The sequence below is a fragment of the Dermacentor silvarum genome, chromosome 3 (assembly GCF_013339745.2).
Source record: "Dermacentor silvarum isolate Dsil-2018 chromosome 3, BIME_Dsil_1.4, whole genome shotgun sequence".
Classification (NCBI taxonomy): Eukaryota; Metazoa; Arthropoda; class Arachnida; order Ixodida; family Ixodidae; genus Dermacentor; species Dermacentor silvarum.
The window spans coordinates 115958246-116019623 of NC_051156.1; the positions used below are offsets into that span (position 1 = coordinate 115958246).

At 46.6% G+C, this 61378-nt stretch overlaps 1 protein-coding gene across 1 annotated transcript; it reads left to right on the plus strand.

Annotated features, from left to right (window-relative positions):
• The first annotated feature begins 45603 nt into the window (after positions 1-45603).
• Positions 45604-59718, plus strand: LOC119444697 (high mobility group protein 20A-like). Its single transcript, XM_037709058.2, has 6 exons — positions 45604-45930; positions 46066-46115; positions 46965-47171; positions 50708-50825; positions 52870-52916; positions 59527-59718. The coding sequence occupies exons 1-6, from the start codon at positions 45861-45863 to the stop codon at positions 59701-59703; spliced, it is 669 nt and encodes a 222-aa protein (XP_037564986.2). The 5' UTR covers positions 45604-45860; the 3' UTR covers positions 59704-59718.
• The last annotated feature ends 1660 nt before the right edge of the window (positions 59719-61378 follow it).

Genomic DNA, 61378 nt, shown 5'->3' on the forward strand with positions numbered 1-61378 from the left:
GGAAAAGGAGGGGAGGGGGGGGAGGGGATTGGGCAAGTTAGGGCGCTCCTCATGTACTCCGATTGCGGCAGCTCAGCGCGGGAGCGCGCACGTAAGCCTTCCTTTGATGTAATCTGCGTTGGGTTCCAAGGCTAGGTGACCCGAGCTGGGTGATGGCTTCAAGAGCACTGTGTTTTCGGGCGTCTATTTCGCATTCGCTACGAGAGGCAGCACCAAGGGCAATTCACTGGGCGCTGCTCCCGCAATCCATCATTCCAGCGATGTGACAGCGAGTGTCCTCGGTCATCGAAAGATATGTGTTCATACTTGCAAGTGCGCGCGTCACAGCGTGCTTATAAATTTAGTTAGTAACCAAATGTTTACAGCAGTTTATGCAGCTGATAAAACTACTAAGTTTACTTCGTATAGCTGCCTAATAATTCGCTATCGCAATCAATGCTTCTCGTTTCGCGTGAAACTGCAACTTTTTTTCTCTTTTCACTCCCATCCTTCTTTTATAATTTCCCGTCTTCCTTAATAATATCTCCAGTTTTTGAGAGGAAGCCTTACCTCGAGGGCTACTCTGATTTCGCTATTTAAGTATATGTAAAACGCAGAAATGCTTTTGAGACAATGGCTGGATGGATTTGAATGAAATTTGCGTTTGAGAAGTAAACTTGTATGTCAGTAACTCGAGAAGCAGAATTTAGGTTTAGCGGATTCCATTTTTTACAAAAATTCCCGAAAGTTGTTAACGTCAAAAAAAATTGCCGTAGCTTGCACTTGAGGCGCTATGCTAAAGAGACAGCTGAGCTGATGGGCACCTAGCTAGTTCTCGCTTTTGGGCTAACCTAAGCACTACCAAGTCATCCACAGCATTTTCGAGAATATATTGATTATTGATCGATTAACGATTAGCTATTGATTGGCTATCGCAAGGTATTGACCGCGCATTGGGGCTAGGCTAAACACTACCAACTCATCCCCAGCATTTTCCGGAATTCATTGATTATTGATCAATTATCTATGACCTATGGATTGGCTATCGATTGGATATCGATTACTGACTAAGCTTACGTAGTCCAAACCATGCTTAGCTAGACTAAGGCAGGCTCAGCTTCGCTACTTCACAGGGGTATGTTCCATTGCGCTTGGACCCTTTCTGCACCACCGCCAGGATCGGCCCACATTTTTTATCCGCTAGGGACAGACTAATGGCCGGCTGAAACAGCTCCGCTGTTAAAATTAATCACGAAGTTCGCAAATGCGTAACTCTTTACAAAAAATAGATATCGCAGTTCTATCGAGTGTATTCCTTGGACCACCTAAATCGTACAAATGAGATACATCAATTTACAGCTTACGCGAACTTGCTACAATGTTGACTAGGGTTTTCCAATGTGCTATTCACGAATTATTCATATATTTCAGAGCTTCTGTGTAATGAATCAATTTTGTTTCCTTTACGTATATTATGAGGTGCAGTTTCAGGAATTGTGACATCGGTTTTCATATATATTTATGAGTTACTGAGTTGAAAACATTGTGCTGTAGCTTCTTCATCTTTCTTTATTTTGCAATTTACAACAATTTGTGAAAACAAATGATGATCTAAATAACAAAACTGCTTCTCATATTCACTGTATTTCAATTTCTTTTTAAATGCGACGTGGTAAAAATGGACGCAGTGCTTGCCAAAGCAAAACGACTTCACTATTGCCATGTATTGAGAGATGAGCTGCCAATTTAAAACATTCTCTAATAATTTATATATCCTCTACTTTTCGCGCACTATTATTTTTCTACGGGCCCTCCTGGTGGCCCTTGAAGCCTGCTTTTTCCTACTCTCGGCAATTGTTTGATTCCTACAAATCTAGCAATTGCCACATCGTCGGTACTACTGCGCGAACGATTTCTCGTTTCAGATGTACAACTTCCGCTGTATGAGGCATGATTCCCTACTTCCTAAATCTTGCCTTACTGAAGCTTCCGAGACCACTAAGTGCGCAATGTGTTTAAAGTATCTATGCCATGGCACCCACTAGAAAACGAACGATAGCAAGAACCTAGGTTAGTCTCGCCAATTTTAGGCTCCACCGCTCATTTATCGTAGAAACTTGACTACTATCGTGACTTTAAATATGATGCCCATGACGCCTAAAAGGCGTACATTGTACAGCAAATTATGATAAAATCCTCTAATTTTAAGGTGCCCACTGAGTTGTTGCCGAGAAACACTGTTTACATTGTCAACAATGACGTGCCTAAAGATGCAGAACAGGGGCGTTGACCGCGCTCTATAAGTCGCCGAAGAGCAAGATACTTTTTAGTATCACAGGCGAATCCACAACAACTCGGTATACATATTGTCACGAGCGGCGATCCTGTGGTCAGTGCTTGGACGATGACGACGACGACGGGTGGTTTTTCTGGTGTGCGCGCGCTCCCCTGAACGATTGCTGCAGCGTTGTGCGCCTTACCCTGTAAATATATCCATTCTATATATATTCTCCCCGTAACATCTTTGGTGGACGTGCGGGGTACGCTCGCTACAACACCGGGAACTGGATCTTCGCAGCGGACGGCGCGTTGCTGCCACCACAATGACCGACCAAGCGACCCAGTGTGACCAAGACCCGTCACCGGTCATTCTCTTGCACCCTCGTGATCCCGGGACATTCAACGGCACCAGCGGCGTGGACGTCGATGCATGGCTGGCAATGTATGAGCGCGTCAGCCGCACTAACAAGTGGGACCCGACCATAATGCTGGCGAATCTCATCTTCTATTTGCGGGGCACTGCGCTACTCTGGTTCGAGACGCATGAGGCAGATCTGACGAGTTGGGACGTCTGTAAGCAGAAATTACGCAATCTATTTGGGAGACCTATCGCACGACAACTAGCGGCCAAGCAGGAGCTCGCAGTTCGTGCTCAGACGTCTACGGAGCCGTACATCTCATATATTCAGGACGTGTTGTCTCTGTGCAACAAGGTCGACAAGGACATGCCTGAAGTGGACAAAGTGGGCCACGTACTGAAAGGCATAGCCGACGACGCATTCAATTTGCTACTGTGTAAGAACTGCTCAACGGTGGAGTCGGTCATCGCTGAATGTCGTCGTTTTGAGCTGGCCAAAAGTCAACGTATCACTCACCGCTTCGACCGACTTCCTAATACGGCTGCCACGTCCTCCTGCGAAGGTTTAGCCACGCTTCGGCAAGCGCAAGCTCCAGAAAACGTCACCAGGATCGTCCGTCGAGAACTCGAGGCCATGGCACCCGTTACACCTCATGACGGTATGCAAAGCAACAACCTGGCTCCGATTTCGCTAATTCAGGCCGTGGTTCGCCAAGAGGTCGCGAATATGGGCATTTTACCCACCTTTGATAACGGTCATACTGCTACCAACCCGGTCGCCCCTGTCATCGCTGCTGCAAGACCGAACACGACCTTCAGGCCACGTCATCGAAATCCAGCCGATTGGCGCACACCTGATGACCGGCCCATCTGCTTCACGTGCTCTCGGATTGGACACATCGCCCGCCATTGCCGCAGCCGCTGGCCCACGTCCTATCGCCCAAACACTAACAATCGCCCGGACCATGCACCAAATGCCCCGTCGTTCCGTCCTGAGGCCTCAAGTGCTGAACGTCCTCCTAGGGAAAACCGGATCAGCCGCTCACCATCGCCCCAGCGCCGTCAGTCCCGCTCGCCCCAACCTCGCCGCTCTCGGTCTCCCTTTGGCCGCCTCTCGGAAAACTAGCCAGTGCAGCCCCCGGAGGTGACGCTGCATTTACGACCCGGCCTGAAAATCCTCTGATTGTCCCTTATACCCGATGCAACCTTCTTGAAGTTCTGGTTGATGGTGTGGCAGTTATCGCTCTTGTTGATACCGGCGCACAAATTTCTGTAATGAGCTCGAGCCTCCGGCGCCGCCTCCAGAAAGTCCTGACGCCCGCGACTTCACCTACCGTCCGAGTAGCCGACGGGAGTACACCTGCCGTACTTGGAATGTGCACTGCACGCATCACTATTTCTGGTCGCCACACATCTGTTCTTTTTGCTGTTCTAGAACAGTGCCCCCATGACCTCATCTTGGGAATCGACTTTCTGTCCACTCACGCTGCCCTTATCGACTGCTCCGCGGGCCTTCTCCGGCTAGAACTTCCTTCGTGCCCCGACAACGTTGATGCCGGCCCACCCCGGCTACGCTCCGTCGAGTTTCTTCGACTGCCTCCGCAAGCCGCAATATACGTCCACTGTCAGCCTTTCCGCCCCTACCCGACGGCGACTACGTTGCCTGCCCTATTCCTGAGGTCGCCATGACACGCAACGTCGCGCCACCCTATACGGTGGTGACAGTTAGAAACAACGGCACCGCCTTTCCCATCCTCAATTTTGACTACTCGACGCAAGTTCTTCCTCGCGGCATATCACTCGCTCATCTGACCCCATTGGCCGGCCACACGGTTTCTGCCTTGACCACAGAACCTCCACCGGATTTTTCACCGCCGTCATCGCAGTCAGGTTCGTCCTGCGACCACTTCGCCCGCATGATATCAGGAGACCTCGCTCCGGCACAGTCCGCTGCCCTTCGCCGCGTGCTGGTTTCCTACCAGGATATCTTTGACTTTGGCGACCGTCCTTTGGGCCAGACTTCCGTCGTCACCCACCGCATTCATACCGGCGATGCGAGTCCTATTCACCGACGGCCTTACCGTGTGTCAGCTCCGGAGCGTGCTGTCATCCAACAGGAAGTGGAGAAAATGCTGGGCAAAGGCATAATTGAACCCTCATGCAGTCCTTGGGCCTCTCCCGTCGTACTCGTGAAAAAGAAGGACAATAGCTGGAGATTCTGTGTAGACTACCGCCACCTTAACCAGATTACCAAGAAGGATGTGTATCCTCTCCCGCGTATTGATGACGCGCTGGACTGCTTGCACGGCGCCAGATATTTCTCTTCCATCGACCTGCGCTCAGGATACTGGCAAATCGCTGTGGACGACCAAGACCGCGAGAAGACCGCCTTCGTGACTCCTGATGGCCTCTATCAATTTAAAGTGATGCCTTTTGGCCTATGTAACGCCCCTGCTACTTTCGAGCGCATGATGGACTCTCTTCTTCGAGGCATCACGTGGTCCATATGCCTTTGCTACCTGGACGATGTTATCGTTTTTTATACTACGTTTGAGAGCCATCTCACTCGCCTGTCCACCGTCCTTGATGTTTTTCGCCGCGCTCGTCTTCAGCTTAACTCGTCGAAATGTCGCTTTGGGCACCGTCAAATCTGCGTTCTCGGCCACCTTGTTGACGCTGCAGGCGTGCAGCCAGACCCTGACAAAGTCCGCGCGGTTAGTCAGTTCTCTACTCCACGGTCGGCCAAGGATGTCCGCAGTTTTCTTGGCCTGTGTTCATACTTCCGTCGTTTTGTCCAGAACTTCGCGGAAGTGGCCCGCCCTCTAACTGGCCTACTCAAGAAGGACGTCGTTTTCACTTGGGGTCGTGACCAAGCGGACGCCTTTTCATCGCTCGTTGCCATCCTAACGAACTCACCTGTTCTAGCACATTTCGACCCGTAAGCCAGCACGGCCGTTCGTACCGACGCCAGTGGCCACGGTATAGGCGCCGTCCTTGCACAACAGCAGCACGGCCTCCACCGCGTGGTCGCCTATGCAAGCCGCCTTCTGTCGCCATCGGAGCAAAATTACTCTATCACAGAACGCGAGTGCTTAGCACTCGTCTGGGCCATCGCAAAATTCCGTCCGTACCTGTATGGCAGGCACTTTTCAGTTATTACAGACCACCATGCGCTTTGCTGGCTCTCCTCGCTCAAGGATCCCACTGGTCGCCTTGGCCGTTGGGCACTCCGCTTGCAAGAGTACTCATTTTCTGTTTTCTACAAATCTGGACGGCTTCACCAAGACGCTGACTGCTTGTCACGATACCCGGTCGATCCCCCTGATACACTGGAAGATGAATCTGACACCTTTGTTCTGGCCATTACAGACTTCGCCCACATAGCTGACGAACAGCGCCGCGACTCATCTTTTCGGCCTATTATAGACGGTCTCAACTCGCCACACCCTGACCCTTCCCTACGGATGTTTGCGCTCCACAATGACACCTTACACCGCTACAACGCCCGGCCTGACGGCGCTGAGCTCTTGCTTGTTGTCCCCGCGCATCTTCGCTCTCCTGTTTTGCGCCAGCTTCACGATGCACCGACGGCCGGACACCTAGGCGTGTCACGCACGTATGATCGCATCCGTAGGCGCTTCTTTTGGCCTGGTCTCTACCGTTCTGTGCGACAGTACGTTGCGGCTTGTGACCACTGCCAGCGACGCAAGACTCCTGCCCTACTGCCTGCTGGCAGCCTTCAGCCCCTCGACATCCCTGATGAACCATTTTTCCGGGTGGGACTCGATCTTCTAGGGCCTTTTCCCGTGTCAACCACTGGCAATCGATGGGTTGCAGTCGCTACTGACTACGCAACGCGGTACGCTGTTACACGAGCACTTCCCACCAGCTGTGCTACTGATGTAGCCGATTTCCTTCTTCACGACGTCATCCTGCGCCACGGTGCTCCTCGTCAGTTAATCACGGACCGCGGCCGCTGCTTCCTGTCTAAAGTGGTCGACGACATTCTTCGTTCTTGCAAGACCAATCACAAGTTCACCACTGCGTACCATCCACAGACAACCGGCCTTACTGAACGCCTCAACCGTACTCTCACAGATATGCTTGCTATGTACGTGTCTGAGGACCACCGAGACTGGGACATTAACTTGCCTTTTGTGACCTTCGCCTACAACTCTTCTCGTCACGACACAGCTGGCTATTCACCTTTTTATCTACTGTTTGGCTACGACCCACCATTACCTATGGACACCATACTTCATGCTCACGCAGACACATCCTCTGCCTATGCTCGTGATGCTCTTGCCCGTGCTGACATCGCCCGTCAGGTTGCCCGCGATCGCTTGTCGGCTTCACAGGTCAAACAAAAATGTCTCTATGACCGCCGACACCGGGAGGTGAACTTCCCTCCAGGATCGCTCGTCTTGCTGTGGTTCCCGTCACGTCGCGTTGGCCTATGCGAAAAACTTCTCTCCCGTTATGCTGGCCCTTACCGCGTCGTACGCAAAGTCACTAATGTGACCTATGAAATCGCTCCGCTAAATCCTACGTCGGCCTCTGCAACAATCGCGAGTGACATAGTCCATGTCTCGCGTCTAAAACCGTACCACTCTCAGCCCGGGCCCTAATTGCACCGGGACGGTGCTTCTGCCGCCGGCGGGTAATGTCACGAGCGGCGATCCTGTGGTCGGTGCTTGGACGATGACGACGACGACGGGTGGTTTTTCTGGTGTGCGCGCGCTCCCCTGAACGATTGCTGCAGCGTTGTGCGCCTTACCCTGTAAATATATCCATTCTATATATATTCTCCCCGTAACAATATCACGCAATATTCTGGCGTATCTACCTATGAAATGAAATTTTCATGTACTTAAAGAAGCAACAAGCTGCAAAAGAAACCAATCAATGTCATATTCTGTGAAAGGTGACTTTATTCCGACCCACCCATCTGTTATCCTGGCTGGCTAGGTTTCGTCGAGCGGCTGCCCCGGAAGGGCGATGGTACGGGGCTCGATGATGTATACCGTGCCTGAATGTTTACCCCTTGAATGTTCCTATTCTGAAACCCAGATGTATTTCACTTTTATATTTGTGCTAGATGGATGATGACAATGTTACCTTTCGGGACACTTCCTCCATCTTCTACTTCCGCTATTCCCGAAGAACCAATTTGCCTGCCGTGGGAGATAACACATGTACGCACTGTTTCTTGCAGATACCAGCACCGGCGCCTTCTGCAGGCCATTGCTGAAGGCGGCCTCTCTGTTCCGCATAGAAGACGAATCGCCCCCGTGGAGTGGAGATTCGATGAAGAGGACGAGACAGTTCGCCTTTTGTTCACGGTGTACGGAATCGGCTGCGCAATATCCGTGGCTGCACTGGCTTTTGAACTCAGAGTGCACAGACGTATTTATGTATTATTTCTTCGGCTAATCCGTGCACTCAAATACAACGTTAGTAACAAGTTTGTGACGCAGGAACGCCCAGTTGCATAAGCGTCTCACTTCTGCATACAAAGGCGTAATAATGCGTCAGTGGCGTATAGTTGTTGCACTAATATCGACTTGTGACTGTACCACATATAGCACATAGGATGCACCAGTGTTTGAGTCTGCAAGAAATTGTGCGCACGTATGTCATCTTCAACGGTAGGCAAATTAGTTCTCCAGAAATCGGCAACACGGAGGAAGTGTCATGAAAGAAAATGTTATCCTAGTACAAAGCTACAACGGAAAGCCGCATGGGTTTCACATCAGAAAGTTTCGAGGAGGGGAAAAAATTTATGTGCGGTAAATAATCGAACCCGGTTCGAGAATCATCACACTTTTGGAGCCGCCGCAGCAGATGGTTGGGTCAGTACGATGTGATTATTTGAAGCATAAAAACGCTCGTTTCCTTTGTAGCTTCATTCTATGTCGATTAAGATGGTGAGTTAGTAACGATGTGAAGTTGTCAGTTTGGTGTTGTCAAAACTGAAACCCAGAAACTTTCGCAACTGATCTCTGCATGTCTTGTATATGACGAAGCTGCGGCTCTGAAAAAGTGCTTGTAAAATATTTCACTTTATTTAAAGCGTGATTCACATCTGTAAATGAACACTATAAGGTGGAATTGAAGTGATGTTGTCTTTTCTGATTGGATTTGATGTAAAGATTAATCAGCTAGTTTCAGTTAAGAGCAGCAACCAGGATTTAAATAAAACACTATGTCCACTGTCAACTATATTTCTTGCGAGTGTTTATGAAGTTCCTGTGGAGCGAGAAAATCAAAAGCTTACAGAAAAATAATGCTACTAAATATGTGGGCACAAAGCACCGAGCAATTATTATAAAGCGGAGGTCAAACTTAACACGAGGAATACGACGCTGTCTGACGACGAAAAAGTTCCTCGTTGTGTTTCCTCAATAGCGACAATGGTCGTCGTCAGCGTAGCAGAATTGACGGAAGGGACATGTCGCCAAGGACAAAACTAATTTCGAGCACGTAACAAATGTCGCAGTAAAATACGGCAGAACCCATCTCACGATGAATGTCCACGGGAATGCAATTTTCGCGTGTGTGAATATACATTCAGAGAAGATTGGATATATATGGCCGCGTTTACGGGGGTATGATCCATTGCTTAAGGGGGTATGAACCATTCATTGTCTTACATGACGGACAGATTTAATTTTGAAGAATCGGAAGCGGCAATGCGCCAACGGCGGACTGCGGGCATATACCGTCAGTGACGTCGTTTTCTCTGTTTCAGTCGAACGTGTGTGTGTAACCTCATTAAGAAACACAATCACGCAATCAGTAACTGAGAAATACTTTAATGAACCGTTGGACTCAACCCAGTGTTAAACACTGGGGCCGCCCGTTTCAGCTTCGCTGGTTAACTATCTGTACGGAGTGCTTGGGCGGTTATTTTGAACGCGATGGTGTTAAGGCCCCGTCTTACAGAAAATGAGGTGTCGGCGTCGGTGTCGGCGTCGGCGGCGTTGTCCGGCCAAGAAAATCATCCCGAACCACGCCGACCACGCAGGACCACTGCGTGGCGGAGAGGTTCTGGTAAACTAATAAAATTTCTCAATGTAAAATGCGTCAAAAAATCGTTAAGACTTGACCACAAATGAAGGTGTGATAGCGTCGGAATGTAGTTTGAATATTTGAATTTGAAAATTTGAAGATTAGAGATCAAATGTCTCGGCAGTTATCTCTCACGTAAACCGGCGCATGTACCCGACTGACAGGCGGTGCTACCATTCCAGAGCATGCGCAGATGAGTTTTGTGTCTTCTTTCTTTTTTCGTCTCAGTGCTTGCTTCAGTTGATAGTCGGCGTTTGTGTTGTCAACTTCTCTTGTGTCCGTGTTTGCACGCCTCGCCTTTTTTGCATTATGCATCGGACTAACTTGGGTCACTGAGTGTGTGGCAATGTGCGCATAGGTGCTGCACTTCAACGAGCATCTTTCAAGCCGGAATTGGTCACTGTAGATGCCTGGCTGGGTAGGTACCGCCGTTCGAAGAAACTGTTTGACGCCGACTTGGAGCAGTGGGTATGTGCCACTCCGTATTTGCTGGTCTTCAGTGAGCCTCCTTGATGCCAACTTGGGTCGCTGGGTATGGGCCATTAGGTGTGCGCCGCTCTTCAGTGAACGTCTTTGACGTTTGGGTAACGAGGTATGAACCACTAGTAATGTGCCGCGCCTCTACAATGACGAAAAGAACCCCCTTAATTTCTCCGATGCTGAGCGGAATCAAAGCCACGTCACAAGGGTTCCCACCAGCCCGCCACGCTTATCGTCTAGGAGGCCTCGCGTGCACTAGATGGCGCCGCGTGTCCAGATAGAAGTGAGGAGCCCCGTTGCCGCATGACGCGTTTCGCAGCGTTCGCACGTACCGCCGCGCGCCGTGCATTTCGAAGGCCACGCGCGGGTTTCCCGGCGGCGGCACTAGATGGCGCCAAGTGTTCTTAGGGAAGCACGCAAGCGGAATCCTGCTGCAGTGCATACATCATGCATAACTCCTTTCGGCTGTGGCATTGATTCAGGCCTAAATGCATAAGCGTCGACAGTCACCGTGAGAGGGCTTCCGTCGCTTTTGATGAGTTCTCGTTCTTAGGGTACGTACTTTCCGGGGGCTATTTATCAATTTTTGCAATGATTACGATGGTAAAAGATGTCTGCGATGGTAAAAGATGTTTTACGATGATAAAACAACAGCTTGACGACGATGGCGTGACCACGACTGCATGACGATAGTGGGATGACGAATAGCGACGATGGGACGACCACGACCACATCACGACAACTGTATGACAACGAATGCATGACGACTACTGTGTGGCGACGAGGCAAGGACATCGACTGCACGAAAACGGTATGAAGACAGTAGGATGACGGCGCGCGTATTACGACGATCGCGTGTTGACGACTCCATCACGACTGTATAACGGCGATGATGTGACGACGATGGAGTGGCGACGACGACATGACGAAAGTCGAATGACAAAACTTGAATGACGACGATTGAACGACCACGACGGCATCGGGACCACGAGTACACAGCTAGATGCAAAGCCGTGCAGTAGCAGAGCGTTGTTTACGCTCCGCCCAGCTTACAAATCGCGGGCACTGGCTGCACGAACTGCGTCAATTTCTCTTGTTTAACGAGCGTGTCTCTCAGAGACTCGCCAGCGATGAGCTAGGCTGTAAAACGACTAAGAAAACAAGTAGAAGCATTCTCACGCTCCGCCCAATCGGTTTCGTAGTGTAACGTGAGCAGCGTTCTACGGAACGTTCCGCTGCCGGTATGGAAATTGTGCGCACGCGCAATAGTGTTCCCGCTAGCGTTCCTCTGAGTGGCTGTGAGCAGTACACCGGTCTGAGCAGAGCGCACCCTTAAAGGGGCCCTGAAACACTTTTTATCGAAGTGGAGAAGGACCGAAGTAAAAATACGCCCTATTTCAGAAATACTTTGCCGTAAAAAGTACTTTAATGCGTTCAGCAGAAGCGGAGTTATTGGCAATCAAACACTGTCTCCGCTGTGTTCCCGTGCTTTCTCCAATGCCTTGCACTGCGAAGGCTACGGTGGAGTGGGGCATGACCACAACGCTCTGCCTTCTAAATGCCACCGTGGCTCGCACGTTAAATTTCATTTTGCAAGTTAACGTAGACGCCACGACTTCCGATTCTGTGCCTACGACGCGCTAAACGTAATCCAGACGCGGTTGTCCTCAGCCAGCCGCAGTGCGCTTAGCCAGTGGACTCGTGGCGGCACCCTGCGGCGGCCGCGGCATCTACGCTGCGCAGCCGACCGCAGCTAAGAGTAGTATGCGAGTCCGCTTTATTACGGAATAAAGCGCCCAGAATAGAGTGGGGAGCAGGCTTCTGTTTGAAAAGAGAGCGTTTGAGGGAAAGGTGACTTCGCGCTCCGCTTGCGAGCTACGCACCACGTACGACAGCAACACTTGACTGAGATGTTCACAGCAACCCGCGGACTATGTTATTTCACCAAGCCCGAGAGGTGGTTCAGGGCCCATTTAACGCCCTGCTAAAAGTCTATAAGTTTCAATCGGTTCGTTCTTGTTATGTGCCTTTAAGCGATTTTGCACGTGCCTCGGAAGCAGGGAGCCTGCGGCTTGCCCCCAAGTAACATCCGGTCCAGCGTCCTAAAAGCAGCGAACACCTATATAAATACATTAGTCCATTGTGCAATGAAAAAGTGTGTTTTTAAGTTAGATGTAGATACGCCCATATAAACCTTTTCTAAAGAAAGAAAAAAGTAACGCTTATATCATGCTTCAAGTACAGATAATTTTATTTTCTATCTAACTATATATTCGTGATTACCTGCAAAAGAATATTGTTGAAAGTTTGAGGTGCTCGGTTCTACCGCACAACTAGCTGCGGTTCACCAATTTGTATTGTTGCCCACTCATTTTCTGTGATGGAAACCGGAAGCCCGCCAGGGTGCCTGTTTGTAAACAGCAAAATAATTACTTTATGCCCGGGAAGAAGTTTGTTTGGACCAGTGGAAGCTTGCATCAAGCCGGAAGCAGAGTCAAGCCATCAAAGCTGGAAGCAGGGTGGTCCGCCTTGCTTCGACCCCCAACCCCCGAACCAGTCCAATTTCCAGCTTTGGTATCCCCGTTGCTGCTTCGCTGTCCTAGAGGCGCCAAATGAAATAAACACACGTTGTTTACACTTCGCACCCTCGCAAATTCACACTTCCCTCGTGAAATGACTAGGAGAATATGCGACTTACAATGACAGGTCGACTCACGTAGGAACAAATGTTGCCGAATTATGGGTACTCCACAAGAATGTCTACCAGTCAATACTCTCGAATACCACATCATGCGCACTAGATTAATATTCCGTCTCGTTGGACATGTAGCCTCGTTGGACACTGCACTTCGGTTGGACACTCCACCTCACTGGACATTTCGTCTGTCCGGATATGTGACCCGTTGTACATTCCATCTCTTTATAGTCGGATACAACTTAAGTTTGCAGTGATGCTCCGCCCACGCCCTCATAACTGCCAGTCACTCTTCCCCGGCGAAGCTGCAAATAGTTCGTACTTCAGACTTTACATGTTGCCTAAATAAGGCAGTAACCACAAAAATAATATTATAAGCGCGTAATTTTATACGTTTTCAGCGGTCTATTACAGTGGAACGTACAAGCACGGCAAGTACAGTCGTATCAACTACGACGTCATTTTGAAAAAGTCGCCCGACGACGATTTTGTTTGCTTCTGTGATTGGGTGGCGGAGTACCCCGTACAGTCCATGTGCCCTTGTTGCCAACTGCTGTTCTTTTTCTTTTTAATTTGTATCCTACTAGTAATAGACATTCAGTTTCGTTGTACATTCAGGCTCGGAAACCCCCTCCCCGCCCCCGAACGAATATCGTGGCTACGTGCCTGGGGCAGTTCCTTTTGATTAAGCACTGACTTAGCTTGTTTAGAATTACGTAATATTCGGACAGTTTCTTTTTACTTCAAAGGTCCATGCACGGATGGAATAAATTGCGGTAGTTGAACGTTCATGCTTCGTGTCTAGCTCCACCTTGTTTGGACTGCTTGCCTGTGGCGCCTGTAACTATAGGCCCGATGACTCGTCCTGTCACATCACTCATTGGGTTCTTTGTTTGACGAATGTGTGAAGCGCTGCAGTAATATTGTCCCTGTTGCATATGCACGATCGACCAAAGTGATTCACACAAAGGGAGTAATAATGCACCGGGAACCCGTCGGCTCTCCTCTTAAGGTTTCACTTCATCTACTGCACTCGTAACGGAGCAATGTGTTCCCGGTAATTGTGTGGTGCCTGTGTGATACGTTGGTCCAGCATAAGTATGTTGGCCATTTTTGTTGGTTCTAGGTATTCATTCAATCCTTCATTTCATTTCATTTCATTTCATTTCCCTTCGTCAAAAAGGAGGGAACGGGACTAAAAGTCGCAGCAGCGACTTGACACAGGTCCCGACTCCTTATTACATGGCAGTTACATGGCAGAGAAGCATTCTTGGCAGAATCCTTCTCTCTATCTTCTTTGTTTGTTTGTTTTTTGTGAAATTTTCCGAAATTCGTGGGAATTTAACTGCCTGCCCAGCGGCCACGGACGCGAAGCTTTCCGGCCGAGCGCTATCGCGGCCGACCTCACTGAGAAAAAGACGAAGCTTGCTTGGTGACACGGAGCTCACTGAGCTGTGCTCCATGACGCGTAATGACTCGTCGGACGATAGTTTCGTCTCTGTCCGCGAAAGTAGGATCAAACGGGAGATTGTGAGGACCCGTTTCCCCAAACCACCGATCCGTTTCCATAATATCCCTGAAGTATTGTAAAAACGGGTAATGTTTCGTCGATTATGACACTGCCTGCAGTGGACCGCACTTCGGACACTGTGCTCCCACTCTGAAAACTACTCAATTTTCGTTCTTGCTATTGTTGCTGCTGCTGATATTGCTTTGTTATAACATTACGATGAGAAACAGAGAAGTACATGAACGTAGATTGTGTCCAGAGAAAGTATAACCGCTAGCAGACTTATAGGTTAACAGGGATTGTAAACAGCAACATAATTGTTTTATGCCCGGGAAGAAGTTTGTTTGGTCAAGTGGAAGCTTGCATCAAGCCGGAAGCAGAGTCAAGCCATCAAAGCTGGAAGCAGGGTGGTCCGTGTATTGGGACCGCCCTTCTTCGATCCCCAACCCTCGAACCACTCCGAGTTCCAGCATTGGTATCCCCGTTGCTGCTTCGCTGTTTAGTTGAACTAAACAAGCGATATCCACTCGGACCACGCTCCACATAGAGCAAGTGCTGGCATTACTTCTTGGTTTTCCCTTTTTTTTTTTTCATTTGTATCAACTGGGAAATTTTGCGGAAACCGAGCCGGCCACGCCATACGTGGCAGCAGGAGCCAGAGCAAGGTGTCATGCCAGTATGCGGCTCTACCTGGATCGGCCCAGGTCCGTCCGAGTAGATACCGTCGCCCTCTCAATCGACGTCGTGCGCGGTCGGCGAGGCGCTGCCGGACCCGGTGTGCCGTTGACCTCGGCGCGCGGATATAGGGCAAAAGGCGCGACAAGGTGCCCGCGCGCCCGAGGGGCAAACGTGCCCCCAAGCCGGCGTGCACCCCGGTGACGGGCGCGCCCGTCAGCTGAACGCTGACCCCCGTGGGAATGAGGCTGCCCCGGATAATCTTGATGGAGGGCATCGGCCGCCCCTGGCCTCCGGCCGGCGTCGTATAATGTGTGCTTGTGGCATTAGGGCTCTTCGCGCATTCATTGGGGCACACCGTTTGGGGGCAGAGCGTGGCTGTCGCCGGCGACTGCCCCGCGAATGCCGCCGTCGAACAAGTCGCAGCGCCGGGTTCAGTACCCGCTGGGCGTAACAGCGAGCAACATAATTAGAGTCCAAAGAAAAGTGAAGAACCGCGTTCTATCACGTCGCGAACGTTATCGCTGTGCCGATGGTAGCGCAAGACGAAGAAAGACGAGGAAGGGAACAGGGTGGCTGCTCGTCCTGTTTCCTCAATTGCTTGCCCTCGTCTTGTCTTGCGCTACCGTACGCATAATGATTCATTACCAACTCGCGCAATTCTCCAGCACTCTAGTGTCTCTAACACTGCACTGTAAAAAAAAATATGTGAGAGCTTTCAATTTTTTACTAAGTAAAACTTTTTCGAGGGGGTGGAAGAAACAAATTATTTTGTTTTATTAAATCACTTTTTTTTCTGTTTATGGTCAAAGACCGAATCGTTCTTGATTTTAATGGAATTGGTCCCCGTATACGGTAAAGTGAAAAACTGGTGATCAAGAGTGCGAGCGAAATGACATTTGTTCGTGTCTTTACTATCGTCAATTAACAGTGGTGTGCAGCTTCAACCAGCCACGCAAGTATAGAGCTCGTATGCGCGAATCAATTGGTCTTCCTTTCTGACTAAGATACAGCTACAATCAGGGCAAGTCATTCCGCGTGGCTATATAAACTCGTAGAATGGATACGTCGATGTGCCGCGTAGTGCCGGGTGTGTTGGCGGCCAAATGTCTCGTCAGTGCTCCCGTCTCAGTTGCTCTGCGTAGCGTGCTTATCTGTTCGTGTATGATTTGTTACAACCTCATCCCAGGCACTTGGCTATTTCGTATTACATGAAAGCTGCAGTCATGTGGAGGAGCAAAAGCTACTCCCGAAATGGAATGAACTATCTAAGAGTTTTTTTTTTTCTGTAAGATTATGGAAAAGCAACAGCTATTCTTGTTAAATCACTGAAAAACAAGCTAAACGAAAACAAAAGCGATGAGAAAAGATATGTTACAAAAAATGCCACACCTTTTCTGATTTTTTTAATTAAAAAAAAGTTTAACAGTGTATGAACGATTTCACCACCACCATCACCACAGGGACTGCCTCCAAAGGGCAGAACTTCTAAACGCTGATCTGTCATTTTGTTATAGGTTTTTTTTTTTCATATTTATGTGGCAAAACTGGGGCCGAATCGAGAAAGCGTTTCTTTTGTAAGTGTCCTTTGCCATTGGCTGGCCGCGTTCACGAATAATACGTCCAGTGTCATGATTGGCCGAGATTTTCGCTTACGAACTATTTTAGCGTAAAAACGTTTTATGAATGTCGCCTCTGGAACGTAGAACACACTGCGCATAAGCACTTTCACACGTTGCGTCTTTGAAGGCTTCGCGGCAGACGTACGAGTGCGGGTCGCGAGTTATTTTTCATCAGCCACTTTGGGTCATTTGATCACTTTCGCGCGATGCAAAGTACAACTTCACTGGAACGAGGGGCACCCAGTCAATGCACCCGAGACATATAGGTAAACAACTTACAAATAACGCTGGTCGGGGGTATGTCCCACCATTTTCGGCCTTATCCAAGTCCTCTGGGCATAGCCAGTCGGCACACTCTAAAAGCGACCTCTCCGAAACAGATAGCTCGAGAATGTGACTCGAGATGAGCACATAAAGGTAGCGCTTAAAAACGGCACAAAATGGAAGGAGCGTACAGACTCAGCGCAGTGTCGTTGTGCTCCTTCCTTCTTGCCCCGTCTTTCAGCGCTGATTTTACGTGATCATTAACCAGTTAGCCCGCCAGTAAATTCCTCAACTCTAGGAGAGGCTTAGTTCGCGAGCGCCGCTAAGCCGTTTTACGAAAAACGCCCTAAGAGTCGAATGTGTACCTGCTTTTGAGACGGTTGAGCCTTAATTCCAACTATCGCAGATGTAAATTAAAATCACCTTTAGCATCATAATCCGCATCATCTGTCAACGTCCATCCAATGCATCTCCCATAGATCTGCAGTTACATCTGCCATTCGTTCAGCTGTACAGACGTTGCCGCACAAAACCTATAATGTGTTTATTTGCCAATGTCCACACGCTGGAGCATCACTGTCTCTCAGCACTCTATATGAATGTTTCATTCTGTCATTTTAATTTTCTTCACGAATGTGAAACAAGCTCAAGCTCGGTCTTCTCGAATTCGTACAGTATAGCGCTACCCTCTTCTCCAAATCAGACTCGACATTTTTTGTGCATGCGACTTGCGAGGCACAGGCAGAACACACGTTAAGCATTTTTTTTTTTTTCGTTTGCAACCGCTACCACGGAGCACACCTCGCTGGTTTCGACACCACTCAGTCAATCGACACCAGAGGTACTGCTACAAAGTGAGCCGAAATCACTATGGAAGTATATAGTCTACAGACCATGTCTCGCGCACAGCTAAGCATCCGTGAAATCGTCTCGGCTCCTAAAATACCGTTTGCAACTCATCATCATCAGCCTATATTTATGTCCACTGCAGGACGAAGGCCTCTCCCTGCGATCTCTAATTACCCCTGTCTTGTGCTAGCTGATTCCAACTTGCGCCTGCGAATTTCCTAACTTCATCACTCCACCTAGTTTTCTGGCGTCCTCGACTGCGCATCCCTTCTCTTGGTATCCATTCAGTAACCCTAATGGTCCACCGGTTATCCATCCTACGCATTACATATGGCCTGCCCAGCTTCACTTTTTCCGCTTAATGTCAACTAGAATATCGGCTATCCCCGTTTGCTCTCTGATCCACACCACTCTCTTCCTGTCTCTTCACGTTAGGCCTAACATTTTTCGTTCCATCGCTCTTTGTGCGGTCCTTAACTTGTTCTCGAGCTTCTCTGTTAACCTCCAAGTTTTTGCCCCATATGTTAGCACCGGTAGAATGCAATGATTGTACACTTTTCTTTTCAACGACAGTGGTAAGCTCCCAGTCAGGATTTGGTAAAGCCTGCCATATGCACTCCAACTCATTTTTTATTCTTCTGTAAAATTCCTTCTCATGATCAGGGTCCCCTGTGAGTAATTGACCTATATAGACGTACTCCTTTACAGTCTCTAGAAGCTGACTGGCGATCCTGAATTCTTGTTCCCTTGCCAGGTTACTGAACATTATCTTTGTCTTCTTCAACCCCACTCTTACACTTTCTCGGTTAATGTCCTCAATCATTTGTTGTAATTCGTCCCCATTGTTGCTGAGTAGGACAATGTCATCTGCAAACCGAAGGTTGCTGAGATATTCGCCGTTGATTCTCACTCCTAAGCCTTCCCAGTCTAAGAGCTTGAATACTTCTTCTAAGCATGCAGTGAATATCATTGGAGAGATTGTGTCTCCTTGCTTGACCCCTTTCTTGATAGGTAACTTTCTACTTTTTTGTGGAGAACCAAGGTTGCTGTGCAATCCTTGTAGATATTTGCCATTATAGTCAAGTAATGCATCCTGTACTCCTTGGTTACGTAATGCCTCTATGACTGCTGGTATCTCTACTGAATCAAATGCTTTTTCATAATCTATGAAAGTCATATAGAGAGGTTGATTGTACTCCGCAGATTTCTCTATTACCTGGTTGATGACATGGATATGATCCATCGTAGAATATCCCTTCCTGAAGCCAGCCTGTTCTCTTGGTTGGCTGAAGTCAAATGTTGCCCCGATTCTATTTGAAATTACCTTGGTGAATATTTTATACAACACAGAGAGCAAGCTAATGGGTCTATAATTCTTCAATTCTTTAACGTCTCCCTTCTTATAGATGAGTATAATGTTGGCGTTCTTCCAGCTTTCTGGTACACTTGAAGTCGTGAGGCATTGCGTATAAAGAACCGCAAGCTTTTCATGTATGATATCTCCTCCATCCTTGATTATATTGACTGTTATTCCATTTTATCCAGCAGCTTTTCCCCTGGTTATGTCTTTCAAGGCCCTTCTAACTTCATCGCTAGTTATAGAAGAGGCTTCTGTATACCCTGTTCATCTCTACTTCGAATGAAAGTAGCTTGGCTGCTCTGGGCACTGTATAGGTCAGTATATGCAGTATTTGCAACTGCGGTATTTGCAACTGCGCGTGGCTAAATTTCAAATTCCACGTGTTGTGATCGTTAGCTGAAACTATTAGATCTTAACGCATGCATCTGCCGTAAGGTGTTATTTACAAATGTTACCAGATTTCGTAAAGGGTGGTGTGTCACACATGGGCCCCACATTGTCTCGAATTAATAATGGCTTATCATACCAACACCTCGTACATTTTCCGATATCTTATCGTAGTTCAATACATTATCTGCGCGGCACGAGCCGGACAACCACAGACATTCCCCCTTGCTCCTATTCTCTCTTTTTCGAGTCACAAATTTTCCTGGCATAACAAGAACTCGAATTAAATCGGTTCTGCTTAATTACTATGACCCTCCACACGCTGACGTGCTGTCGACACTTATTCCCGTCCCTTACTAAGGCACATTTTGTTAAAGTGTCACAACATCTAAGCTTGAGCAAATATCCTTGGTCTTGCTGTGTCCACATTTTTTTCGTTTATTTTATCCCCAGGGCTATTACAGAGGGAGGTGGGCATAGCCACGCGACATAAATACCGCACATAAATGTGGTACAAAATATTTTCGGTTAAAGATCACAGTGTAAGTGTGGAGAAAATAAACGCAGTAAAACAAGTGTAGCCCTACAAGTTATAAGTATTGTCAGATAAAAAAAAAAGATCCATATGCAATTGCACGCATGATGGCATTGTTAAGTTATTCCGGTGCACTACGACTACTTAAGACATGTTTAAAATGGCACTGATCTGCGATATTCACAGTACTATGTAGAAGCTGATTGCCCTCATTGCAAATTTTAGGATGGAATGACTTGGAAAGGGTTGCAGTTTCGAAGCGAGGAACAATAACCTTATCTGTGTGGTCAAGTCGACGTGATATGAACGACGGTGGCGCTATTAAAAGAAGGGTGAAGGGATTGCTTACAACCCACCGCGATAGCTCGGGGGCTATGACGCCCCGCTGAGCACAATGATGCGGATTCAATCCTGGCCGCGGCGGACGCATTGCGAAGGGGGTGAAATGCAGGAACGCTCGCGTAAATTTAGATCGATAGTAATCCAGAGTGCCCCACTACAGCGTGCCTCATAATCAGATAGTGACACGGAAAACCCCGGAAGTTTGTATTTTTTTATTTACGTAAATACTGATTTATTTTCTTTATTTTTACTTCTTTTTCGGGGCGGGGGGAGGTGGGGGTTGTGGTAGTGGTAGTGCATGTTATCGAACAGAGCGAAACGTGATTACTTGCAAAGCTGGCCCTTATTGTCGGCCGATGTGGTGGTGGCGCCGCGTAGGGGCCAGAGCATACACTACGTCCCCCGTGCCGGGCTGCCTAGCTGCCGGCGTCCACTGGTGTCTCCCGCCGAGGTCGATGACCCGCCGCCGTTCGGCCGCGGCCTCCCCGACCCACATCGTTGGCAGGTCTGGCCCAGTTTGGCCAGGTCTCGTTGATTCACGTCCTATTCGCCGCCTTCTCCCTGTGCGCAACAATTTGAACTCGCTTCCCTCCTCCGGGTTACCGGGAGCGTTTGTCTTTTTTTTTTTTCTTTGCTCCGCTGTCATTCTTGTTTTCTTTGTCCGCCGCTTTCTTTCCTTTCGCTTTCCTTACTTTCTTTTGCCGTTCCGTTCGTCCGCATCTCAAGGGCGCCCCGCCGGGCTGCCCGTGCATTTGCCGTTCCGCCGATGCGGACGCCCTCTCCCGGTCTGCGTGTGTGGTGGAAACCGGAGATTCCGGTGGCCCTGTGGCACAACACGCGGTGATCTCGGCACGAAACGCCGCGAATCTTTTCTTTCTCTTTTTCTTTTTATCTGCCCCATTAACATCGAACATTGTAAATGACAAGTCAGTGGTTGCTAGCGCGAGCCTTCTCTGGGAAGGACTAAAAGCGGTCACGGGTCGTTGACCCTTGGATGGACGCAAGTCAGCTTCACCGTACGCTTGGGTGTCCAGCGGTGCAGTTAACTTTCGTTGAACGAATGGAAAAGAAAACACTCGAAAAATGAGTCGGGTTAATTCCTTGTTCAACGTCATTCGCTATAATACGGAAGTCGTCAACCTACTCTTAGACGTTGCCTGGTATAGTCATGAGACAAATATATCCAGTGTTGCTGAACAGGACAATTGTCATTTCCAAACCGCAAGTTGCCGAGATGTTCCCTCACGAGTTGATCCTCGCGTGAACATAATAGTTCCCACTCTAGCAGCTTCAATACTTCTGCCGAGCATGCAGTGAATATCATTGGATAAATTGGCTCCTTGCCTGACATCCTTTCGTTGTCGGTATTTTGCCGTTTTTGTTGCGCGGAATTAATGTAGCTGTGCTATCTTTGTCGATCTTTCCTAAAATATCCACGCATGCTTCCTCTACCCTATTTCTACGCAATGTCTTCACTGTTGCAGGTATCTCTTGTGACTCGAGCACCATTTATTACTCTATGATAGACCATTTGTAGACGTTATTCTCTGCATACTTCTCAGATGCCTGATGGATGACAAGAATATGATGGATTCTTGAATACTGGTTTATAAAGCCAGCTTGTTCTCTGAGTTGATTGAAATCAAGTGCTGTCAAGTACTTTCACACTGAAGTCGCCCACGAGTGCTGCATACTGACTTTTGACCATTCTGGTTGTTAATTACTCACCCTCATAGAAGTGTCCTTCAACATCACAATGGCTCAATGTTCGTGCATAGGCTTGTACTCTCCAAAAAATATATATTCCTTATTTGGTTTACTTGAAATGTCATTTTCGTTTGGGCTGTAGAATTAATCGATGTTGCAGTCCATGTCTTCTTATCTGGAAGACCTCGGTAGCAGAGAACGGGGCCATTATTCAGCACAATATACATCTAACCATTTTCCTAACCTCGCTAAACCACATTCCATTCCTGGTGACCGCAGATAAGTCCTAAAAAAAAAACCTACTAATCTAGGTTCATTCTACCTCACTACATGTAGATTGTCACTAAATGTCACAAAAACCTCACACTTCTCGAGTTAGACGCGCATTCCACATGTGCATGCGTTATGAGGAGAATGCATATGAGAAAATGTTCCAAAATAATCTTTCGACATATCGCCTCTCACCACTTTCTGTGTTATCTTCTACTGTAAGCTTTTCCTTTGAAGCGCTGTCAGCCTGCCCCTTGCCAAACTCGCGTGCCAGCCGTAGAACACGTACATGAGAAATTGGCCTTTTCGTCCCCCATACCGGGATCATCAGACAGTTTATGAGTCTATAGTATAGACTTCGCACTTGTGTTCTAGGTACATTCACACCAGCTTAATCATGCAACCATCATCATCTCCTACTATTCATGCTCAATTGAAGCTCTCACAAAGCGGTTAAGTTACTGCTTTTCTGCACCTATACTGCTAGCCGCGATGTGGGGAAAATGAGCAACGCTAAAAATGCAAGGATTGACATCAAATACGACAACACGCGGCGTTATTTTTAACTAATCGAAGAAGATCCAGTCTATTGCACACTTTGGGCGTTCACCTTTATTCTAGATAAAGCAGCAGCTGCGACAGCTCCGCAAGAATTGGTGTTGAAGACGCCAGTAGGAAAGCCTCCAAAGCATCCCTCCTCATCAGCCGGAAGCACACAGAGCCACTCATTAGACGAGTCCCGCGTGACACGTTTTACAGAATGTCTAGGAACCAAGGAAAAGGGACTTAAGCTTGACAAATGCATTGACGCTTTCGGAAATGCAGCATACGGAGGCGGTGCTTTTTATTTATTTATTTATTTATTTATTTATTTATTTATTTATTTATTTATTTATTTATTTATTTATTTATTTATTTATTTATTTATTTATTTATTTATTTATTATTACCATCAGGGCCAGAGGCATTAAAGAGGGGAGTGGGTTACAGCAAATGAACATAAAAACAATAATAAAAAAGCAGTTAGAACGTTCAAGTACAAAGGCTTCTGATTATACAGTTTTAGCTATAGGGAAAAATCGTCGTAAGAAATTGGTAGCAAAGTACGATAGTAAAATGGTAAATACGAAATGCACTTAGGTTACAAACATGTAGTAGGAAAAATGCTTCGTTTATACAATGTTAGCTAAAGCCGCTCGAAACCTTTAGTTATCGTGAATGGATACGATTTCAGCGGGAAGGTGGTTCCATTCCGTGGATGACCGAAGGAAAAATGATTGCAAAAAAGTTTTAGTGTGACATGATTCGAGACAAACCTTAAAACGATGGTCGATTTGAGGCGATACGTATTGTGGCTGAAAAATGAAATCATTGCGGAGTGTTGAATGATGGTATCGCTTGTGAAAAAGAACTAAACGTGCGATTTTGCGACGAGAAGAAAGTAGACTAAGCGAAAAGTTAGTTTTCATGGCAGACACACTTGCAGTTCTATTGTAATTACGTAAGATGAAACGAACTGAATTATTTTGAACGAGTTCTAATGAATTAATTAGTTTATCAGTGGCAGGATCCCAAACAGCACATGCATATTCTAGTTTCGGACGTATAAGGGTAGTAAAAAGAAGCATTTTTAGGGATGAAGGGGCAGTTGAAAAGTTACGGCGCAGGTAGCCAAGCATGCGGTTAGCATTGCTAATTACGTAGTCAGTGTGAACATTCCAAGATAAGTTAGCAGAGATATGCACACCTAGGTGCTTGTAAGAGTTAAACATTTCCAAGGGAACGTTATTTAGATAATATGTATGCATGCTGTTAGTTAGTCGGGATACACGCATTACTTTACATTTGCCAACGTTTACTTCCATTAACCAATTTTTGCACCAATTAGCTACAGTAGTTAGATCAGACTGCAGGTGGTTAGGATCTTCTGCATTAGTTATTTCACGAAAGTTATTTCACGAAAGATATCAGGAAATAAGTGAATGATAGATGATAGAGAGGAACGGAGGTCGTTAATATAAATGAGAAACAAAAGAGGCCCGAGCACTGAACCTTGCGGTACACCGGAAGTTACGCTTCGAAGTGGTGAGTTATGGCCGTTTGCGGTTACAAATTGAGTGCGATTAGATAGGAAGCATTCAATCCACTTCAGGATGTTAGTGTCAAGGTTCAGCTGACTTAGTTTATAAAGTAAAAGTTTATGACAGACCTTATCAAATGCTTTAGCGAAGTCTAAAAAAATGCAATCTGCAAATGATGAACGATCGAGAATACGATGCAATTTATGCGTAAAGATTGCAAGCTGAGTTTCACATGAAAATGATTTTCTAAATCCATGCTGAGCTGGTGTGGAAAATGCATTTGATTCAAGGAAGTTAACAAGATGTTTGAAAATTATATGTTCGATCAACTTACAGCAAGTACTTGAGAGTGAGATGGGACGATAATTGGCTGTTAGATTTTTGTTACCTGACTTATGCAGTGGAACCACCTTCCCGATTTTCCATTGGCTAGGTTGAGCAGACGTATCAAGTGATTGCTGAAAAAGTTTGGTTAGGATAACAGAACTAACGGCGTTTGTATTTTTTAGAAATTTAGCGTTAATAGAGTCGTAACCAGGCGATGAGTTTTGATTCAGGGAATCGATTAGTTTTGCAACGCCAGCAGTTTCAACTCTCACTGGAGGTATAGCTACGTAATCGTACTGGCGAGTTGGAGGTAGGCGGTCATTGCAGGAAATGGAAAAATTTTGCACAAATGTGTCGTTAAGAGTGGCAGCGCACTGTTCGTTAGGTACATGGTTGCCCAATGGGTCTTTCAGAGTTATGTGACCATTGCGCAAGGGCTTTATTACACTCCAAAACTTCTTAACGTTAGTCTTTAACATAGATGGAAGCACGTTAGATAGAAAATTAGATTTAGCGTTCTTTAGGGCTGTTACGTACGTGTCGAATGCGGACATATAAGCAGACAAGCGTGTGTCGGTTGGCGAGTGTTTTGTAGAACGATATAGGCGTTTTTTGCGGTTACGTAGTTGTTTTAGATGGGCATTGAACCAAGGAGCATCAGAATTGGAGGTGATGATGCGAGATGGGATGTACTTTTCAGTTAGTTCCTGAACTTTAGCGGCGAACATGTCCCAATTAAACTGAAGCGGACGATTTTCGAAATCTGGCAAGAAAGTGTCTAGAAATACAGTTAATTCGTTATTTATGGCGGTATAGTTTGCTTTCTTGTAAATATGTATAGTTTTTCTGAGTTTACTTGCTTTAGGTGTAGAAAGGTTAATTGAAAATGCAAGTAGGCAGTGATCGCTTAAACCAGGTAAGTATGTAATCTCCGAAATTGTGGCGGGGTGGGATGTCAAAACTAGGTCAAGGGTATTTGCGGCGTTAGAAGATACACATGTAGGTTGAGTTACTAGCTGTGACAATGAAGAAACTGAGCACAAGTCTAAAAATTCCTTAGCTTGGGCTGAAAAGGGAGCGAGTGAAGATGATTGATCGTTCCAGGTTATGTTTGGTAGATTAAAGTCGCCCAGGAGTAAGATGGGAGATGAGGGAAAACGCGTGCGAACAAGATTAATACTATCGTGCAGTTCATGGGAAAATGTAGGTGGTGCAGACGGTGAGCAATAGCACACGCCTACGATGAATTTTTTGCGACCAAGAGCTACGGAAGCCCAGACAGCTTCTATATCGTCGCTCGTACAAACCACAGAAGACGGAATATCATTTGAAATTGCCAAAAGGACGCCACCTCCTCTACGCGCAGTACGGTCGCAGCGATAAACACGGTATTGCGCAGCACCGTGGAACACTTCAGTGTCAGTGACATGCGCAGGCAACCATGTTTCGGCAAGTGCAATGATTTTTGCAGAACATGTGTCGATTGCAGACGATAAAGAATCGTATTTATTGGACGCACTTCTGACGTTAGAATATATAACGGAAACTTGAGGCAATGAAGAAAATGAACCACTGCCCCTCGCGCTTTCCTAGATCGGAGGACGGGACGAAACAGGGCTTGCACGTTCTACATTATTATTGCGTTGCTTAAGTTCTTGAATTTCATCAGAATTGGCGTTGTACACGTACGATTTTCCGTTCAGGATCAACTTATCACAGCGCAATTCGAAAGGTTCAGAAGAGGCTTGGCTCTTACCGAATGCTATCAGCTTTCTTCGCGCGGTTCGTGTAGCAACTGAGAAATCTTCACTTATACTGATGTTTTTATGCTTGAATTGGCTGCGCAGAGACAGTATAGTTTTTCTTTGGGTTTGAAGCTTGCAAACTTCACAATAACAGGACGGGATTTATTAGGCATAAACGAACCAAGGCGGTGCGCACGTTGGATTGCGTCTGCAGGAAATGTGTCGGTAATACTACTGATTACTCTGGTTATATTTGATTCTGTTTCTTGCCAAGTTTCAATATTATCAGCGAGACCATGGAAAATTAAATTGTCGCGGCGCGATCGATCTTCCAATTCGTTTAAACGGGATTCAAAAAGGTTATTCCGAGCGCTAACTTCTTCAATTGTTTTTGTCATGCTAGAAACTTTCAAGCTGACATTATCAACGTTTTGGGACTTTTCCTCTAGTGCGTCTAGCCTTTTCATAATACCAGACACTCTTGATTCAAGCGATTTTTGTCCACTTTTTATGGCCTTAACATCAGCAGTAATCTCCGTCTGGAACTTTGACGTTTGTAAAGAACGCGTATGCACGTCTTTTATGAGCTTAAAGATTAGGTTCATCTGCTCAGAGGGGTCCTCTGGTAAGGACTCAATGTCAAACAGAGATTCAGAGCGGGAGTTAGGGCCAGAGTTTGATTCAACGTCCCCGGAGCACAATAAAAGAAACGCCATAGAAAAACACTCACAAACTGTTTCACAGAACACCCTTGGGCACGGGAGCAGTAGCACACATGGGTCATCGCTTTTCTTAGCATAGAAAGGAAAGGATGCACAAGCCTGCGGAGTGAAAAGGTAGTGGTTGAGAGCCATGCCAACGGTACTGCTCTCGTGCCCACTGAAGGCGGACGGGACGGGCGGGCTTCTTATACAGTTGACAACAGGCGATGTCACCGACGAGCGTAAGGGGGAGCCAGGGGTGACTTGCGCAGATGCATTCATGACGAAAAAGGGCGCAGCATCCAAGGTGACGTCGGGCGGGACCAGCTGGAAATGCTCAACATCGGAGGCAATGTTACCGTTCATTATGGTTGATAACCAGGCAAGCCAGTAGACGAGTAATGCCTGCGGAGTGAAAAGATAGTGGTTGAGAGCCATGCCAACGGTACTGCTCTCGTGCCCACTGAAGGCGGACGGGACGGGCGGGCTTCTTATACAGTTGACAACAGGCGATGTCACCGACGAGCGTAAGGGGGAGCCAGGGGTGACTTGCGCAGATGCATTCATGACGAAAAAGGGCGCAGCATCCAAGGTGACGTCGGGCGGGACCAGCTGGAAATGCTCAACATCGGAGGCAATGTTGCCGTTCATTATGGTTGATAACCAGGCAAGCCAGTAGACGAGTAATGCCTGCGGAGTGAAAAGATAGTGGTTGAGAGCCATGCCAACGGTACTGCTCTCGTGCCCAATGTGGGCTCTCGTTCCCACTGTTCCCGTGACACTCGCCGGATGAACATGAGAAGTTCATGCGACACTGCAGTGAGCTTCATTTTTTCTTTAAAAAATATAATGGTCTAAAATTACGCCATATCTATTTGTCGATGTAGCTATTACATCGCCGATGGACAGCCGCGGACTCGCGAAGATACAATGTTTTGTAGCCCACTTCAACAAATGGATTTGCTTGAAATTGGGCATAATAGATAAGCGCACATATCACACTCGTGATGATGGAAAAAATTCGTGCGCGTGCTAGATATCAGACTGAAAAATGACAATTCGTTTTGACACGACTGGCAAAGGCGTGCTCATGCATGAGGTATGCAGGCTCGCTATATGTGATGCTTCAGCAAATAACCTCTTAAGTTCACCTCTGTGCCTCGATACACGGCATTTCTGTAATAACAACGGTACAGTCACAAGTGCTTCAATGCGGAAACAGCCTACAATCACGTGCCTTCTTGAGAATATTGCAGCGTTCTTTAAGTATGCCATCTATAGGCAAGGTACTGTCTGGCCAACGTAAATGTTTCCACTATAAAAGAACATTTCACAGACTAAGCATTCTCTACACATAACAAACCATGGTCCCCCTGCGGTCCGCGAACGGATTGACAATTTCGAAAAGCTTATTAAGCTTGCAAGGAGCTAAAAAGAAGACCTTGACAACGGTACGTTCTGCTAGCTTTTTTTTTTTCGAGTGTTGTCAGCTGTCGCCAAAACTAAATCCTTAAGAATGGGTGGTATCCTTAAGAATGGGTGGTACACAGGAACCAATACATACTAGATAGTTGCTTTTCGGGTGTGTGGGCATATAAAGGTCTATCCTACATAACATGAACGGAAACTATAAAACTTCATTGGAGACGCACCTATACGTATATGGGGTCAATGGAGTCCACCAAGCCAAACGCCAAATGCGGTCCCTAATGCACTCAAGTAGCGCGTCGTCTCGTTACAAACCTTTTTAGGTCTGCAGAGAAGGCGTACACGCTTTGATCAGTGAGATGGCTCTACACGTTTAAGACATCGATTTTTTTTTCTTGGCGAGAACGGCTCGTCAAGTTCTGAAAGATATTGCTTTTTGTGCAACACTACTGCTACCAACTTTCGCCAAGTGCCTGTTTAAGAAATAATGACCTCTAAAAATAATTCGGGCTTATGCATGCTTGTACAAAAAGACTAAATGTCCACAAATTGCTTGTTTCTCCCCTGATTGCTCTACAGAACGCCAGAAAAGTTAGGCCCTTCATACAAATATATCGCCTTCTTTGTACACATTTTTTCACTGCACAGTGAGACTGAAGATACAGCCTCGACGGTTTTGAGAAAAAATAGCGCACTGCAAATAATAGTCAATCCTAATTTCTTACGAAACTGGAGGACACACACAAAAGGAGTGTTCTATTGGAATGGAGGTGGGCTGCTTGAACAGGATTTTTGATTTACGGATTTTATTGGCGCCAGGGCCAGTAAAAGAGCACCAGGCAAGAGAACAGGAGATTTAAAAGCGCTTACTTACAACTGCAAGTTACGTGGGCGACTATAATACGAACCCTCTTTCCTCCGCTTTTGATGCCGGCCGCGACATCTGTCGCCCCTGCGATAACAGATCGGGTACAGTGTGTTTTTACTGGGCCGCGAACCAAGAGAGTGCACTTGCCTCAAGAAGTTCCAGACTCTACGGCAAATTAATGACGCTAGAAGTGGCCTATCCTGGCCTCGCGGATCGCCTCTGACGGGAATAAAGAGATTGCTCTTCAGCTGGATAACGTTCGAACGCAGTTAAACATTCAAAGCAAACCTTAATTGCATAGCGTAAGTTATAACGAAAGTTTAAGTATTATGCAGGTGGAACGCATATTTTGGAATCTATGGGTAGTTTCGTGAAGTCGTTAATCGAATTCTCTAAGTTTGCCCATTTCATCCTTGTTTCTTTGGCATCAAGGAGACTGACGAGCGCGCGTGCGCTATTGCGCGCCCGTGTTACACACACGCGGCGATCATTTCAAAGAGCTATAGTTGTCGTTCGAACGATAGAAGTATACGTGTGATTGGGGCCTAATAGTTTGAGCATCGGGCTGCTTCTGTGCTGGGGAGACCAACGTTTGATCCCACCATCCACCACGTAATTAATTTTTTATTTATGTATGAGCTATTCAGCGAGGCAGCAGCAGTGCCCCGCAGCCACGGTCAGGAATGTCGGGCAGGGTTCGCCAAAAAAGATTCGCTTTAGAAAGCTCAAAACGTTCAGTTTTTCACCCTGTAAAAAAGTGGTACTGTTTCTATAGTGCTGGCGGGGCGATACTGGCCGACCCGTTTTTTCCATCCCCGCTGTCTTTCCTGCCGATCTGGGCAAACAACACTTGATAACTCGCAACGACATCGCTGTGCCAATCCCAAGAGCCGAACAGCGAGCATTTCATGGTGCTCTTTTAACCATCAAATGCTTTTAGCTCCCGTTGTCGGCGACCTTCAAGTGACCTTGAGCCAAAAGCCAGAGCCGTTATCCGGGCACTCGAACGAGAACATCCGCGCATCGTTGCTGACAAGGAAATTTATTTACCCGTAGGCACGCGTACAACAGTTGTATGAACGTAGAGTACAATATAAAGTACCACACATGCAATACATCGTACTTGATACAAACAAAACAGATGCGCAAACAAAATAGTAAATTGCGTCTGCTTGACATTGACTTTGCCACACATCAAAAAACATTACGACAATGTACATGCAAAATCGTTGCGAGAACAAAACGAGATTATCCGGGCAACCAGTCGAAAGTTAGGAAAATGCGGTCTCTGGCCCCCCAACTCTTTGTACAGGACCGCATTACATACGCTAGATACTTCCCAAACAAGTACAAAAATTCTGCTTCCGATTTCTTCCTAATGTTTGTTGACAACATCACTCGAGCCGTAACTTCTAGCACGCTCAAGTTTTATTTGTCATTTCCAACAGCGACGTTCAAAAGGCAGATAGAGAGGTTGCCTGTGCTCTTTGAACGCCAGCGGTCCGTCAGTCGTGAGCGGTCCGCGACAAGAAAAAAAGTAGCGACAGACGCTGAGCGCCCTGCACTGTTGGAAGAAGAAAAGCGGATAAAGGCGGCGGCACCACAGACAGCAAAAGACGCCATATGGTTGTCCATTTCATACTTACATATACTTTCTATTACGGGAGAGCCAGCATTTTTTTTCTCTCTTGCGTCCCGGTATCCGCGCGGAGTTCATGAAACAAAAATTGGCGGATCCCACGCAGGTGTGGGAAGCGGTGATAAGCGAAGCTTTTTTACAATAGAATATCGGTAGATGGCAATCGCTTAAATGGAATTGCCGCTTAAACGGAACAATACGTATATAGTTCGTTGGTTGTGCATTACGACAATGCGAGAAAAAAAAAGAAGGTTGGTTAAACGGAACAACATTTTTTTTTTCCAACCCCGAGTAAATGAAACAAAAAATAGGAGTGTGCGAATATTCGAAACTTTCGAATAACGAATGGAATAGTGTGCTATACTATTCGGCCTTCGAATTGAATAGTCGCTATTCGTAAATGCGAATATTTTTCGAATAGTTCTCGAATATTTCAGAACGTCAACCGCGCCCAATGAAACATAAAACTGCAGCAAAAATACGGATGATTTTCAGCCCCGTGGGCATAGTATGACATAAAATATGAGAACGTGCGTAGTGGAGCAGGCTACCTCACTTACGTAACCATACTTTACAGCCTATACAGCGATCATTCGCACTCTCTGAAGAGTCTGGTGCATGCGAAGGAACTATGCTAGTCTGCTCCTAATTCTCCGTTTGTGCTTTCAATAAACAACGCTTCATAGCGTATTATGTAATGACGCAAACTTGCTAACTTTAAGAATACTAGGATGTGAACATTTACCTTACAACTGCGTTCATCTGCGCTTCTTCTGAATTTCTCTTTCCCCCATAGCAATATTATTTGTGATAACGGCTGTTCATTATTCGAAAACTATTCGACAACTATTCATTATTCGATTCGATTCTATTCAAGTGACTTCGGGCACTATTCGATTCGTATGCGATTCGGTCTCAAAAATCACTATTCGCACAACCCTATACTAAAAATATTACGGAAAATGAAGCCGAGCTGCTAACGTCAGCGGAATCGTGACGCGCATCACTGCTCGCGCCTTTCCCTTTTTCTTTTCGTCGTTTCTCTCTAGTTCTCTACGTAATTGCCAAGTGTCTTTTGCTGGCTTGTGTCGGTACCGTGATCAGCCACCCTATACCGTGGTTAATGTGACTCAATTTAGTGTGGCTCTACACAGTGTTTGTGGTTTCCTGTGGTTCCTTTGTATTAACATTGTCGGTGAGCTATGAATTCATTTATCGCTTCCGAACACGGCACAGACACTACCGCCCAATGCGCTCACGCTGAGAACAAAGAACAAAATTATCGACGACTTCGATAAGTGGTTACATCACTAAAACGGCTACCTGTTTTCTTTACTCTGTAGGCTCGTAAATTGGAGCCCCGTATGGAGCCCCGGAACTCCAGGCCCCCAGCAAGATGTGCATTGATACACACGTCGCGCACTTTTCCCTTGTGGCAAAGTCTACACGTCCACGCCCCGGACACGTCGAAGCGCACGACGTAATGCCGAAAACAGACATCCCCACATTGTCGGAAACGTGTACAGTGCCGACCCGCAACCGATTGCCGGTTTCTAGTAAGTCTGCTACCTTGGAAACTATAGTTTGTCGGGTGTAGCTGAAGGACCATTTACAAGAATGAAACTAAACGGCCACCCATGTACCTATATAGGCACCGGGCGGCCGTCGTAAGGCGCCAGCGGCGCGCCGGCGATATATGCTGGCGAACAGCGCCGCGAACGGCAGCTGTCGGAGCACTGGCATGTGAAGCAGACGACGGGACGAAGGCGCTCGGTGCTTCCAGTGATTTGGCACTGCGGGTTTTAAGGGCTGACGCACCGGAAAACGCATTTTCGTGTGTCTGCTTTTGAGAAAGGTCGTCATTTGTACGAACGAGATCACATTCGTGGCATCAGGTAGTATATAAAGCAGAAAACGAGCGCAAATTGCGATGCAAATGCACCACGCGAACGGAGCTCACCGCGGCAAGATAAGACATGGAACTCCAGCAGTTATATTCCAGATGTTATTTTACATTGCGCTTTAACATTACCGCGTATTTAATCATGGAAATATGCAAAAACACAAACATTATGGACAGAAAAAAAAAAGAAGACACAGTCTTCCTTATTCTGTTTCTTGAGCTGCTTCGCCGATCCCACATGTGTCAGTAACAGGGGCGTAGCCAGGGGGGGGGGGGGGTTGAGGGGGTTCAAACCCCCCCCGAAATTTTTTCCGCCCCCCCCCCCACTTACCCACTCTTTGTTCACGTCGCTTCGCGCTGACATAATTCATGAAACCGGTGCTACTATCACAATTTCATTCCTGGGCGCTTCCGTTTGGGTTGGTAATCCACAGCGAATCATGTCTGCATATGGAAAAAACTGTCACCGTGTTTGTCAAGGCTTTGACACTCTGTGAAGTTTTGGGCGAGAATGTGGTGGCCGCATTCTGAAGCAATAAATGCGCAACAAATGAAGCAACAAATGCGGCAGCCGCATTTTAGATGATGGCGAAAACGCTTGAGGCCCATTTACTTAGATTTACGTGCACGTTAAAGACCCCAGGTGGTCGAAATATCCGGTATACATTTCCGCCGCTTCCCTTCAGGTGCCGGTTAGGTCGCGCTCGCGCAGGATCTTAGGCTACGTTCACACTTGGTCTCGAAGCTATCGGAAGCGGCAAAATCTTGCAAAAATCCGCCCGCCTAGGCGGCAAAACAGGCAGAAAAACAGGCTGCGAGCTAAATCGGTGTCGGGCCGATTTTTTCGCCATGGCGAAGCGGAAACGCGGCGGAAAGTCGTTCTGCTTCACTGGAAGCTACACTAGCATGTAAACAACCGGTCGTAAAATTGAACATGGCACCAAAAGTGTAGGCTTTAATGCTGATCGACGCGATCAAGAACCAGCCCTTGCTCTACGACAAGAGTGGCACTAAAACGTACTGTCAGCAATACTCGCGATAGTATTCAACGTCGCGCGACCGGAGGTGCGGCAACGAAGCCTTGGCGTGACCCAACTTCTCGCGCTTTTGCAAAGCCAGGCGAACCCACCACCACCGTTTCCGAGGTGTCCGCGTCTTCCGTTTATTCATTGTCGATTTCTAGAAAACAAGTAGGTGGCATGGCAGACAATAGTTAGGCAGATTCCTCGTTGGCGCTGAGCCATAATTCTCCTCGCACGTGTATGGTATGTTGCAGAAGTCGCGGGGTGCTCTTCTCGTCGCGACTACAGATTGAGAGCGTAGGTCTCACGTAGGACGCGCAGGCTTTGACGAGCCCCAACAGAAGGGCCAGCCCGGGTTTTAGCTGTGGTGTTCCCGTTGCCCCTTTGGTGTCCTGGAGGCGCCGACAATACGAAATGATGAAATGTTATTACAACTTGTAAATAAAAGCTATTAAAGAAATATTATCACGCCTATGCACCAACCTGTGACTCAGCGCTACCGCACCCGTGTGAGGAGAATTACGGAACGCCAACAAGGAATTTACCGAAGGTCGTAGATGACACGCGAAGTTGCGTAAAATGATCACTTTTGATGATGGTACGTGGGTCAATGAATGAACATACTGCTCGAAATAATGTGATAATGAGCGCCACCACGCCGACAAACATACGCAGACTAGATGGATCTCGACGAAAACGGCAGCGGCGGCCGCGGCGGTAGCAAAACAAATGTGAACAACTTGGACAGGCGTGGAAAAAATTTTCCGGCCGCTTTGGCCTTTCCGCCCGCTTGCCGTTTCCCAAGTGTGAACGAAGGCTTAGTCTGCGCGAGAAACGTCTCTTGTTTGCGATTGCGCCCCTACGGAAGGCTGGTAATTACTGTTGTGTTGTTGAATCCCAAACCAGCAATTACAGAAGGCTGGTAGTTGCTGTTTTGTTGTGGAATCCCAAACCAGCAATGTACACACGAAGGGGTTGATGACAGCAGTGAAATTCCATCGATTCGCAACAGAATGCATGAAACAGACAGCCGACAAGCATGAATTACCGCTGTCCGCAGTACAGCGTAAGTAAACTCTTGTTGCAGGCGTTGACAGTTCTCGTCGGAGTTCATGCGTCCTGAGAAATTGATTATGTGCACTATGCATTGAACAAGACCGGAGTTCATTCCTGCATCACTAGTACACCAATCAGTCGAGATTCTGCGAGGCACGAGGCCGCTTCCTGTTTGCACCAGCGTAAGTGAAGCAGAAATGAGTCGCACGCACTACTTAAAATGCGTACACTTGCCATATCTATGCTGTGCGGTGAAATATTCTGTACAATTCTGAATCTGTTGACGTAAAGGCAAATGACGGCTGCACGCTCGCACACAGCGGAAGACACAGCGGCCCATGCACTTGCGGCAGGAAATGCAACCCTCTCGTATGAGGGAGCAGGGCGACGAAAGCTTCGAAAAAAAAAAAAAAAAGCCTTACGCGTTTTTAGCGCATATTTAAGTTTCTAGCGCAAAGACGCAGCGAACAAGCTATTGCTATGGGAGTAGGTATAGCCTGGTCACACGTACATTTACACGCGTATAGCCGCCCTTGACTTGTGAAACGCCCTTCGCCCCAACGAGGACGACGCCATCTACGCTTAACGGAAATTAACAATTATTGATGTGTTCTCCGATCACACGGGTCGTCTCAATGATGCGTTTTAGAAGACTGGTTCATTCAGTGGCGCGATGAGAGACTGTTCCTCCAAACGCCCACTGTACCTGTCGTACTTACTGTATTTACTGAGCTTACTTTAATTTTTACTTAATTTCTTCACAAGCACACGCGAGGGGGGGGGGGGGGCGGTCCCATGTCTTTGATATACATGTATAGAGTCTGCTTAAACTACCGATATTTATTATCGATCACGTGACGTAGAGGAAAGCAGAAGCTTGCCCCCCCCCCCCCCCCGGTCGGGCCGGTGACCCCCCCCCCCCCCCCCCGAAAAAAATTTCTGGCTACGCCCCTGGTCAGTAAGTTCCCGTTCTCTGTCCGTTGTAGTTCTTTTATCTTTGCAATGCTTCCCCACTCTTCATTGCTTATAAACTAGCCCAATCTTCAGTCACGGCTCATTTTATATAGCTTAGCGCGACGGGAGCCGTCGGTGGCGGCGAATGTGAACACGCCACTGCGTTGGCGTTCGTCGTCGATGCACAGCACAGTCGTGTGCCGGACGCAACCAGAGTTGGGAATTCGTAGGACGGAAATGTACATTAAAGGAAGGCTTATAAACTCATAATATGGCAAAATGGACAAATCTGAGTGTTCGCCTTCGGTTCCCAAGCTCCGGAGCCGTTACACTGCGGAGGCGAAGACAGGCAAGTTGGACACGAAGCTCTTGCGTATGAACGGCTCTTTTATTAACGTTAGAACAACTGGACCATAACAAATCAGCGTAGGAAATGTAGCGCCCAGCGATTGAAGTGCTGGCAGCGCGCGGCTGCCGCCGTTTTTTTCTTTTTTTCTTTCTTTTCGTATCACAGGTGAGCGCAGTGGGACCAAATGCAGTCATAATGCGTTACGAAGGTTCTCGCTTTCACTCTACACCACAATGCACCAGTTTGGTGTCCCCAGCGCTTACAGTCAGTGCAAAAAGCGCTGGCGACCATGCGATTCGAGTATCGCGTTTCAATTGCTGTGCACTGAACGCGCTGTTGCCTACAGACCGCACGTATACAGACTTTCCGCCTGAAAAACGCGATGCCGCGATGAACAATGGTTAAATTTAATGGCCTAACCAGCTTCAGTCATGTTTCAGTAACTGTTGGTGCACCCAAAAACGCAACATGTTTGATCAGACTTGGTTTCACGGCAGCGCCTGCTGCGCGCGGCCCGGCCGCCACATGCCATTACATTAGCGGCGCCGCCGCATGAAGGCGCCACCGGTCCAAATTCATCCCGCGCCCGGTGCCTATAGGACCGGCAATGTTGTCTTTCATTACCATCCCATACCGAAACCAGGCGTGCCTTCGTGTGGATGCGTTGCACGACTAAGAAGTACGGAGACGTCGATGTTGCAGTAGCCGCTGATGCAGTGGCCGCGCCAACTCACTTGACTAAGTTTCGATCAGTATACACACCTGGGACAGTAATTCCTTGGTTATGACAACAACCGCGACAAGACGATCGACGCCGTTGCTTCAACGACGATTTGGCGAAATCCGAAAATTGCTGGCTGCCGGCGTTTGCGGAAGAGGTCTTCCGTGTGCCCCTCGTGACCTACGACTCGAACACACAATGACCCACTTCCAGAATGGGTGGTGCGATCGATTATGTTTTCGCAGCGGGAATTTAAGCGCGAAACGTCAAGCAGTATGTTTCGTACTTTTGCGTTCACGCGCCCTTGTTCACCATTCTTCCCGCACCGCAGCGCCAAGGTGGCACTACGCTGTTAAAGCACTGCACGGGCCCGGGACCAGCCCGAAAGCCCGGGTTTGGGTTTGAAGCCACAGCCCAGGCCCGTTCACCTAGGTCGGGCTTTCGAATGCACGCCGGCGCACTGCCTATAGATCAAAAGCATTCTTTGGAAAGCTCAAGTTGGAAAAAGTGGCGCTTAATATACCTTAGCAAACAAAATAATAAAGAATCACTTCTAATTCCTGCTTTGTTTACTTGTTTTCTAAAAATAACTTAAATTATTTTTTTACAAAAAAAAAACTTTGGTGTCAGAAGGAGAGAAATTACTAAGACATCTCTTTATACTGCCGGACTGTTAACGCTTTTGTATATGGCACAATTTATTACTCTCGATAAGATTATTTTATTGCAGCAGCGTCATTTTATCGCTTTTTATTTATTACACCACTTCGGCGTTTGGTTTATGGTTGCTGCAGTGTAAAGCATAGATGGCTTAATTTACGCAATATAGCTGCATTCGCGATGTTCTTTCGTAACCCTTAAATACGTAAACGAGAAGCGCTTCGCCACGGGCGTGCACTTCCCATCTTCACTATTTCCGTGTCCGAATTACAGTATGCGCTTCCGAACTTTCAGCCGCTTTTGTATCTAATATAATTTTAGAATTTCTCTTACTGTAAGAACTGTTTACCAGATATAATTATTGCAATTGCGATTACGACACCAGAGGCGCGTTCGCATCGCCGCCGTAGTGCTGTCACATTATCGACACGCAAGCACGGCCCGCGCGTGCGTGGGTAGAAGGAACGTATAGATAATGCGGAATCCGTCTAGCTGCAAAAACGTTAAAAGCCAAGTCACGTCAAGTTACATACATGCAGGGTAGTTGTACAGCATCGTACACTACAGTATATCGGGCAGTTGTTTTATCTTGAACCGCGCCATGTAACAAGATTGATCGCGCCCTCAAGCTCCGCTTAATCGGCTCTAATGGTGTCAGGGCAGTGCTCCATGGCTTTCACTGCTGGCATGATCGAGCGCTTTGCGCACATGCATTAGCGTTCCTGCTGAGGAGCTGTCTGCAGAAGTGGTCCTGCTGCATGTGACCCAGGCATCGCTCAACTCGTATACGCAGCTACTTGTCGTATAAGCGCATTAACGGGTGCGACGGCTGACGAATACGTCACAGCTGATGACGACGTGATGACTTAATGAAAACTGACAAGCGACACCTTCAAAGCCATCTATAAAGCGGAAAGGACGCGGACGTCAAAGAAAGAAACAGTGATGAAGATTCTGTGAGCGAACGAAGAATTTTTGACGACCAGGTATAGCCGATAGCGGCATTGGACAATCCGCAGCTAGATTTTGCGTAGCCCCTGCGCGCGCATGCTGTGAACATGGATGCGATAAAGTTGGCCGTGGTCGCACATTCTGTCAGGCAATATGTGTGCAGAAAAATTAGTGGCCCACTTCACTTCACACTACTAGCCTAACAACCTGGATTTCGCCATGGTCTCTGTGAAGCCTCTTCATACAAGCGTTTCGCGTGCACAGCCTCTTCGTTTCCCGCATATGCCCGCGTGCGTATGTGTGAAAAATTGACAGTCACTTAAGTATCCTTACATGATTTGAATGCGAAAGCATGACTTGTCTAGATTATCACCTTAAATTAAAACTCTACCTTAATCCACCTTGCGATGCTCTAGTTTGTATACCAATCTTAATCCAGTGTAATCCACTTCATTCCACCTTAATCCACTTTAATTCTCCTTAAGCAAATTTAATCTACCTTAATCCAATTTTGAGAGTGGGCCATCAGAGCGCACGACAGATCTCACCTCACCGACTGACAGCGCCGCAACGCGCTTGTCTCGGTGACCACGTCACATTTAGAGCGCAGCCAAGGTCGATCCACATTGGTCGCGAAGCTTCGGTCGAAAAGTGGTTCAGATCCAATTGTCACCAACATCAGCAAGGGTGGTTATGGGAGCAGCGATTGAAGCGCGACTATGTTTGGAGGGAATAAACACTCGGAAAGAAAAAAGTGTTTTTAATTAAAGCGAGACGCAGTATAGATTCATTAAACAAAAATAAAATTCCTAATCAATTTTTATACGCATGACGAAGAAAGAAGATACAACTCTATTTTAATTGATTATGATCAATAAATACATTTTTTCTGCGAACACCGCGAGAGCGCTCATCGATAGCGGCGGGCGTTGACGCCGCTATCACTTGCAATTCAATGCAGCTCTTGAGTGCGTGGAAAGGCGCGCTCGTTAAGTTCACCTGTTACAATACGCCCCCCTCACATGTTGTGTTGTTTTGCATGTCGACGTTTGTCTGAATTAGGTGACGCGGGTAGTTTTATTGTTTCTTAACCTGTGCAGTCAAAAATAGTGAGTTGCGACCATCAGATACTTGTTTACTTTAGTTGTTTTCGTGCGACAGCGCTGTCCGACGGGCTTGGCGTCCGACGAAAGGACGAGCACTCTACGCAATCTACGCCCAAAGCGTTCATCGGCCTCCAAACAAGTATGATCTGTGCAGCGATGCGATTTCGACACCCGTATGGCTGACCTTTTCCTGTATCGCTTTCCGCGCTGAAAGCTCAGAACGCCCATCAAGTCGAATGGCGGGGCATTTGAATATACAGCTCTATTGGCACCCCTCCTAAAACAAATTTCACGCCTATGAAAACAAAATGACGTCACTTCTGTTTTTAACGGATATGACGCCAAATTATTTTTTCTTCCGCCGGGAGTGTTCCCTTCACACAGAGATGGCGATAAGGCCCTTGAACCGCCGATAAGCCGCCATGTTTTGAAAGTATGGGCTTCTATGGAAGCTTCGCTACCAGGCGTATTTTTTACCTTGGCGCAGCTCTTAACGGCATCGTTGCATCAACGGCGCCGGAGAGGTCACCCAGCCACATGAGACGCACGCAAACAGCGCCAGTCCAGCGTCGCACAATGTGACCAGACAGATTTAACCAGAAGCAGTGTGCAATGTCATTCAAGTGAACTATGAGTAATGTTCCCGATTAAGGTTTTTAAGCCCTGTTTATAGTTCTGCGGCACACACACACACACACGCACACACATTCACGGCAGCGCGCTCGAAGGTACGAGCGGCTGCTTTCTCAGACGGCGCCGCCTCGCCGACGAGACACTGGCGCCACATGGTGGCACGCACGCGAAATGGTTGCTGCGGAAGTCGCTTGCAAAAGTTGCCAGCAGCGCGGCCGCAGCCATGCGCTGATTGGTCGGCGCCAAGTCGGCGCTCATCGATCCGCTTCCGGCGGCGGCGCCGGCGCCGAGATTTCTGGTGTGCCTTGAGTACGACGTTTCGGCTTGGCGCCTCCCTCAGCGTCGACGCTGAGCGGCGCCGGGTCACGAAACGCCAGCAAACGCCGGGAAAACGCCGAATGTGGTCGGGCCTTAAGGGTGAACACGCGAGCGCGTGGCCGACGGCACTGTCAGCGCCCCGTTACGGTCATCACTGGAAACATTGCGCATGCGCATCACGCCTTCCGCGAAATAATTGTTCCACCGCGCGCATGACGTCATGAATGCACTTGTTCGTCATCTGCTAGCCGCATTTTTGTTTTCTAAGCCCATGCATCCTGCATTTTAAGATTTCTTTAAACATCTGTGCTTGAACAGAACAAGACAAAAAAACTTGTATATCTATGGGGGCGTGTCTATTCGTTGTTGTGCATGCAACGCCGTATATAAAACAACCAAACATCTTTCGCAGCCGTTCATTCTGTCGCCAGATCGTATTATGGCTAGGGTTCCCGATGATGAACGGCGCTCAATTGTCGATCTTTCCCTGAAAGGTTATTCCCAGCGGTATATTGGCGCTTTAGTTAATAGGCCCCTGAAAACTGTGAACAGGATAATTCAAGCCTACAAGTATGAAGGTCGCATTCAGGATGCACCCCGCGCGCCCCGCCCTAAAGCTACCACAGACGATGAAGACGCCCTCATAGTTGCAGCTGCTGTTCGTAACCCTTTCTTGCCAGCCCCAGCATAGGCGAGGACTTGGATTTGGACGTTTCGGACACCACTGTTCGACGTCGCCTGCGTACTGCGGGCCTTCGCAGTCGCGTCGCAGCGCAGAAGCCACTACTAACGGCGGCAAACAAGGACGCACGACGGCAGTTCGCTGAGCTGCACGAAGCATGGACATCAGAAGGGTGGGGTCGCGTCATCTTTTCGGATGAGTCGACGTTTTCGACGCGACAAGACCAAAGATTGCGTGTTTGGAGACTACCAGGCACACGGTGAGGCAAACTTCCTGCTTTGAAAAGCAATTGTTTTAGTTAACGTCACAATGCCACGCAGGAACGACCCGGACAACGTGCAAGGTGTTTCTGCCAGTGGGAGATCGAGTGTGAACGTGTGGGGTGCTGTTTCAAGATATGGTTTAGGGCCCCTGCAACGTATACGTGGACACTTATCGTCGGAACAATACTGCAACATTTTGAACAATGTGCTGTTGCCATATGCGAGCAGTTTATTCCCAGACGGTGATTACCTGTTCCAACAGGACCGGTCACCGATACACACGGCGCGGGCTGTCAAGGAGTTCCAGGCGGAGCAGCACATGCAGCTACTGGAATGGCCTCCGAAAGGAGCGGACTTGAATGTGATAGAAAACGTGTGGGGCCGTCTGAAAGCTTCTTTGGCAAGGAAGCCCCTTTATTCCGCGACTTCGGACCAGTTGTGGGCGCAAGTCAGCAACGAGTGGGAAAGGCTGAAAGCCGATCGGGAATATGTTCGATCACTTTACGACTCGTTACCGTCCAGAATAGCTGCAGTCGTTGCTGTAAGTGGTCACATGACTCGCTATTAGATTTGCTCATGTTTTTATATTTGTTCTCATGGTCTTGTTTAACTTGAATTGCAAAAGTGCAATTTTCTTGAATAAAAAGTTTAATAATTATCCCTCTTACACTCACTTTTTTCCTTCACGCGCCAATCTTCAATCCAGATGGACCTTGAAATGCAGAAGGTATCAGCTCAGCGAACAAAAAATGCGGCTAGCAGACGACGAACAAGCGTATCGATGACGTGATGCGCGCGGTGGAAAGAGTGTTTCGCAAAGCACATGCTGCGCATGTGCAATGTTTCCAACGATGGCTGTTACGCGGCGCTGATAGTGCCGTCGGCCACGCGCTCGCGTGGCCGACAGTGCTCACCGCTGTACCTCGTATCCGAGCGCAGCGAAAGATGAAAAAGAACGCTTAGCGCAGCGGGAGATGAAAGAAGAGAGCGCGAGGAGAAAAGTGGAGGAGGAGGAGGCTACAATGAAAGTGTGAGGCGGTAAGCGGAGGAGGAGCGGAGGGGAGACGGCCTGCGCATGCGCTGAGTTGGCGGCGGCCATGGCTAGAGTGACCTAGAATATGGGAGAGTGTCCAAAGCGCCGGCTCCGGCGAGGGCCTTTTTCTGTGAACTGCCGCGCCGCGCCGCTGCTGCTCCGGACCCGTGGGCTTTTCGCGCTCGCGAAGCGCGCGGGAAGCGAGGGTCGTCTGCTACGCGCTGTAGTTTTTTGCGTTCATTTTCCACGCAAAGCACTTAAACTCTATTTAACTTCAACAGTGTGGCGCTGCATGGAGGTTATCCATCTTTGAGTGTTTCTTTGTGCTTGGGCAGCAAGATAATGCAAAAACTAACGTATCAAACTCATCAGCGCGGCCTAGCTCCGGTTGCTAGAGTTCGAGAACGGTGTTACGGTAACTGTGCGTGCACAGAAACGCGCTAAATGAGTCTGCGCAAGGAAAGAACGTAAAAAAAGATGGGCACGTGGGCAATAGCACCATGCTTGCAAGAATACGAGTAACGAAAAAAGTAAATTACTCGCGAAGTCAAGTGAAATACTTACGTGCTTGCAGTGACCGCTTCGCTCATCACTACGCGCTTTTCACTCACGGTCGGTAGTAGTTTAGAGCCATATGCATATGTATTTATTCATGAATTTGTTAGTCTCGACAATACTTTATCATGAACAGAGCGCAGTGAGAAGGTGTAAGGGAAACAAGAAAAGGAGCAGAGGCGGCCCTAACGCCGCAATATTGTTGGCCAATTTCGCTTCAGTGGATAGCGCGGTACATGAACAATTCTTGCTGTACGCTATCTCTTCAATACAAACTTCGCGCACGATGTACCTTAAGGTTCACCGTGAGCGAAGCTGGTTTCAAATTCAGACATTCGAAAAAAGGCCATTCCAGCCAATAGGTAAACAAACATAAAATGGTGAACAAATATATATTTTTCTACATTGAAATGAATAGATAGGTACTACTGGCCTAGCTATTTACTCATGTCTTATGCAAAAGGTATTGCAGCAATAGCCTTGTTTTATTAATCCATGAATCCTATCTGAAATTACCAACATATAACTTCTCATGATATAATAGTTATTGCTTAACGTGTGATTTTTTACATAAACTAACAACCATTCATGGCGCGTGATGATGTTTGTGCTTGCATTATATTGAGTGGAAAATCGTCTTGAAAACTACAATCTTTGATGCACTACAAATATCGCTATTGATTCTACATATCCCTAAAACAGTTACCTTCAATCAGTAAAACATGAGAAGTTTATGTTCTGGTGATTAGTTGCCTCTTTCATTATGTAACTACAAGTACGTAATTATTTATCAGTAAGTATATTTGCTGTGTACGAACTAGCGAGCATACGCAATAAATATTCCTATAAAGTTACTTTCACGTTCAAATTCGCTTAGTGTTTGCGCTCTTGCAATACAAGAAGGCGAAAGACGAGTTGCACATCCGTAAAGCATCAAGTTTCCGTTTTCTGACGTTCGCTCGTAATTATGAAATGAGACGTACGTACACAATGTTGCACTGTTAGCATTTCATTAATTTTGGTTTGTCTTGTTTTTTGCCGCCGTTTATTTCTCGTGTACCCTTTACGTACACGCCGTGGTAGCTTAGTGGCTTTGGTAGGTTGGACTGCTAAACTCGAAGACGCGGGTTCGATTCCCGGCCACGGCGGCTTACATTTCGATGGAGGCGAAATGCATAAAACACCCGTGTACATAGATATAGGTACACGTTAAAGAACCCCTAGCGGTCGAAATTACCGGGGCTCTCCAATACGGCGTTTCTTATAGCCAATGTATTGTGATTTTTTTATGTAAAACCCCAGAAAATATCATTACTATTATTACCCTTTACCTGTGCTCTCAGTTCTTCATAATAAATGAGCAAGTTCGACACACTGAGATCGAGATTGGCATTCAACACGGTCTTACCGTCACACCGTATCAGAGGGATTTCTGGCCGAAGAATGCGGGTTTGCACCACACGTAATATTGTTGTCGTTAATCGCGACGTGAATGAAAGTATGTTAAGTTACTAATGCCATGACCCATCAGTCATCTTAGCAACACATTTGTGCCTTTCCACGCTATACTTTGAAATATATACCAAGTGAACGAGCATTTGTATTTATTTTTGGTACCGCGGCCCCACCGACGGACACATTACGCTTCCCATGAGCCTGTTAAGGATTTCGCCTTAATAAACAGCAGAGCGCGACAGGCAGTCTTGTAAAACAAATCGAAGGAATGAAATAAAAGAAAGGGAACGATAGGGTGTAAAAGCGTTAGCATGAGCTCGCCATATCTTCCACGTCCTCCTGGTTGTCATCGCGATCTCCAGCTTATTTTCTTCTGCAGCACGTTCACGTTGCTCATTGCACGAATAACTAAATGAAGTAAGCGCGCGCAATGCGTTACTCAAACAGCCGCGTAAGAGCGGACCAAGCGAGCTAGAAGGAAATAGACAAAATACCCGTATTCACAGCCGGCAAACGCATTCTCCGTGCGGTGAGTCACTGCGGTATTACCTTGCGGTAACGTGGTACTTAATATATCCCAAATTATTGCGATGTTCGCTAATAGCAACCAAAATATCGGGATCGTAGCAGACGCCCGCCGCCTTGGCGCGGCTTCCGCAGCGGAGAAAGCCCACGGGTCCGGTACAGCAGCGCCGCGGCGCGGGAGTTCACACAAAAAGGTCCTCGCTCCTCCCATGCATTCGCGCGGCGCTTTGGACACTCAGTCTTGCGGCACAGCAAAGAAGCTGCATTGTTTGGGTCGCTTTGAATTTGTGCTGTTGAACTGGCAGTCTCCTGGTAGTTCTCGAAGCGTACACTTACTTTGAAGTAACTAGATTACGTTGCTGACTGTTCGCTGCACATTAGATGGTAAATTTTGTGCTTAACCGCAGCGCGAAGCTCAAGAGTAAATAACTTATCAAACGTTCTTAGCGTTTCGCCTACACCCAAACACGCTGGTTTCGCATTTACGTATTTTGGAATCCTATGAGCGAGATGGAAAAATCGGCTGAGGTAGAAGCAGCGAGTGAAGAGCCAGCGGTCGTGGGATGTTCAGGTAGCGTCATCGCTTTCGCTTGTGTTGCAGCTGGTGCTGCTCTCTTAACGAAAAATAAGAACCACAATTTTTCCTGAAAGTGCGTGTTGTTCTCCGTTGTCTCTTTGACTTTCTTTTTTTCCCATTTTTCTGCAGGTAACGATAACGGTCCTGCCTCAGTGACGGACGCTGCAGAACCGAGCGATGTAAGTGAAAAGCTAGTTAGCTGGGGCTAGACGAAGCTGTTAACTCGGTTCAGATTTCCCTTAGTGTCCATATTGATGTCGGATGTCGGAACGATGTATACCCCAATCACACGGGGCACCTTCGATCACAATCGAGACTATCTGTATTGAATTTTTCAATAACTTTTGGCTCTCTCTTTCAGATTACGCAAAGGGGCCAATCGCGATCGAGAAATACAATCCCAATCGGCTCTGTAGTTTCTGTGTAACATGTAGGTAATAGATACTTCGATGCTCATGTGAACAGCATCAGCTACGTCAACTTCGCCGCTTGTATTCAAAACGTCTAGGAAACTTCTCAAGTCGTATGCAGTTACGAGTAACTGCATGCGATTTGCTTGGCAGCTATAATGCTGGCGCCCGTAAAGAGGCCATGAAAGAATCTCAGTGGAATCTTTCGTGTGCGACGCCCCCTTCCTTTTAACATATTCACGTGCTGAATAATCGCTCGCGCATTTAAGTCATGGTGTCGCGAACACCCTGGTCAAATATTACATTTCCGTGCTTTGTTGTGAACTTACAATCTCACAAGCTTGATTGAATTTTCCTGTGCTTTCTTAATACTTCCACAGTCTTCTGTGGCATCTTGTGCATCGCCTCGTCTGTTCGCGCATTTAAAAGGACATATAACTGTTGCTGACCATTTACTAGTCGGTCACTAATGGTGGAAGTGAAACAAGTGCTGAGCGCTGCAACAGATTTGGTTAGAATTGCTAGAATTACCTTGACAGAAAATTAGGAAGCACTCTTGGGGGACACTTGCAGCAGAGACTATTAGCCAGGAATAACTGTGGTAGTATTGTCTTTCAGCCAAAGAAGAAGGCTAAGTGGACTAAAGGCAAACGGAGGAAGAGGGCTCGTGATGTCAATGCTCCGGAACGACCACTCACAGGCTATGTCCGCTTCCTGAATGATCGGCGGGAGGGTGTCCGAACTGCGAACCCTACGGCCAGCTTTCCAGATGTCACAAAGATCCTGGCCATTGAGTGGAGCAAGCTTAGTCCCCAGGAAAAACAGGTAAGGCGGCACTTGTCACAGAATGTACTGTAATCTAGCTCAAGTAATGTAAAAAATTATGAGAAATGGCAAGTACGGTACACTGTCAAGAGAACACACACATCGGCTGCTTGCACTTTGTGGGTGCTTCAACTACGGGTGCCATTGAAAGCAGTGCCCATGTGCTGCACAGGTGCATGCAGAGGAGCCAGCTTCTGCTGCTGTGTGCAAGGTCACAGGTTCGATTCCTGGCCATGGTGGTCGCATTGTGATTATAGCTGAATACAAAAACACTTGTATATTTAGATTTGAGCGCATGTTAAAGAACCCTAGGTGGTTAAAATCAATCTGGAGCCCCCACTATGACACCTCTTATACCAGTAATAAAGTATTTGAAAATTCGAATTGTATAATTTCACAGTAAGAGGTTTATTATCGGAAGAGAAAACAAAGGCCAAAGTATAATTAAAAAATTTTTTTGTAAACCCCAGCACCATATGTCAGTATGATGTTGCATATTTCGAAGTATATTTCTGTATTTCGGACCTTATGCCTGAGTTAAAGTTCTTGAAACTTGCTAAATTCACTGTTTGTTTTCTTTAAAATGCAATGTAGTCGATCTTCACTGCTAAATATATTTACTAGGCCCGAGCAGGTGCTGTCAAAATCTATGATGTCGCAGTGAGCTCGTGTAGAAATTTCAAGGCCGTGGCACCACCCATCTTTCATTCTGACGTCTTTTCTGGCTCACCAAACATCTCACAGTAAGAGTGGGTTTTGGGGATTTTAGAAGATTAATTTACTAATACAGATCATATTGCTTTTCCTTTTAGTGTCCTTTAAACGCAATAATTTGATTTGATCTGATTGCTATTCACGTCTTGCAAAGCTGGGCCTTGCACACTCCCTGCTGGGTGAAATTTGCTAAGGCCCCATGCTTACACGTTCACATTACCAGCGAACCACACTGTACCTAATGGGATCAAGAGAAAAGTCTTGTTTGGTAAAACTAGCAAGTAAACTCTTCTTATATGAAACCCACTTGGAATCTGTGTGCTCAAATTGTATTTAATCTGTATTTCTTTGCATGGGTAAGTACCTAAATTTGGAAATTGCCAGGAGCTCGAGCACATGAGTTCCGACAGTGACATGAGCCTGTCTTTTCGAAAAGTCTGCTCATACCTCGGCGTCTGATTGCAAGCAGCATTGCCAGCTTCCAAACAACATTTGTCTATTCACCTGCCTGGCACATGCCTGCCCAAGAGTCAAAAGCTGGGCTAGTTGGATGTAGTTTGCATGAAATATAATTGGGACTTGCATTTTTCACTGAAACTGCTGCATCTGCAACTCGTTTTTTGATCTCATATTAAAATAATTAAAATGGAGATAACTATTTGCTTTGAATGGAATCTGTTGGACACCAATTTTAGGAAGGTTGACAGGCAGTGGGAATAAATTATTAAAACTGGCAGGCTAGTTAGACTAAAGTGTGCCCTAACACTTCGCTAGAGCAGTAAAGTTATTGTGGATGGAAATATGTCAGTATGTCTTGCATGTGCGGTCTTTAGCAGCACCTTGACTATATTATAGTCCACAAACAATTTAGCCAGCAATTTATAGGTTTCTAGAGGTCTCATTTTTGCGTTTTCAGTAATGCCATACAGTGTTAAGAAATTATTCTGTTAACAATTCACGGGACCACATTTTTCAGTGCATGTCCCTCCAGCGACATGGCCTTCTCATGAATTTTGTTATTTATGAATTATTTCAAAACTTCACAGTGGAAGGAAAATGTTGAAAAAACATCCATTGTCGTTGGCTTCATCAGAGGCTACAAGTCTTGGGAAGTAGATGGCATATGAAGTCCAACTTCACATTGGCTCAGGGCCTATTTTATCGGGACTTTCGACTTTCCCATTGGTACTTCCAACAAGTTTTGTGGTTACGTTGAAAACTGCCACTGTACTGACATCATCAGAAAATTTTAGCTTGCTGTTCTCACCCCCAACTTGACAATTTTGTGTGTGCTAGCTTAACCATGCATATGAGGCTTAGCTAGAATGTGCATAGCTGGCAGGAGTGGTAGCAGTAAGAGTAGGGCAGTAGCAAAATGCTAAAATTATCTAGTGTTGGTTTGGAATGCTGATAGCATTGGAAACACATAATTTGATTTTGATTTGGATCACCGTCCTCTTCTGCTGCGTCATATATTGGTATTGTGTCCAACACTTTCTGCCTTGCTTCTAGAGCAAAGACAGCAGCATCAGTCAACATTTCCTTGCTGCTTCCTTCACACACTGGTGCAAGGGTGACTACGCTCACACATGTGATTCAAACAGGGCTCTAGTGCACTTATAGATGTATGTGTACAGCACCAGAAATGTTCTCATGCGCCAATCTTTTCCCACAACAACCAGCGTGCAGGCACGCCTAGCATACTGCATGCATAGTGAGCCAATTATTGCGATAGCAATTATATGGACACTCAAAAGCAGATTTCTGCCGTCGCCGTCGCCGTGAGGTTCCGTATGACGTCATTTGGAGAAGAAATCGTCGCCGCGCGCCGAACGCTGTATGTGCGAGTGAAAGGGCGTGAGGGGCGCGTCTTTCACGGGGAGTGAACGCACGGCGGAGAACAAACGCGCGTTCTGCGCCGTGCTCGCTTAAGGGCTGCAGAAGTAGGCGTCTCTGTTCTCCTTCACAATCACCATGTATGTAGAGCAAACGCGCCTTCTTCCGACGAGCGAGAGGCCGTGGGGGAGGGGGAGGGAAGGGAGGCGACGTTTAGCTGCGGCACGCTGTGCCTATTTATATCAGAGGCTCCGGCAACAGTCACCAACGCCGCACGCATTTTGAGCGAACGCGGGCAAAACGCCGATGGCGTCGACAACAGTTCTGCGTGTTGCCGGTGCTGCTGCATGTCCAAGTTTATACAGCTGATAAAGCTAATATCATTACTCCGTATAGCTCTCTACAAGTTTGCTATCGCAATTGATGCTTCGCCTTTCAGGTGAAACTGCGACAACTTTTTTATGTGATACTTAGAAAACTCAGCATACTCTGTTGTCATATCTACATGCATGGTGCTTTCACACATTGCATTGATGGTCCAATACTAGGTGATCGCCGTTCAGCTACAGGAAGTTAAGCAACACTGTGAGACCACCTGCGGAGTGCACCTTTAGTAAATTAGCGTACAGCTTTACAAAAAAAGAAACCCAACGATATACACATGATGCACAAGAGGTGTTCAACATTTGCCAATTGTTGCATGACTCTGTAATACTCTTGCGATTGTTTTGTTTGATAGATGCAGACTTGAGGGCACCTCCTTGCCAACCTGAACCTGCCATTATCTCATTGTTCGGTTTAGAGCGTTTCAGGAATGTCTTGGCCCAGAAAAAGTGACTTCTCATTTACACAGGCGTAAAGTCAGCCAGAAGCAAAATTCATTTCCATGAGACAATGGTGAACGAGGCTTTTGTAAATGTGTTTTGGCTGAACTGGGATCGAAATTTGGACTCTGAAATGTGAGCAATTGTGTTCACTTTGTGCAGAAATATTTGGATGAGGCTGAGAAAGACAGGGAGCGCTACTCAAAGGAAATGGAGCAGTACCAGCAGACGGAAGCCTACAAAACGTTCACAAAGAAGCAGCATGAAAAGAAAGCCAAAGGTATTTACGAACATTTTGATCTCCAATAATTCATGTAGTATGGATGTTTACAGAATTCTTTACGATTAAAGTTTTTTGATGACAGGGGCAAAGTCGACTGAAAATGAGAAAGGACTGATTTGCTGAATGAGATGTGGATTGCCTGTTACACGTTTCTTCTGGGCGTTTTCTAAGAAAAGGGCAATAAATGTGAAGATGATCTTGTTTTTCTAGCACATCATATAGGTTGGCTGTGGTCAGAAATGACGTAATAATCACTAATGAACGAGTTCGTCATTGTTGCAGTTCCTAATGTCCACGAGGTCGAGAAAAATGCATAACTAAGAAAGCCTTTGTTGCTGTGCCTTTAACGTTTACTTGAACTCTTCACTGTAACAGTGTGTATAGTGTTTAGTTGTCATACTTTCACTGGTCTCTTTAGTATGGAAGTGGCTTAAGGTGTTTTGGTACATTTCGCTTGGCGACAAATCATTACAGCTTTACTTAAGGGAATGTTACTTATGGTGCTGCCCACAAAACTATTTGATTTCCAATACCCTTCAGTGTGACATGGAAACTTTAATGCTGGCTTTAAGACATTGAGAATGAGTTCATTTGCATTCCCATGTTTTTAATGCGAAAACATTATATACCCCATTACGCGAACATCTGGCCTGTAGTCGGCAGCGTGAACCGATTGATGGTACCAAAAATGGCCGACTGGCAAACACTAAAAACACACAAAAGATACTTGGATTGACGTCCAATTTCTCAGTGAGGTCCCTGGAAACAAAGCAAATTAATACCTTTGAAGAGAAAATTAGGTAAATTGCGGTCTGGGTGAGAATCGAACCTGGGCCTCTGAGGTGCAAGACAAGCCCGCTTCTCCTCCATGGGCGGGGCTCCACGGTTTTCGTTCACTAAAGATGTGCCTAGTGCGTGTGTCATTTGCATGTCATGTTGCAGCCATCTGGCGGACTAAACGTGTGGCCTAGTGCATGCTTAGTTAGGCGCATGACGACACAGCCATGGTAGGAGGTGACGCCATGTCATGAGTGTAAAAAAAAATGAGCGCAGCTTGCCCTAGTGGTGCAAGGCTGGAGCAAGCAGCAGAGCTTGTGATCGACCAAGCTACAGCAGGGTCGCTATCCCGACGACGGTGGATACTCAAACGCAGACTCTCACGTTCTCGTTCTCGAAACTCGGGATCTTCGACTTGACGACGCCTCTTCTCGGCTGCAGCTTCAGCATGGTATTCCGGATCGGCTCGCCGCTGCCCATGCGCAGATTCTTGTTTGGCCACACGACGCGCTTTAAGACGTGGCCTGGCAAAGTGTTGACATGTCTAGGCGAAGTGAGGCACATGTGGTTGCTAGGCGACACGAAGTGACATGATGGCTAGATGGAGCACGTGCGCGGTTGTAGCAGCTCGGCGTGGCGGTGCGGAGCAGCAACGAAGCGGGGCACAGCTGTGCCAAGTGGTTTGCTAGGCAACGTGCGGTGACGTCATCGCCAGGCGCAGTTTCTGGTCTACGCTATACTGGCCAACCTGTTAACCGCTGTTAAAAATGAGTGTATGAAATAAAAAGTATTAATGTCCAATTGAACGCCGCTGAGCGGTCCTTCGAGTTTTGAACACATCGCAAGATGCTTGGTGCATTTTTATTTGATCTTACCGAGGCGCAGTTAGAACGCAAGCGAGAGCTTGTGCAAAGAAGGAATGCACGGTAAAAAAAAAAAAAAAAAAAACATTTCACCAAAGGGACTTTAAATGTTCTCGCATTCCCACACGTTAGCAATCGTGAGTGTCTGCGAAATATTTTTTTTTCATTTTTCAGGGGATTTCCAGCGAGACTTATGCAGTGAAAAAATGAACAAAAAAGAACAAATTTTATTTTACATGCCCATATTTGCGAACACAGAAGTCCAGCTTATGTTATTTATTCATTTTTGTTTATTGTAAAAGGTAGCTGTGGTCACGTTACAGCATGAGCATGTACTACTTGTCCCGCGATCACCGCAAGAGAACCCTCGCTTTCTAATAAAATGTTTGCTTCATGTTCAGGTGGTGATGTCAGTGCAGCAGCAACTACAAATGGCACAACGGCTGATGTGAGTGCTGATTCTGCTAACATTTGCACGCTTCCTGTTGGGTTTCAGGCAGACTTGTATAGGTTACGGAACATAAGTAACTGATGACAATGACAATTACTTCTGTAAAAAATGTAATGGATTATGGTTACAAATTACTCCCTACAAAAATAATAGAGCAATTACTAAAAAGTAATCAATTAACTTAATGTTACTTTCCTCCCTATTTAATTAACATTGCACAAAGTATAATAAGGTGGCCTGGCTCCTTCAATACGTCCTCTGCAGCCCTTCACACATTGTTTATCTGCACTAAGACTTGCTTTTAAACATTTTCTGTGATAATCTTGTCTCGTTTTTTTGTGGAGACATCTGCAGTAGCACTGAAAACTAGCTCAATGTGCAGGCTGGAGAGAAGGGCTGTATTGTAACATACAAACGCATTGCGCATAAGATTGTGGTTATTTAGTGCCACGATGCTCGGACCTGGGTTGTGTATAAAGCCAAACGCTTCATTGTTACTGGGGCTACAAAAAAGGGTTCCTGATAGGGCCATAGAAACATTGAAAAATCTGGATCAACGTCCCATGTGGGCATCGCTATCTGTAAGCACTGTTTGAATTTGTTGGCCTCCTCCCGGTGGCCTTTACTCGTTAGCCACTTAGACTTAAATGACTAATTGTAACAGACATGGGCAAAACATTCACATTCCTTAAAAACGTGGGCAAATCTTCAATGCAATTTAATATAAGGCTGCATATTATTCAGCACTAACAATACTTTTCGTGTCTTGCAGTTGCAAAAATAGGTGTATATGAATCATGTATATATGAAACAGAAACATGTTCATTTAATGGCGAAAAATTCTGTCTATATCAGAGGAAGTGTGACTGCTCTAAGTGAAAAAGAATTGAGAAGCAGCGCTTGCAGCCTATGAAGGCCGCTTAAAAGCACTTCTAGGAGAGAGAGAAGGTTGTTTAAAGAGGAAAGCACATAGGTCGGACTTCCAAGAAGGTGTGCAAATATGCAATCCTGCCCTGTTGAGGTGATGAAGGTGTAGCTGCTGGACACTGGTTGTGGCAAAGAGGTTCTTGTTCTTCTTCTTGGGTGTTACGTGCCAAAACCAGTTCCGATTATGAGGCACGCTGTAGCGGAGGGCTCCGGATTAATTTAGACCACCTGCTGTTCTTTACCGTGCACTACAACGCAAGCACACGGGCGTTTTTGCATTTCGCCTCTATCGAAATGCTGCCGCTGCGGCCGCGATATGGCAAAGAGCTAACCCACGTACATGTTTTCATCCCTCCAAATCCAAGTGCTCAAAGCGGTGTCACCTCTTATAGCTTGTTTCGTCAAAATGTAACTGGTTACTGAAGAAAGTAATTGCATTACAGTGAGCGTTCCTGAGTACACAAAGGAATAGTTAAGTTGCAAAGTTACCAAAAAGTGCTATTGATTAAATGTAATTATTGCATGTGATTCATTACATACAAGTCGGGTTCAAGGTACGATAAATTAAAGACGGGAGTATGAAGGGCTCATTAAGGCTGTTCATGGGGCCTGAAGTTATTGCAACTGCTGCAACTGTGTAGATGAGAAATCTGCGCCCACTCTGCACTGAAAGGGTTGCCTGGACTTTCAAAAACGGAACTATGCCCTGAAGCGCCGTTTTACTGTACCATTTAAAGTAGCATTGCGTGGTCCAGCGGCTGCATTAGCTCTGCGGTGGACCGAGTCACGGGATCGTACTGCTGTCTCTTCCGTGGGTTGCTGTCTATACTCGATACCTTCCACCCCGAGGTGTACGGGTTGCTTAGGCAACGGGACAACCACGTTTTTCAGGTGGCAGCGAGTGATCGTGCTGGCGCTGAGCCAGACCCCGCACTCCTGTATGACCAATGTAAAATGGTGACCGAAGTTTCGAACGCTGTATAGTGTCTTGCTCGATTATTCGAACATGACGTGTACATTGGCGCGGACATGGTGACTGTGAACAATTTTTTGCCATTCAATTTGTTGCCCCCACTTTTCTTGCTGTGGCGATTTCATGGGGAAAGAATGGCATGTGGTCACTACCAAGATTTGGTCGGCTCGGCACCAAACGGCAACTTTAACCGCTGGATACTGACGAAGTGCCGCTGGTTAAGCCTTGCGGTATCGTACAGCCTTGACACAAAATTCACTGGCAGCTGATGCGGTGGCGGGAAAGGTCGTCGTGGCGAGATGGCCTCCAATATTTTCGGGCCAGTAAACTGGCCAGTAAACCGAGAAATCTGCGGAGTACAATCAACCTCTTTATATGGCTTTCATAGATTATGAAAAGGCATTTGATTCAGTACAGATACCAGCAGTCATAGAGGCATTGTGTAATCAAGGAGTACAGGAGGCATACGTGAATATCTTAGCAAATATCTACAAGGATTCCACAGCTACCTTGGTTCTCCACAAGAAAAGTAGAAAGTTACCTATCAAGAAAGGGGTCTGGCAAGGAGACACAATCTCTCCAATGCTATTCACTGCTTGCTTAGAGGAAGTATTCAAGCTCTTAGACTGGGAAGGCTTAAGAGTGAGGATCAGCGGCGAATATGTCAGCAACCTTCGGTTTGCAGATGACATTGTCCTATTCAGCAACAGTGGGGCCGAATTACAGCAGATTATTGAGGACCTTAATCGAGAAGTGCGAGAATTGGGTTGAAGATGAATATGCAGAAGACAAAGATAATGTTCGGGAACAAGAATTCAGGGTCGCCAGTCAGCCTCTAGAGTCTGTAAAGGAGTGCGTTTATCTAGGTCAATTACTCATGGGGACCCTGATCATGAGAAAGAATTACAGAAGAATAAAATTGGGTTGGAGTGCATACGGCAGGCATTGCCAAATCCTGACTGGGAGCTTACCACTGTCGTTAAAAAGAAAAAGTGTACAATCATTGCATTCTACCGGTGCTAACATGTGGGGCAGAAACTTGGAGGTTAACAAAGAAGCTCGTGAACAAGTCAAGGACCGCACAAAGAGCGATGGAACGAAAAATCTTAGGAGTAACGGTTAAGAGACAGGAAGAGAGCGGTGTGGATCAGAGAACAAACGGGGATAGCCGATGTTCTAGTTGACATTAAGCGGAAGAAATGGAGCTGGGCAGGCCATGTAATGCGTAGGATGGATGACCGGTGGACCATTAGGGTTACAGATGGATACCAAGAGAAGGAAAAGCGCAGTCGAGGACGGCAGAAAAACCAGGTGGGATGATGAAGTTAGGAAATTCGCGGGCGCAAGTTGGAATACGCTAGCGCAAAGACGGGTAATTGGAGATCGCAGGGAGAGGCCTTCATCCTGCAGTGGACAAATATAGGCTGCTGCTGCTGCTGCTGATGATGAATGAAACCGCTTAGGTGATTGGCGTAAGATCATGGGCTAGACTGGTGGCCAGAAGCCCAGATTCGGTACGCGGGTGACATGCCAGCAACTACCATGAACGCTTTCGCAAAGTTTGTTTTGCACTTACAGGATGGAATGGCAAAAGCTCGTGTGTAGGGAGGAAGCTCCAAACTGAATTCGCTGATCACAGCCTAATCTGACAGCATTACATGTGCACAGTCAAAGGTCACGTGCGTATATCTGCACTTCGCAACGGTGCACGATGCACATAGAGCTGCGCAATGAGCGAAAGTAAACCGCTACGGCAGTGTCGACCATTGCAGTACTTCAAGTAGATGGTTATCAGTAAATCACAGCACAGCAAACACTAAGTAAATTTTCATGCCGCTCGCGGTAACTTTTTTCAAAAGAGTGCTCCCATCTTAAAGGATACATTTATAGGAACAAGATCACGCTGAAGCTTTTCAAAATGCATGTGAATTCTGTACTTACACGTTGAAGTGCTTCTGTGCTTTTTTAAGCACATCTTAGGACACTACCGCTTTGTCGCAGTCCAAAGTAAGGACTGCGATGAAAGGATGGTGGTGATTTTTTGTGTTTGGATTGAATTTATGAACCAGGTGACCACTTGCTATTTTCACATGCATTTCCCACTGTAAAAGCTCCATATAGTATAGTTTGCAATCACTTTCATAAACCTGCTCCGAAAGTCCATTTTACTGCTCCAAAATGCATTTTTGGCTGCTCCAAAATGAGATGGGCCATTTGCATCACTGAGATGGACTTGCATAAATACTTATAATAAGAATAAGAAAGTAGATATACAGGAATAGATATATTTTGATTGGCACTTGAGTCGCATCGGAATGCATATATCTGTTGTGACTCTATAAGTGAGTTGAGCAGTGATTCCAAGAGTAGGCCGCTTGACTCATTTGCAAAAGAGCAGCCCACGTTCACATCCATAGTGCAATCGAACTGTGTATGTGAGCACACGCAAAGAAACTCTATAGTTGTGCGCCCATCAGAAAAACCAAACGAGTCAGAAACTTGAAGTAATCCTTCGTCCCATCATCAATGAGGGGCAATCATTTTTCGTGAGTCTCAAGAAAAGAAACGCAGGCATCACACCATCGTTGTATATACCAGTGCCCACCTGTGAAAAGATGTAATCGCATCTCAGGGAGCAATAAATGACTGAGCATCTAGCGGTAGCCCTTTAAGAGATTAGAAACGAGATAAACATCAGTTCTTGCAAGCACGACAAACGGAACCAGCCTGCGAGAGAAAACTAATCACCACTCAGATGCGCAAATGGTTGTTGATTTTCTGGGGTAAAAGCCTTGAAATTGAAACCAAGATGAGCACAGAGCAAAAAAAAAAAAAATCTTGTATCCACACAAGGTGGCAGCACTTGCTGGGCGCCATGTATTGCGCCTTAAGCACTCAAAGAGGTAAAATAATTTTGGGGGCAAGTCTGAAGTCAGCTGCTATAAATGTCTTTAATGACCATAAGCAAGAGCACTACAATTCTACGTGGACACAGGTGTGTGGTCACATAGTTAAATCCATTCTTTATTGTTGTGGGGGCCACCGAGCACAGCGCCATGCGGCAAGCAAGCCAAGCGGACTGCCGAGAAGATCCCGGCTACTAGTAGACTCTACTCCGGCTTCCCGGAGACAGTGACACGTACGGGCCAACAGCATTGAACCGCAAGTCAGACCGCCAGCCTAATGATTTAGAATAAACAGTGTTGTTACTCGTTACCCGACCCGACTACTACGTGGAGGCAGTGGCGGGATAGCCAATGTAGCAAGACGCCCACGGGGACAGTGATGAGCTTAGCCGCACACCAAAACCAGTGTCTTGCCAGGCTCATGACAGAGACAAAGCGCACGTGAACGACTCTCCCGCCACAATGGCGTTCAACTCGCTTGCCTTAGAGCAACCAACAAAACCTGATTTCCGCAAGCCTGAAGTTGGATGCGATCGCATCGCAGGTGGGAATGTTATCGCCGCATATCCAGTCTCACAAGCCAGGACGAGACGACGCAAAGCAACATATTTCTCTACTCCATGGGTGAAGAAGCGGAGAACATGTTCAATGCCATGAAACTGACTGACGAACAGATGTCTATGACGTCGGGGTGAATGCTTTTGAGAAGCATTTTCTGCCCCGCATGAATGCCATGTACGAGTGAGCGAGATTCAGTTCTAGGAAGCAAGAGCCGCATGAAAGCCATCGATGCATTTGTTACCGAGCTTTTCAAGATGGCAGAAAGGTGCAACCACGAAACTCTCGAAGACGACTTAATTTGGGATAGGCCGTGGTCGGCTTGCATGTCAGTAAACTCTGTAAAAGGCTGCAGCGTGACACTGAACTCCCTCTTTTTGAGAAAGCTATTACAGCTGCCCACAATTCTAAGTCTGTCAAACTGCAGCATAAAGAAATCCACTCCATCGAACAGCCGGCTCTCGTAGAAGTCTGCAGCCAGGCAAGCGTTGAAACCCGCCAAAAAGAAACGAAAGCACCCTTTAGGTAGTTGCACCCACAGTGCAGAAGCAAGGTGAAAGAGGAATGCTGAAAATGGTGTGGTGGTGTGCGCGACTGCATGAATACACAGCGGCCCATGGCGAACAAACCATGCAACCACTGTGCCCATGCAGCCTATTTTTAAATCTATTTAGAACCGTTGGAACCATTTTTATCTTATTGCGGCAGCTCGCGCTGTATTTAAAGCGCCTCTTCTATCGCGCAAGCGAGAGGGTAATTACTTGTGATCAGAAATTTCGTATAATAAATTGTTATGCTTAAACAAGGCCGTACTTTGTAAGCAGCACTGCCCTCATGCATCTGCCTCCAAGTTGCAAGACATCAAAAGTGACATTTTTTCTCATACCGCCTACCTTGGGTCAGCTTTTCGGCGCTCTTGGGGGCAGGCAAAAATTCTGGGGGGGCTGCCGCCCCCCATGCCCCCCTCTGGCACCGCCCCTGCAGCTCAGAGTGTCTGCGGAGCGCAGTGGTGGCCCCGGTACATGGCGTTCGTTGTAACGCAATAAATCAGCTGTAGGGGACGCCTTAATTCCTGTGTTGTACAGGCAAATTCGTTGTAGTGGTATTTGTTGTAGAGCCGTTCACAATACATATGAAAGATGGGAATTCACCCGGGACATAATCACTCCTTCGTTATACTGGGCATTTCGTAGTAGAGATTTTCAACTGTACCTTCATTTTCTTTCTTTTTCTTCTTTTGCAGGCACCAAGTGAAGACAGCAAGAAGGATGAGATACCTGGCTTCGACATTCCAATCTTCACAGAGGAGTTCCTTGATCACAACAAGGGTCAGCATCATTTGAATATCTGCTGTGATGTTGGTCTTACTGATTCAGTCATTAATTTATATTTTGCTGCAGTATTTAAAGGTAAATGGTAAAGTTTACTTTTCAACACTGCACTCATAAAGACGGCATGGCAAAAATGGGATAATGATACAGTGAATTACAAACCTAGCATTTTACCTACCTAACATGATAAAAAAGCAGACGGCTTTTCACCTTATAATAAGAAAACGATGCATTTTTGTATAATTTTCTGTGGTATTACGGTAGAGTTTCATTAATTTGATTTTAGTAAACTTTTTTTAATTCGATCTAGACCTAAGGTGCCCAACATTTCTACGAGCCAAAACATTTTTATTATTTCAGTCCTGAAATTGGCTCCCGCCAGATAATTCAAACTTGACCGATTGGCATGAATGCGCCTGACCCTAAAGTAACCCAAATGTCTGCAGTGTCTGATGGGACAGTGAAAGCACTAAAGATGTGTTAAAATTTTCTGCCAGAAATTCCTATTTTCGGCCTGCCCTAGAGAGATCTTCAAGTGAGAACAGCAGCTCTACAACATCTAATTACAGTATTTACCTTATTCGAGTATGCACCGTTCCACAGAACTGATTTGGCACCTTTTTTGTTGTATGAAAATTGTTCTGGAAATTGCCCGCTCAGCACAATCGGGTACAAAAACAAAATTGCTTTCGCAGAGCCAGCCTAGCAAGTGTCATTGTTGTAGCTGTAAGATGGCAACAAGTTCTCTCTAAGTGTGTTCGAATATTAAATTTTCCAAATGAAATTGAATGTGAACATTCAAGGAAACTGGCCTCTGAATATTGAATTGGATATAGAATATTATTTGTTTCTAAAGCAACACGAAATATGAAGTTTGTGCAGAATCCACTTGGTAAAAAAAAGATCAGGCTCATGCACGTAACATCATTCACAATTAGACGTCCTGGCAACTGAGATGCTTGTTAATAATAAACAACTGGTTTCAATTATCTGGTGCACCATGCCAATGACAGTAATGAAACAAGGTAACAGCATGTCACTAGATACATGTGCACAGCTGAAATTTCAGGGTACGCCGCTGCCTCACATTGTTTTAAAGTAATGGAATCATGGTGAGACTCTCCAGATAATAAATGGAACAAATTCACATATAGGCTGCCTAAAAGTAAGCCATTCTTATTGATTGACTGGAAATTGTTGAGCAGAAGTTATCTGCGCCAAGGATAAAAACACTTATTGCAATGTGTCTCTTTCCATACTTCAGTTGTGTCTTTATCTCTTATATATTGTAAAAATAAATGAACATTTGACAACTTCAAATATTGAATTCTTGAATTGAGTATGAATCGAATATAGCTGGGACCATTTAATTTGTATTCGGAATTTAGAACATTTGTACACCATAATTTCTGATGATATGACGCACACCATGCAGGTGTGTGTGTGTGAGTAATTTACTATGTTAGCATCACAGTGGCCAGCACCGTTGCTAGTAAATAGTAAGCAAGGGCACTTCAAGTGAAGGTAATACACAGGCTTAATTTCTACACTGTGTACAGGTCTTTTCTCTTTTAGTTATGTAGGCCATAAAGTTTTGCACCGCCAACTGTTATCGTGGCACTGAAGATAAGCTGGTTCGATCCGGTTTAGAAGCAGCAGAGTCCTGATAAGAATGTAATTTCCATTAGCACTAGTGCAGAGAGCGGCTCAGAGTGTCTGCGGAGTGCAGTGGTGGCCCTGGACCATGGCGTTCTTAACCGCAAT

Excerpts from the sequence above, each read along its gene's own strand:
- LOC119444697 (XM_037709058.2), top strand. The coding sequence starts at position 45,861 with ATGAGCGAGATGGAAAAATCGGCTGAGGTAGAAGCAGCGAGTGAAGAG. Across the intron at positions 45,931-46,065 it reads AGCGGTCGTGGGATGTTCAG|GTAACGATAACGGTCCTGCC; the intron begins GTAGCGTCATCG and ends ATTTTTCTGCAG. Across the intron at positions 50,826-52,869 it reads GCATGAAAAGAAAGCCAAAG|GTGGTGATGTCAGTGCAGCA; the intron begins GTATTTACGAAC and ends CTTCATGTTCAG.